General features: G+C 38.5%; 3 protein-coding genes and 2 pseudogenes across 3 annotated transcripts; 4 read left to right on the top strand and 1 right to left on the bottom strand.

Annotated features, from left to right (window-relative positions):
- Window positions 1–30,311: 30,311 nt before the first annotated feature.
- On the bottom strand, window positions 30,312–31,123 carry LOC113279556 (probable chalcone--flavonone isomerase 3). Its single transcript, XM_026528244.1, has 3 exons — window positions 31,000–31,123; window positions 30,584–30,640; window positions 30,312–30,493 (listed from the first exon to the last, which is right to left on the bottom strand). The coding sequence occupies exons 1-3, from the start codon at window positions 31,121–31,123 to the stop codon at window positions 30,312–30,314; spliced, it is 363 nt and encodes a 120-aa protein (XP_026384029.1).
- A 9,053-nt stretch (window positions 31,124–40,176) lies between these two features.
- LOC113282627 (vacuolar protein sorting-associated protein 22 homolog 1-like) lies at window positions 40,177–45,891 on the top strand. The gene is made up of 7 exons (XM_026531669.1): window positions 40,177–40,396; window positions 43,443–43,624; window positions 43,709–43,844; window positions 43,948–44,102; window positions 44,692–44,799; window positions 45,429–45,518; window positions 45,609–45,891. Exons 2-7 carry the CDS (start codon window positions 43,463–43,465, stop codon window positions 45,693–45,695), a joined length of 738 nt encoding a protein of 245 aa, XP_026387454.1. The 5' UTR covers window positions 40,177–40,396; window positions 43,443–43,462; the 3' UTR covers window positions 45,696–45,891.
- Window positions 45,892–46,140: 249 nt separating this feature from the next.
- Window positions 46,141–48,717, top strand: LOC113282626 (probable mediator of RNA polymerase II transcription subunit 37e). Its single transcript, XM_026531668.1, has 2 exons — window positions 46,141–46,754; window positions 46,952–48,717. Exons 1-2 carry the CDS (start codon window positions 46,559–46,561, stop codon window positions 48,685–48,687), a joined length of 1,932 nt encoding a protein of 643 aa, XP_026387453.1. The 5' UTR covers window positions 46,141–46,558; the 3' UTR covers window positions 48,688–48,717.
- Window positions 48,718–49,171: 454 nt separating this feature from the next.
- Window positions 49,172–50,726, top strand: LOC113279555 (annotated as a pseudogene).
- A 152-nt stretch (window positions 50,727–50,878) lies between these two features.
- Window positions 50,879–52,990, top strand: LOC113277779 (annotated as a pseudogene).
- Window positions 52,991–72,089: the final 19,099 nt, after the last annotated feature.

The raw sequence follows: 72,089 nt of genomic DNA, 5'->3' as shown, positions 1-72,089 counted from the left end.
TAGACACATTTTTGTGTCTAAATTGTACTCAATGTCTCTATTGTTAGTGCTCGATTTTTGTACTAATTTTGATGCTTTGTGTGCTTGTAGGTGTTTTTGGAGAAATACACTTGTGTGAAAAAAGTTGCTCAAAAAGTGTTATTTGGACTCCGGGAGAAAAGTACTAAAGGCACCCTCAATTTGGATAAGGGGCACCTCAGTTGGGCACCTGCTATTCGCACCCCCAGTTTGGTTAGGGGGACACCATCTTCTACCTTTCAAATCTGTTTTTGGCGGGAAAATCTGGTTTCAAAGAACCAAAATTAGGGTTGGCAGTTTGGACGAGAATGAAGGAGACTCAACGACTGGGAATTGTTGGGATGACTTGAATGGTGGTAACAGGCGTGGTATGGTCGATTTCGTCAGCTATATTTGGCTAGATTATCGGTGAGAAGAAAACATGGGAGTGCGTCCTTGAGAAGAGTTTTTCACGGGATTGTACGTGTTTTCTGTGCATGGCGTAAGATGGATGTATGTTTAACTACTTCTGGGACGTGTTTCAGACTAATTGGAGTGTGTCAGATGAGCAAAGACGCGTGAAGATTCAAAACAGGGAAGAAATCTCTGTATCTTGCATGGGAATATTTTTTATTAACTGCCGGGAATTATTTGGAGTTATGAGAACATATTCTCGGCCAGAATGGGTATATATAGGCTGCTAGCACCACAGAGAAAGGGAGTCGAGAGTCTGGGGGGCTGAGGAGAGCCAGAGAAGAAGAAATTCGAGTTTTCCCAAACTCGGTTTCTGCTGCTGCTGCTGATGATGAACACGAAGAACGGACCATCCAAGACCGTTGTTTTCCAACAGTAACAACGACTCACAGCCGTGGGTCGTACATCAGAGGCAGACTTATTTGTCAGCGTTTGCGACACAGAGCCGTGGGTCTTAGAGCAACAGTAACAGTGACAATCCTCTGTATCGTCTTTTTTTGGTTTGTAACAAATATAATTGTTACAAAACCAGGTTTTGAATTATTTCTCCATTTTCATCATTTGTAAACACCCTTTGAGCAATAATAATGATTTTTGAGCGTGTTTCCAACATGATGAGCAGCTAATTCTCCTACAACCAAGGCAATGAGGAAGCTATTTACGCATGAATAATTGGTAACTAATTTATTTTCTTTAATATTTAATTATAATTCACTCAATCACTGCTTTTGCAGAGTTTTAAATTGTTTGCGTAATTTTCCTAATCAGTTGTGATTCAATTAGATAGGTTATGCTTTGTTTATATAATCTATGCTTAAGGGATACAATTGATGTTTGAGAATTTGCTTGATTATTAGTGAGTTAAGATATAAAGGACTTAAAAGATAATTAGAGTTTTATATTATTTACCATCATTAATTCATGTGTAATAGTGGAATCAGTGTCTTGTTTATTTTCTCATACCACTCTCCCAATTTGTTAATATTTTTGTATATAATTTTATTAAATATTTAAATTTAATCTTCACAAGTCCGAGAGTTTGAACCGCATTACTACAACAACAATCAAAACAATATCATTTTGGCGCCGCCGACGCGGACTTGTCTTTAGGATAGAGTTTTTAGATTTATTTTTTTAGTCTTTTTTGTTCTTCTTTACGTTTTTGGGTTTTTGTCTTTTCCTTTCAGATTTTGGGAATTTGGAGCGAAAGAAATTTTTTCCAAAGCTTTTGGCGAATATTTAAAGACTTGAAGTAAAAGGCAAAGCGAAAGGAGCTAAAGAAGAAGAATTTTTTATTTATTTTATAGAAAAAGAGAAGAAAAAAAAAGAGAGTGTTATTTTATTAGATTGTATTAGGAATTCTTTTTATTTTGTATTTTTCTTTTTCTTTTTGAATTCTGTTTTTTTGGACCTTTCTTTTGGACTTTGGACATTTGGACATTATTTTTTTTTAAACCCTACGGAAGAGTACATTAAATATTAAACTGTTTGCAGAGAAGGACGGTGATTACGATATCACCTCGGCCCCTCGGGTTCGTACACAACATAGGAGTTGTGGCCCGAGTCGACGACAACGGTTCATCCCCCGTCTGGAACGGGAGGTAAGTTTGTCGAAACACTCGCGAATCCCCTGTCAGCGAGTTACTGTATTCCTTCGTTTGCATATATGTTGAGGAACTGAAAACGGTTATTTTAAATTCCTAGTAAACGGCAAGGACTGGCCATGATAAAGGTTCGGATTTCATCACCGTTCTCTTCTTGCCCGCCTTAGGAAAACGAAACCAAACGCGAACCTAAGCTTTAAAATTTGGAATAGAACGAGACCTACAGGGTAACGATCTTAGTAGAAAAGTTGTTCGAAAAATATTGGTTACTCTTTTAGCATACTTCGAAGTTCATGATGGTTTCTGTGAGTTGAGTGCGTGACTGCGCCGCCTTGTGATAGCGGTGAGGCCTTGGGTATCAAAGATCCACTGAGCTTCCCTCGCCTCAATTCAACTTACTTTGACTCAGATTTATTCCAGAGGGGTTTTCTCAAATTGTAACGAATTCCTTTTCGAAAGATTAGAAGCTGGTCTAGAAACAATCTAAGTGGATCCATCATGCTTGTTGTTTGCTAGATTTTATAGGTTTGATTTGGTCGAGTCAGCCTTGTTTGTGATTGTGTAGAATTCCCTTGCGGTTAGGATGTCGAACTGGTATTATAATAGCCAATACAATGAGTATCCGACTGAGCATCTTGGACATTATCCTTTTTATGACCATAGTGTGAATTGTGATTGGGAACGCAAAATTTTTGAAGGTTATGGTCCATACCATTGTGAGACCAATTACTATCCATATACCCACAGGTCATACGAGCAAAACAATCCTTCTATTTCTCTAGAAGAGTCTCTCAAGAGTTTCAATGAGTCAACACGGAAGTTATTTATGAAAGAGACTTATAATATTCTTCTCCCAGAAGAGTCCGTAGAGCGGTCAACTAAGATATCTATAGAAGAGACCCTCAAGCAATTTACTGAGAGTACAAATAGGATTGTGGAAAAACTTGCTCGGGATAGTCTTAATTTCCAGTGTAGTTTTTCCAATACCACCCTCGAAAATAAGGATAGTTTTTATTCACATAATCAAGATGACGAGGTTAGAATTGGTAACACTACTTGTTTTGATGAGGTTCGACCTTTTTCATGTTATTATAATGAGGACTGTGATGAGGATAGTATTGATGAAGAATCTGAAATATATAGGAATAGTGATGAGGAATCTGTTACTCCCAATGAGCTCTTTAATGATAATATTATTTCTAGTTCAAATCCAAATAATTTTAATAATTATTCACCTATTCAAAAGGACAAGGATTTGACTAGATATACCCCCGTTTTAGACGATGTAGTATTTCCTGTTTACAAAGTCGATAATGATTTAGAGGAAAGAGTTTACCCTGAGAATACTGCTTTAGAATCTAGCGATTTAGAAACACTAGTCTTAGAAGATGATAAACTCGTAGAGATGAGTGAGGATGAACCAGACTTAGAAGAAGCAATTGATCATTTTCAGGAATCTGATGACCTAGAAATTAGGGAAGTTGTGACTAGTCTTTCTAGAGACACAGAAAACTCTAAGTTTTGGGGTGATTATCATTCTCCGTGTGCTTTAACTCTTAGAAAGTACCCTCCTGTAGGACTTGACATTTGTTCCTCAACCATCTTACAAGATTATCTTCATACACGTTTTCCCGAACCTAATGATGTCCAGAAAGAAACTCAGTTGTTAGAAACCCATCCTCTGGTTGATGTGGTTAACCCAGGCTATGATACCAAGATTGACTTTGTTTTCCCACCAAAAACTTTTCTTCCAATTGTGGGAACTTTTGATTTTAAAATGTGTCGAATATTTAGTTGTGAGACTAAACCTAAATGCTTTAGGAAATTAGAATCAACACATTTTCTTAAGAATGACTACTACCCTCACTGTGGTCAATTTTTTAAGTCAAACCTGATTGACTTAGAGGATCCTCAATTATTTAGGTTATTATTATGTTCTTCTAAATTTTTATTTGAGTTTTTACAGACTCTAGGACCTACTAATTCGGATCTCACTTTTGAGGAGTTGAAGCCTAAAGAAATATATTTAGACCCTTTTATAGAACCTGAACCTGAACCACAATTAGATGTAGTTGTCTTAATCAGGAAACTAGGTAAGGGCATGCTAGTCTTGTTCATTTTCTTGGTTTACTGCAGTTTCCTTTGGTCAGCTCTATTTGGTTTTGAAGACCCACAGTTATTCCGGCTACTGTTATATGGTTCGAGTTGACTAATCCTTTCCTAAGTCTGGCTGAAGACTTTAAACTTTGCACTTCTTGGGAGGTAACCCCTGCTCATGCAACATGGTAATATCTTTCCTTAATTATTTTTCTTCAAGTGGTAACAGTTTCTCCTTGTCCATGCTTTTAATTTTATCTTTAGAACATCGAGGACAATGTTAGATTTAAGTTTGGGGGTGGGGAAGAACTTTTTAGCTGCACTTTTGAAACTTCTAGCGTCACATGGTATCCGGTTAGCAAAGTTTACATACTGTTTCTCACCGAAAAGATAGAAATTGGAATGCTAGGGATAACAACCTTTTGAGACATTAGAGAAAAAGACATTGAGATCCTTGAAATTCAGGAGAGAACTTGTTCCTTTTAGATGGCAACCGTGATGGACCTAACCATACATGATGGAAAGGCAAATAGGTCATGAAATGCCAGAAAGACAAAGCAACCTCACAATGTAGTCTTAGTTACTGGATTGCGACTCTCTCTCAGTAGAAACTTATCATCATCAACAAGCGGAGCGACATCAAAATCTATGAAGAAAGTTGAAGACGTTTTAGGTTTAGAAGCAACAATAGAAAAGAATAATTCAAAAATCAAAGTTGAAGTTATAAGAGAAAATGATATAAGTTGTTAGAATCCATGATACCAAGACATCACAAGTTGCGAAGATCCAAGTTTTGAAAATCCTTCTCTCATGGCCATGTAAATTGTTGTCTTGTAATTTTTGTTTCCAAAAAAAAAATGAAAAAAAAAAAGAAAAAAATAAAAAACAAATGAAAAAAAAAAACAAATGAAAAAAATCAAAAATCAAAAATGAAAAAAATCATCGTTACGTTTTGTTCAATATGGCCAAAGGGAAGTAGAAATTTATAAGTCAAGGAAGATATCGAACAGAAGAGTTAATTGTCAAGGTTCTATGAGGTTCGATAATTTATCATCAACAGTTGAAGACCGAATAAGACGTTGTTTCTACTGAGCACTATGAGAGAGTCGAACAAAGATACATTTGGTTGCTTTGTTAGTTCGCTTTCAATATGGCACAAGATCTTTCTAGCACTGGTTTAACTCATCACACGTAATTAGTCCAGCTGTGTAGCAGATGTCCCTCTCATCTTTATCTCTCTCCTAATCTTATCCAGCTGTAAAGCAGCGGACGCATCTTACAATGTTTATCTAGCTGTGTAGCGGATATCTCTTTATCTAGCAGTGTTGCGGATGCGTATCCTCTTTTCTTCAGTCAGCTTTAGAGCTGATACCTTTAATTTCTCTGGCACTCTAGTTACTTGGAGATAGGTTGAGAATATGTATGTCCTCATAGCTCTTTGGATACTTGCGACCAATTAGAAGTAATGGTTTTGTGGGTACACCTCTGGTAAACCCTCCCGAGATTAACTCGGTTTTATTTTCTTATTGTTAGTTTTGCTCGAGGACTAGCAAATAATAAGTTTTGGGGTATTTGATAGACACATTTTTGTGTCTAAATTGTACTCAAGGTCTCTATTGTTAGTGCTCGATTTTTGTACTAATTTTGATGCTTTGTGTGTGTTGTAGGTATTTTTTGGAGAAATACACTTGTGTGGAAAAATTTGCTCAAAAAGTGTTATTTGGACTTCGGGAGAAAAGTACTAAAGGCACCCTCAATTTGGATAAGGGGCACCTCAGTTGGGCACCTGCTATTCGCACCCCCAGTTTGGTTAGGGGGACACCATCTTCTACCTTTCAAATCTGTTTTTGGCGGGAAAATCTGGTTTCAAAGAACCAGAATTAGGGTTGGCAGTTTGGACGAGAATGAAGGAGACTCAACGACTGGGAATTGTTGGGATGACCTGAATGGTGGTAACAGGCGTGGTATGGTCGATTTCGTCAACTATATTTGGCTAGATTCTCGGTGAGAAGAAAACAGGGGAGTGCGTACTTGAGAAGAGTTTTTCACGGGATCGTACGTGTTTTCTGTGCATGGCGTAAGATGGATGTATGTTTAACTACTTCTGGGACGTGTTTCAGACTAATTAGAGTGTGTCAGATGTGCAAAGACGTGTGAAGATTCAAAACATGGAAGAAATCTTCGTATCTTGCATGGGAATATTTGTTATTAACTGTCGAGAATTATTTGGAGTTATGAGAACATATTCTCGGCCAGAATGGGTATATATAGGCTGCTAGCACCACAGAGAAGGGGTGTCGAGAGTCTGGGGGGCTGAGGAGAGCCAGAGAAGAAGAAATTCGAGTTTCCCAAACTCGGTTTCGGCTGCTGCTGATGATGATGAACACGAAGAACGGACCATCCAAGACCGTCGTTTTCCAACAGTAACAACGACTCACATCCGTGGGTCGTACATCAGAGGCAGACTTATTTGCCAGCGTTTGCGACACAGAGCCGTGGGTCTTAGAGCAAAAGTAACAGTGACAATCCCCTGTATCGTCTTCTTTTGGTTTGTAACAAATATAATTGTTACAAAACCCGGTTTTGAATTATTTCTCCATTTTCATCATTTGTAAACACCCTTTGAGCAATAATAATGATTTTTGAGCATGTTTCCAACATGATGAGCGGGTAATTCTCCCACAACCAAGGCAATGAGGAAGCTATTTACGCATGAATAATTGGTAACTATTTTATTTTCTCTAATATTTAATTATAATTCACTCAATCACTGCTTTTGCAGAGTTTTAAATTGTTTGCGTAATTTTCCTAATCAGTTGTGATTCAATTAGATAGGTTATGCTTTGTTTAGATAATCTATGCTTAAGGGATACAATTGATGTTTGAGAATTTTCTTGATTATTAGTGAGTTAAGATATAAAGGACTTAAAAGATAATTAGAGTTTTGGATTATTTACCATCATTAATTCATGTGTAATAGTGGAATCAGTGTCTTGGTTATTTTCTCATACCTCTCGCCACTTTGTTAATATTTTTGTATATAATTTTATTAAATCTTTAAATTTAATCTTCACAAGTCCGAGAGTTTGAACCTCATTACTACAACAACAATCAAAACAATATCACACTGACATCCTGTAAAGGATAAAGCCACTGATAAAATAGTGAATACTTCCTCACTATAAACTTATAGCATTATCAATCAATGCATGACCAGCCTTGTATTTTCTATACTTCTCCACTCTCATTATTGGTGTGGCATGACGACTGAGTGTTGCTCTCAGCAGAGCAACACGAATCTCCAAGCGTTAATAATGAAGCATGTACGAAATACCCGTACAGGCTACAATTCTCGGAGTGTTATACTAACCCGATCGAGCATCTGGACTGTCTACGTCAGTCTTGGAAATAATCACGACCACGCAAGTCGGCCACATAGGTGCAAAGTCACGCCTGACAAAATAATCACCAAACGCCAGCCCAGAATGGGATACCCAGACTGGTGTGGAGCAGCTTGGAAAAGCTCGTGCGCACAAGACCGCCTACGGCAATCTCAAATTCATCATGACCGTCCAACTTCACCAGCATGGTTGGACGGCGTAGATTATCCCATAACCGGTTAGGCAAAGCTTGTCTTGTACACCGGGGACCTTCTTCCTACCTGCATGACCGACTTTTCCCTAACCCGACCAGATTGCAATATACGATTGTCCGAAGTTGGGTCAGCGTGGAGAATTGAGGGTCGCAGAAAAGTCCACTAAAAACCTAAAATTGATCACGGCCATCCAACTTCACCAGCATGGTTGGATGGCTTAGATTAACCCTGAGATGGTCGGACACATACCACCGCACTCAGCACCGGCCTAATAAGTTTCCCACAAAATCGGCCTCTCCAGATGAGGTATATAACACGTATTTTCGGTTAGCCAAACTAGCTAACACGCGGCCGGCCGAAAACCCTAATTAGGGTTTTGTGTCGCAATTCGATCACGAGCGTCCATTTTCTCCTGCTCGAATGGAGGGTCCAGGAATAGACTAAGCAGGTCCGGTGAGTATCAACACGATCACTGTGGGCCCACCTACCTCCACATCTGATCGGCCAAGACATACCATGGATGGTTTCCTCGATTTGCACGCCCAAGCTAGGCGTGGTTACACTTCGCAATTGCGAACCAATCTCGACCACTCAACTTTGCCGGAAAAATTGAGTGGCTTAGATCACGTTTCTATGGGACAATAAGGTACAGACTTGTACACCAGCCCGCCGTCTGCATGCCTGACTGATCGGCCAAGACCGACCAGGCTTGGTCGTCTCGAAACACGCTCCCGAAGTAGGCATGACGCGCGGCCTTTGCGGCATGAGATTTCCTGTCGCAAATCAATCTCAGTCATTCCTCTTTTCCTGAAAAATTCAGTGGTCTAGATTTCACCTTCATGAGATAGTGAGGTATAGGCGCCTACACCAGCATGCCGTCTACACGCATGCCCGATCGGCCCTTCCAAATATGTCTCCCATGCTTGGATTCGACCAAGCTAAAGGTTGGTGTTTGAGAACCACCTAAACCCTAATCCAACGGTCGCAGATGTGGGTCGCAATCCATCTCGTCCGTCCAACTTCACCAGCTTGGACGAACAACCTAAGACAGGAGTTAGACGACCAGTGAGGCATCACCGTCCACCACTCTTCCACACAAAGTGATCGTCCAAGTCAGGACTTACCTGTACAACCTCCAAACGATCACTCGAAGATGGCTAGACATGCATCTATTTTAAGACGCTTAATCCTGACTTACTCCGTTAAGCCTTAAAACAGCGATGCTTCACACATGCTGATTATATTCGATGCATTACCTGCATAGAATACACACGATATTTCACAAATATTGACTTCCTAAATAACTTGGTTATTTAATATAGCATCACATGCTACCTTTTGTGGGTCCCACGATCCGCACACTCGATACATTAATCATGTCACAAACTGGGGGATATATACTGGGTATTGGTATGGCGGTTTACAGCATGCAGCGCACAACGCGCCATCACAAGAACGTGTCAGGAAGACATGGACGGTTAGTGATGATGGGAGAAGTGGGCAAGACTAATCATGTGACTCCATTAATCCATCACTCCACTTTCTCCACTTCCCATGAGAGACGTCGGTAAGGCTCAATGACTTGTATAAACATGGTCTCCTCCCTATTTCAAAACAACACAAGACAGAAACCAAGTGTTGATACAATGTATCCAAACACCAGAACTGATAGCTTACATTCTGCAAGCCAGTTCAGCTTTCTGATACAAGTCATAAACAGTCAACACCTCCACATTCTCAACACCTTCTTCGATTCCCTCCCTAAGATCAACCCCATCTCCTTCACTTTGTGACCGAAGCAAGTCTGGAACGGCCATTTCTTGGTTTAGGCCAGAATTGTACATATTGATTTCTCGAATCAAAAGCACTCCCGTGCATTGCATTTGTTTAGGGTTTAGATTCATTTCTCATCCACACACCCCAAATTACCAAAACCAGCAGAAATAGTTTTCACCCATAAACAATTGGTGACCACAGTGGAAGACTAATCTCTCGGTTGCAAAATCAATTTTCAAATCCAATTCAATCTTATCAATTTCGAAATGGTGGATTTTAGGTCTGGATCAGCAACCAATTCTGACGGGACTAGAGCTGACAACACTCTCGGTGTTGATATCCCAATCAGTGGTGTCACCGTGCAGCCAGTCAATACCGTCAATGTATCTCGTGGAATTACTTCCTCTACTACCAGCATCAGCGGAGCAGGAGGAGATATTCCATTGGGCGTGACACCTCATATCACCAGAGCCAAAGCAGCCGCAAACCCTGGCATGTCTTCAAGTGTAACGCCTCCATACGTCACCAGAGCAATTGCCACCCCTTTATCAAGACGAGGAGCTAGAGGAGCAAGAGGGGGACCATCTCCCATTACCATCGCAGATTTGATGGAGAGGCAGGAAGTCCTTGCTAAGACTCAAATGGATATGGCTGCAACTCAGAAAGAGGTACTCACTTTTCTTAAAGCATTAACTGATCGATTGCCACAAGAGCCACGACAACCCCTGGAGCCAACAAGGAACGCATTCAACGCACCCGAAGAAGGTACTTCAGCGGCGCGGGCCTACATGGAGCTGATCAAAGAAGCGATAAACGACATACTCGATCACCTCATCAAGATGACATCAGATATGAGCGGTCCTGTCATGGAGACTCCTACACTTGGGACTGATCCTTACAACGATCCTCCTCAAGTCAATAGTTTCACTATGAACCAAAGACCGGTGGATCAGGAAGCGGCTTCAGTGGAAGGTTTATGCGAACTCTTACACCTCTCGAAGAATCAGCGGGCGGAGACGTTTGCTGCAATCAACCATAGGAAGGTCACAACCGGGCCCTACATATTACTACACGCATCAAGGATTCAGAGTTCAAGAGAACCCCCATCGACACAGGAGCGTCTTCGAATGTGATTACCCTAAGGACTCTCAGAACAGCTAAGGTCCTCCCATGCAAGATCGTAAGGCAGCCTACCACAATGACAGACTTTGAAGGAAACCAGACTAGCACATACGGGATCGTTTCTTCAACATATCACCAGTGCCTTAAGACTATGCTGAATGAAGAAGTCGTCCGTATTCCTGCATCATCGTCTCTATACGCACCAATATGTGGGGTGGAACTGTTCGAACCGAGAGAGGCTCCACAGGAAGAATCAGACAAGGACCATTGCATCCCAGTCCCCACATGGGCGTCAATCCAGGAGGAGGACCGACTCGCATCATTGAGGGCTAAGACCCACGACGCATCTTTGCTGAAGAAACATTCTTCTTCATCCGGTGAAGCCGAAACCCATGTTCACACCAAGAGGGAACGAACTTTTGTGGAGAGTCGTGACCAGAAAGGGAAAATGGTATACCGACACTACCATTATCAATTAGCAGGAGAGACTGTTACCCAGTCTCTCCACCCAATGGAATGCTACAACAACAATAAACCACAAGTGCTAGATGCTCCACAACAGCTGCAAGATGGCGCCAACTCCACAACTAATGAGATTGAAATCGTTGAGGAATCTCCTAGGCCTATTTCCATCAGCTCAACCTTGTGTACGGATGAACGCACGAAGCTCGTGGAACTTATCAAAGAGTACCAAGACATATTCGCTTGGAGGTATGAAGAAATGCCGGATTTAGATGAAAATTGGTCACCCATCATCTACATGTCATACCTGTATCCAAGCCGGTTAAACATTTGCAGTTTAGACACGAGGAAAATGGACAGATCAGGTGCTGCATGGATTTTAGAGACTTGAACAGATGCTGCCCCAAAAAAGATCCTCCTCTACCTAACATCGACATGTTAGTAGACGCAACCAGCGGACACGGCATGTTCTCCTCCATGGATGGATGTAGCGGCTACAACCAGATAAGGATGTACGATCATGAAGCAAGTAAGATAGTTTTTCGAACTCCTCTCGGGAATTTTTATTATACTGTAATGCCATTTTGTTTAAAGAATGTCGGTGCAACGTATCAACGCTCTATGGCGGCAATATTCCACTGGAGCCGATACCTCAAGGGAGCATCCTTAAGGAGATAACGATGTCCACGCGTCATGTCGAACTAGATCCGGGCGAGTCACTCTATCATACAGTGGTGCATGTCTATCGTGCTATGTTGGAGAATCTGCGCTTTTGGTCATCCTCTGAAGATGTTGACGCTCATCTACAACAACATCTTCCTTGCTAGAAAGAACCAGTTTCGCTGAAGCAGTAAGAGGAAAACCACCGAGATACAACATCCTGCACGCCAATTCCAACTCCAGTGCCGCATACACGACTGCTACAATGATGAAACAACGTCCAAGATATTCCATATCAGTATCGATGGCAGAAACATTAAGAGACGCTTTCAGTCTCCCATAGAAGAAGTAGTTGCGTTACCAAAGGAGTGTGACTGGGGACTTCTTAGCGCGTTGTCCATCTCAAACATGGATGCAAGCACGCTATCATTATGATTCCAAGATGTTCAAATACGAGTATACATTCAAGAGAACAGGTATATTGTCAAAGATCGGTGATATTCCTGGATGTCTATGAAACACAACGTAGTAAAGACGGCCTCATGAAACCAGTGTGACAACATCTATCAAGTCGAAGGCTCAGTAGATACTCGTGGGCAGGGGATTGTCTCCCTCTTTTTCATTCCAGAGGCAACATCAAGAAGTTATCGGTTCCATCATGCTTCTCCCTCTAATAACAAGAGACCGCCAAGTTCGTGCCCGTAGCTGTCACGCCTCTTCCTGCCAGTCTCTTCTGATCACAGCTGCAGCTAAGAACTGTTGGTCGTTTGTTGATACCAGTGCCCGAGCTTCACCAAAGCAACAACTACTACGAACATAGGTAATCCAAACTTCTACATATTTTATTTTCCCATGGAGTGTAATAGATCTACGGAGGCAAGATGGCGATATCTTTATGATAAACCCAAAGACCATACAAACCATGTAAACCACGCTTGGGGACTGAGGCTCAGCATGAAGTTCCTTCACCTTCAGTCAAGGACTTCTTCAACACGAGAGAGATGGTCAATCAAGAAACATTGAATTCGCAAGGGTAAATCAAACTGAAGAGGAAGCCACTTCAACGCTCCCTCCAGCAGAAGCTTCTTCAATGGTCTATTCAGGAGACGCCTCAGCGCTCTCTTCGGGACCCACGTTCGCTTCAGAATCCTGCTTCAATGCTATCTCCAGCAGCCGCCTCCACGTTCACTCCAGAAGCTGCTTTAACACTCTCTGCAGGACCCACATTCACATTTGAGCACACAAAGTTCATTTTTGATCAAAGCAAGCACGCGGTGGGTCCCACTTTCGAGCAGGCAGCAAGGACGGTGTTTGGTCAAGCTAGCTGGGTCGGTGTTTGGTCGAAGTAGTAAGGATGACACTCGAGCAAGCACATAAACCATACGGGAAAAGCAAGCAAGGCTGGTATTGGGCCACGTCAGAAAACAAGGTCGGTGTTGCTCAAGTCCGCGAAGCTGGTATTGGTCGAGATCGCAAAGTTAATATCCCGTCACGCAAGCAAGACTAATATCACGTCACGCAAGTAGGCTTGTATTGGGTCACATCAAGCCGGTATTGGTCAAGGCCGATCAAGGTCACAAGGCTGGTATTGGGTCACGTCAGCAAACAAGGCCGGTGTTGATCAAGGTCATAAGGATGGTATTCGAATTAAATAGGCGCACACAGCAGGGCCGATTTTCATTCGAAGCACAAGGCTGACGTTTGAAGCATGTACACGGTGGACCCGTGTTTGATCGAAGCATGCACATCTGCCCATGTTCGAAGAAAGCATGCTTACATCGGGTCCCACATTCGACCAAAGCAGGCACAGAGTGGACCCACATTTAACTGAAGCAGGCACAACAAGCCCACGTTCGATCAAGCAGGTGCATGATAGGTCCCACAGTTAAGCGAAGTAGGCGGACCCACATGCCTATCAAACAGGTGCAACAGGGTGACGTTTGGTCGAAGTATATACATGGTGGGGTCCACATCCGTCCAGGGTTACATGCACAATTTTCTATGGGAAGAGGAACATACAAGTTATATTCCCTCTTGGCTCAAATACCCGAAGGAGAAAACCGGTCCCACCAAGGTCGTCGTCACACCTGGCGTACTCCCACGATCGAAGCAGCCACAGCAGGCCCACATTCAAGCGGAGCAAGCACTAAGCAGGCTCTCGACAGAAGCAGGCATAGAAAGGTCGATCGAAGCAGGCAAGACTGACATCATGCTAGGGGAACGCTCGCCTAGACGCCTCTTGAACGTGACATGCTCCAAGGACAGGACGACCCGTCTCTCCTGGTAACATCTAACTTTGTCTCATAAGTTTTATCTGTATATGTCACCATCTAATGCCTACCCCACAATAGTGTAACCATTATGTGCTAGGCAGGGGACTTAATGTTGATGGTGGATTTTAGTTCAGGGATAAAATTGTAAAACCAAATTTATGCACTGACATCCTGTAAAGGATAAAGCCACTGATAAGTGATGAATACTTCTTCACTTCGCTAATTTACCTAGTGTTGATGCTGGATTTTCATTAAAGGCTAAAATTATAAAGGCCGAAATTATGCGCTAACATCCTGCAAAGGATAAAGCCACTGATAAAATGGTGAATACTTCCTCACCATAAACTTATAGCATTATTAATTAATGCATGACCAGCCTTGTATTTTCTGTACTGATCCACTCTCATTATTGGTGCGGAATGACGACTGAGTGTTGCTCTCAGCAGAGCAACACGAATCTCCAAGCGTTAATAATGAAGCACATACGAAATACCCGTACATGCTACAATTCTCAGAGTGTTATACTAACCCGATCGAGCATCTGGACTGTCTACGTCAGACTTGGAAATAATCACGACCACGCAAGTCGGCCACATAGGTGCAAAGTCACGCCTGACAAAATAATCACCAAACGCCAGCCCATAATGGGATATCCAGACTGGTGTGGAGACGCTTGAAAAAGATCGTGCGCACAAGACCGCCTACGACAGTCTCAAATTCATCATGACCGTCCAACTTCACCAGCATGGTTGGACGGCGTGGATTATCCCATGACCGGTTAAGCAAAGCTTGTCCTGTACACCGGCGGACCTTCTTCCTACCTGCATGACCGACTCTTCCCTAACATGACCAGATTGCAATATATGATTGTACAAAGTTGGGTCAGCGTGGAGAATTGAGGGTCGCAGAAAAGTCTACTAAAAACCTAAAATTGATCACGACCATCCAACTTCACCAGCATGGTTGGATGACTTAGATTAACCCTGAGATGGTCGGACACATACCACCGCACTCAGCACCGGCCTAATAAGTTCCCCACATAATAGGCCTCTCCAGATGAGGTATATAACACGTATTTTCGGTTAGCCAAACTAGATAACACGCGGCCGGCCAAAGACCCTAATTAGGGTTTTGTGTCGCAAATCGATCACGAGTGTCCATTTTCTCCTGCTCGAATGGAGGGTCCAGGAATAGACTAAGCAGGTCCGGTGCGTATCAACACGATCACTGTGAGCCCACCTATCTCCACACCCGATCGGCCAAGACATACCATGGCTGACTGCCTCGATTCGCACGCCCAAACTAGGTGCGGTCACACTTCCCAATTGCGAACCAATCTCGACCACTCAACTTCGCCGGACAAATTGAGTGACTTAGATCACGTTTCTATGGGACAATAAGGTACATACGTGTACACCATCCCACCGTCTGAACGCCTGACTGATCGGCCAAGACCAACCAGGCTTGGTCGTCTCGAAACGCGCGCCCGAAGTAGGCATGACGCGCGGCCTTTGCGGCATGAGATTTCTGTCGCAGATCAATCTCAGCCATTCCTCTTTGCCTGAAAAATTTAGTGGTCTAGATTGCACCTTCATGAGACAGTGAGGTATAGGCGCCTACACCAGCATGTCGTCTACACGCATGCCCGATCGGCCCTGCCAAATATGTCTCACATGCTTGGATTCGACCAAGCTAAAGGTTGGTGTTTGAGCACCTCTTAAACCCTAATCCAACGGTCGCAGATGTGGGTCGCAATCCATCTCGTCCTTCCAACTTCACCATCTTGGACGGACAACCTAAGACAGGAGTTAGGCGACCAGTGAGGCATCACCACGATCACCGTCCACCACTCTTCCACACAAAGTGATCGGCCAAGTCAGGACTTACCTGTACAACCTCCAAACGATCACTTGAAGATGGCTAGACATGCATCTATTTTAAGACGCTTAATCGTGACTTACTCCGTTAAGCCTTAAAACAGCGATGCTTCACACATGCTGATTATATTCGATGCATTACCTGCATAGAATACACACGATATTTCACAAATATCGACTTCCTAAATAACTTAGTTATTTAATATATCATCACATGCTACCTTTTGTGGGTCCCACGATCCACACACTCGAGACATTTATCATGTCACAAACTGGGGGATACATACTGGGGTATTTCTCTGACGGTTTACAGCATGCAGCGCACAACGCGCCATCACAAGAACGTGTCAGGAAGACATGGACGGTTAGTGATGATGGGAGAAGTGGGCAAGACTAATCGTGTGATACTAATACACGCAACTCTACTACTCCATCACTCCACTTTCTCCACTTCCCATGAGAGACGTGGGTAAGGCTCAATGACTTGTATAAATAGGTTCTCCTCCCTATTTCAAAACAACACAAGACATAAACCAAGTGTTGATACAACGTATCCAAACACCAGAACTGATAGCTTACATTCTGCAAGCCAGTTCAGCTTCCTGATACAAGTCATAAACAGTCAACACCTCCACATTCTCAACACCTTCTTCGCTTCCCTCCCTAAGATCAACCCCATCTCCTTCACTTTGTGACCGAAGCAAGTCTGGAACGGACATTTCTTGGTTTAAGCCAGAATTGTACAGATTTATTTCTCGAATCAAAAACGCTCCCGTGCAGTGCATTTTTTAGGTTTTAGATTCATTTATCATCCACACACCCCAAATTACCAAAACCAGCAGAAATAGTTTTCACCCATAAACACAAAGGCATTATTCCAGCCATGTGCATGCATAGAATCCTTATGGAATATGATATCAAGCCAGTACGTGATGCTCAGCGTGGGCTTAATCCCCCAATGATGTAGGTTGTAAATAAAGAGATCCTCAAATTACTAAGTGTGGGGGTGATCATTTACCCAATTTCTGTCAGCAAATGGGTTAGTCCGGTGCAAGTGGTGCCTAAGAAATCAGGTGTCACTGTTGTTAGAAATCAAGATGATGAACTCATTCCTACAAGAGTTCAAACTGGATGGCGAGTGTGCATAGACTACAGAAAGCTCAATTCGGCTACCCGCAAGGATCACTTTCCTTTTCCTTTCATTGATCAGATGTTAGAGAGGTTAGCGGGACATTCACATTATTGCTTTTTGGATGGTTATTCGGGATACAATCAAATTGTTATTGCACCGGAGGATCAAGAGAAGACTACTTTCACTTGTCCTTTTGGTACATTTGCATATAGAAGAATGTTGTTTGGTCTTTGCAATGCGCCTGCCACTTTTCAGAGATGTATGGTCAGTATATTTTCTGATTATGTGGAAAACATTATTGAGGTATTTATGGACGACTTTAGTGTTTATGGCGATTCATTTGATACTTGTTTAAATAATCTTGAACTTGTGCTTAAAAGATGCATAGACACTAATTTGGTTTTAAACTAGGAGAAAAACCACTTTATGGTAAACCATGGAATTGTACTTGGTCACATCGTGTCCTCTCAAGGGTCTAAGTAGACAAGGCAAAGATAGATCTGATTAGGAATTTACAATACCCCACTTCGGTGAGGGAAATTCGCTCGTTTCTTGGTCATGCAGGTTTTTATAGGAGGTTTATCAAAGATTTCTCCAAAATCTCAATGTTGATGTGCAAATTGTTACAAAAGGAGGTTGCCTTTAACTTCGACCAGGAGTGCAAGGATGCCTTTAATAAATTGAAGGAATTGTTGACTACTCCACCAATTATTAAGTCACCTGACTGGAGTTTGTCATTCGAGTTAATGTGTGATGCAAGTGATTATGCAGTCGGAGCTGTTTTGGGTCAAAAAGTAGACAAGAGGTCACATGTGATTTATTATGCATCAAGGACCCTAAACGATGCTCAAATAAACTATTCTACTACTGAAAAAGAGTTGTTGGCTATAGTATTTGCATTAGAAAAATTTAGAGCTTATTTGGTGGGTACCAATGTGATTGTATATTCTGATCATGCAACACTATGGTACCTATTAAAAAAGAAGGAGGCTAAGCCAAGACTCATATGTTGGATTCTTTTGCTGTAAGAATTCAATACGGAAATCAGAGATAAGAAAGGTGTTGAGAATACAGTTGTCGATCATCTTAGTAGACTTGTTGTTTCCGAAGAAGAACTCCCCTTACAGGATCGTTTTCCAGATGAACAACTTTTCTCGATTGAAGAATCAACACCTTGGTACGCTGATATAGTAAACTATTTGGTTACAAGGCAAGTACCTAGTACGATGTCTAATTTTCAAAAGCTAAAGCTTAAGAAAATATCCAATCAGTATGTGTGGGATGAGCCCTACTTGTGGAAATATGGTGCTGATCAAATTATCCGCAGGTGCGTACCAAACTCCGAATTTCAGTCAATTCTATGTTTTTGTAATTCTTATGCTTGTGGTGGTCACTTTGGTGCAAAACATACCGCTCTCAAAGTCCTTGAGAGTGGATTTTATTGGCCTACCCTATTTGAGGATGCATATGCTTTTTGCAAATCTTGTGATAGATGTCATCGAACGGGCAATCTAGGTGCTCGAAATCAAATGACACTCAATCTTATTCTCACTTTCGAGATTTTTGATGTGTGGGGCATTGATTTTATGGGTCCTTTTATTAATTCGAATGGAAAATTTTATATACTTCTTGATGTGGATTATGTTTCTAAATGGGTGGAAGCTAAAGCCAGCCCTACTAATGATTCTCAAGTTGTTTTGTGAAGGAATATATTTTCTCTAGACATCGTACACCAAGAGTGGTTATCAGTGATGGAGACTCTCACTTCAAGAAATCCTTCCATGCTCTTCTCAAGAAGTACAACATTACACACAAGATTGGTACGCCGTATCACCCACAAACTAGTGGGCAAGCTGAAATTTCAAATCGTGAGATTAAGTCCATCCTTGAGAAAACCTTTAACAATACACGTAAGGATTGGAGTTATAGTCTCAACGATGCACTTTGGGCGTATAGAACAACATATAAGACACTGATTGGTATGTCTCCATATCAGTTGGTTTATGGCAAAGCTTGTCATCTCCCAGTTGAACATGAGAATAAGGCTTTATGGGCGGTAAATATGTGCAACATGGATTATGATAAAGCGGGGAAACATAGGAAACTACAAATCAATGAGCTAGAGGAGATACGCAATGATGCTTGCGAGAGTTCTCGTATATAAAAGGAAAAGACTAAGATTTTCCATGACAAGATGATTTCTCGGAAGAATTTTTTTGTGAGACAGAAAGTTCTTTTATTTCATTCTCGTCTTAAGTTATTTCCTGGTAAGCTAAGGTCCATATGGATTGGACCATATGTTGTTACTAATGTTTATTCTCATGGTGCAGTTGATATCACTAGTCTTACTGATGGGACTACTTCTAAGGTCAACGGCCATAGATTGAAGCCATAATATGAAAACATCGCTTATGTGAATGTGGATGAGATAGAGATTAAATATTTACAACCTCTGGAGGAGTAGCATAATTGGAATGCTAAGTCGGACTGACGACTTTAAACCAAACGCTAAATGGGAGGCAACCCATAGGTTTTGTATCTTCAACTCTTTTATTTTATTTTATTTGTTTTTATTGTTTTCATATCATATTTTCATCCCCATGTTTAATTTCATTGAATCCGGAATCTATCTTAGAAGAGAATTATGACGAATACCTTTTCGTCAGAAAAATTCAGACTGCACGTAGTTCAGTCCAGAGACCATAACTATCAGAACGTTTATCGAAACACTGTGCCCTTTTGACACTTTGTATAAAACATGTCTATGAACAACTTTTGTGAAATGTATTTTTTCCAAATCCCTTACCAATTTTCATAGTTTTTGCGTTTTATCTTCTATTACGTCAGAATTCAGATTTTTCAGTTTTACACATTGAGGAAAATGTGAAGTTTAAGTGTGGGGAGTATTTTGCATATATATTTTTCACTTTTTTGTACATATTTGCATAAAAACCACCAACTTGTAGTTAGTTTAGAGTCGCATAGTATACATGTCGCTAAGATTACATCGAAATTCTCACAAGAGTGACTGAACTTAAAGATGACAGAGAACATGATCGGGTGTCTTGCTTGTTTGAGAGTTAAAGTTGGATTTAACCATGCCAGTGGAAAATCAGGTGCATAATGAATTCAGTAGTAGAATTGTGGTCCCCTATAGTGGAGACTACCTATTGTTACATCATGTGAGGCACCAGACCAGATTTCTTTATAAATGACTAAAGAGCTTTCTTTTGAGTGTGTGTCACCGTACGTTAATTCTACCCAACCTCCCACCAATAGAAGCACTACTTTGATCTCTTGAGTGATATTTTATCAATCATGATGGTGACATCGAATTGCTAACTTACATACCACTTGTAATCTTGTATCTCTCTCTACACCAACAGGTCCATAGAAACACATCATCATCAACAAGAGGAGCGACATCAAAATCTACAAGGAAACTTGAAGACGTTTAAGGTTTACAGGCAACGGTACAGAATATGAGCAGATTTCATATTCAAGTAAAGAAACAAAACAAGGAGCAGAATTTCTACATGTTGAAGACTTATGTACAAGAGAAAAAAAAATATCAAGATGAGAGTTTAAGAAGTTTACGATATCAAGACATACAAATTATGAAGAATCAAGCGGTAAAGTACTTACACCATGGCCTTTGTACTTGCAATTTTATTTTATCTTTATTTTTTTTATTTTCTCTTGTCATAAAGAAAACGAAAAAAAAAAAAGACAAGAGAAAATTTTGCTAGGTTCATTATTAGTTTTATTGTTTTGTTTTGTTTTCATTTTGTGTATTTGTGTATTTTTCTTGTCTTAAAAAAAAAAACGAAAAAAAAAGACAAGAAAAATGTGTTGTATCATATTTTGGTTTATTTTTAGTTTTGTTCTTTCAATAAATCCAATGGGAAAGAAAGAATATCCATAATGAAGTTTCAAGCAACAAGGATTTGAAGAAAAAAGAGTTACATTGTCAAGATTCTACGAAGTTCAAGAGTTATCATCAAGAGTTGAAGACCGAAGACGAAGATGAAACAAGGATTGAAGACCGAAGAAATTTCTATGGATGCAGTGAGAGTGGTGCTAACTGCACGTTGAATGGATAACAAGGTAAGTAAGCATATTCCCACCTTCGTTAAGTGGTTGATTTTCTTTCGTAGAGATCGTCAGAAAAAATGTGTTTTTTCAAAACAATAAAAGATGTGGTTTTCAAAACAATTCGGAGGATTTTGCCTTCCTACTGTTCAACGTGTCGCGGGATTCTCTCTTCATTCCTACCTGGAAACATGTGTGACCCATAAAAAGTTGTTTATTATTGAGAGCAACTTCATAAAACCCTTTCTGGTGAGGCAGAGTCGAGACTTTCGATCACTCTCGAACCTGGATTCTTTCGAGAAGGGATGGTTATTTCTCTCTCAACTTTTAAGGACGAGATTGTGTTCATATATATGTCCAACTTCTTATGACTAGTGTGCAGAATTTCTATGTCTTCTTAGCGCGTTGGATGATATCATTTGGGAGAACTAGTATGTTGGAAAAGTAGGTTTTGTGGGTATACCTCTTGTAAGTCCTCACGAGAATATAACTCGTCCACTAGGGACACCTAGGGGTTTAAACGCATGTTGCATTTGCTAAGTACATACGTTTTCTCGGCGACATAGAGTTGTTGTATTTTAGATAGTTTGCTCGAGGACTAGCAAAAGCCAAGTGTGGGGGAATTTGTTAAGTGCATATTTTGCATAATTTTAGTGTCGAATCCATGCTAGTAAGTGCTTATATTCTTGTGAATTATTGTATATTACGTTTGTTTTTCTCTATTTGTGTTTTATTAGGTGAATCATCCAAAAGAAGCGAATTGGCACTTATTTGTGCAATAAAAGAAGTTAGCTAAAAACAGAGAAAGGCCAAAGACCAAGTGGAACTCGTCGAAATCTAGGAGTTTTTGATATCATCGTGAATAGGACGAAAAGACGAAGCCAATGACGAAAGAATGGAGTCAATTCGACGTTGTATGAAGATTCTAGAAGCATTTGAAGCAAGCCAAAGTTGTCGAAACATGGAGAACCTGCAAGATTGAAGTTGAAAGGCGATTTCTAAAGGCGCCAGACTATTTTACTTGGGGCTTCCACCAGCATGTTCTTCACCAAGCATCACGACCAAGTTCAGGGAACTGAAATTAGGTAACTACCATTGGTACTTGACGAAGAGAAGATGGAGCTCAGTTGCCATGGAAGAAGTTGGGTTCTCTCTGCTATTTGAGAACAAGTTATAACAGGGAGAGATCGAGAATATTACTAAGATGGTTTTGGCTCGAAACAGCAAGTGATACTCGGTGGTTGGCAGAGATTGATAACGGAAGAATGTTGTTGATCACGAAGACAGAGAAGAACTCACTTGACACAGGTCAGTGACGTGATGGAGCTGAACCATAGGATGTTGTTGAGCACAATGACGCCTGAGTTTGGGAGATATAGCGATTGATAGAGCATGGCATTTGCAGGGATGAATCGATGGTAATAATGGAGTTGAACTGTGGTTGATAGAGCAATATAGAGCTCGAGAATTCAGGGAGATGTATTCACTGTCACTAATTGCTGCCAGTTCGATCGAGATAGCAGCATTGATGATGCTCACGATGGAGTCTGTCATGGAGAATATGATGTATTCACTGTCACTAATTGCTGACAGTGACGACAAGAATGGAAAGCTGAGATGGAGTTCGAGTTAAGGGAAAGAGAAAAAAATCAGAAGAGAATCCTTTTCACGGACAGCCTGGTATACGCGGAGTTTTTGGTTTAGGCTTGAAAACTCAGAAGATTATGAAACTCTCGATCACCAGAGTATCCGTGGATGGTTGGGTAGAGAATCAAAATCCAGGGAACTTTATTTTTCACGGAGGAGGGAGTGTCCGTGAGAGGTTTTGCCGGAAACTCAAAACTCAGGGAATAAATACATTCACGGATGGAGAAGTATCCGTGATTCTGACGGAGAAAATCAAAATACAGGGGAAATCATTTCTCACGGTGGGATGACTGGTCGCGGGAAGTAAAAGGTGAAGACTGGAAATATGCTTGTCAGTTCTCTGTAACTGACAAGCCAATGACGAAACGGGCTGGACCTTAACAGCTTGTTCGTAGGCTCATTAGCTGGGGCTGAGTTTATTTGCATGGAAGTTTAAGGAAGTGAGTTATTTGGCTGGTGTTTTGGCAAGTCTTGGCGACCATTCGACCAGGATTTAGAACGGGCGCAACTACAATTTGTGACACCTATAAAAGAGATGCTTCAACAACTTCTAAGATATCTTTTAATCTTTTTTATCAAGAGAATAAAATCCAGGGTTTGGAGCTATTTCCATCACCGCAACTATTTCTTTACCATTTTATCATATGAAACTCTTGGGTTTTGTTAGTACCATGAGTAGCTAAACTTCTTAGTGATGGGGATGAATTCTAAGTTCTAGACATGATTTGAGTTATTATATAAATCTATTTTGAAGTTCTTCACATGATTATTGATTGTTTATACCAATTAGAATATTTATGATTGATTGATAGATTGTTTAGGTGGCCAACTGAATTAATTTGTTGATTCAATTGAATGCTAGTATTGAGTTAGGAGATAAGTAATAGTCGAATAATTCATACAAAAGTAGAGAACACAAGAACTTGCAGAGGGATTCTGTGTAGCGATTGTGTGTATAAACAACACTAAAAGTGGATCTTGAGATAATAGTCTAACTACTAGGATCAATCTATAATTCACAAAAGATAAAGCATTCGAACAAATTACACCTTGAGTGAGCTACTACTAGGTGATTTCGACGAATAGAATCTGGCATTGGAGATCTTTCATACTCAGTGTTTTAAGGAATTTAGGGGATATCACTGAGCTAGTTGTTATTCCACGATTGGTAATAATATGTGATTAATTGTATTAATGGATGAATATAATAACTTGATGACGGTTTAGTAACGAAGAAGGATTCCCTGATCATATTTCTCTCCATTGCTTGCAACTTTATTATTTTCAATTGCTTTATTTACTTTATTTACAATCTAAAACAAAAATCCCCCATTGTGACACTTTTGACAACTAAAACTCCCTGGTCTTCGTGGGAACGAACCTTATTTATTGCTATATTATTCGTTAGTAAAGTAGAATATAAGTGAATTAATTTGAGCACCTACGACACGCATCAAATTTTGGCGCCGCTGCCGGGGAGCAGTTGGTAGTTTTCGTTTTTATTTATTTTCATTTTTTTTAATAAGTATTTTTGCTTTTAGTTTTATTTTTAGTTTTTGAATTAGCTTTTGAGAATGTTTGTTTCAGGTACTTAATCTCTGGCACCGAAAGATTGGGATTACCTGAGGTATGGAATTCAAACTCGCAAGGGAACAATACTACAAGCACGTCCACAGTTGCAACCAGAACCTTCTACAGAAGAGATGGTTAATACAGACAACGGTACATAATATGAGCAGATTTCAGATTCAAGTAAAGCAGCAAAACAAGGAGCAGAATTTCTACATGTTGAAGACTTATGTACAAGAGAAAAAAAATTATCAAGATGAGAGTTTAAGAAGTTTACGATATCAAGACATACAAATTGTGAAGAATCAAGCGGTAAAGTACTTACACCATGGCCTGTGTACTTGCAATTTTATTTTATCTTTATTTGTTTCACTTTCTCTTGTCATAAAAAAAAAGACAAGAGAAAATTTTGTTAAGTTCATTATTAGTTTTATTGTTTTGTTTTGTTTTCATTTTGTGTATTTTTCTAATCTTCAAAAAAAAACGAAAAAAAAAAGAGAGACAAGAAAAATGTGTTGTATCATATTTTGGTTTGCTTTAGTTTTGTTCTTTCAATAAAGCCAATGGGAAAGAAGGAATATCCATAATGAAGTTTCAAGCAATAAGTATTTGAAGAAAAAAGAGTTACATTGTCAAGATTCTACGAAGTTCAGGAGTTATCATCAAGAGTTGAAGACCGAAGACGAAGATGAAACAAGGATTGAAGACCGAAGACGTTTCTATGGATGCTGTGAGAGTGGTGCTAACTGCACATTGAACGGATAACAAGGTAAGTAAGCATATTCCCGCCTTCGTTAAGTGGTTGATTTTATTTCGTAGAGATCGTCAGATAAATGGGTTTTTTCAAAACAATAAAAGATGTGGTTTTCAAAACAACTCGGAGGATTTTGCCTTCCTACTATTCAACGTGTCGCAGGATTCTCTGCACTCCAGGAGATTACCTCCAAAGTAAATACTATACCCACTTGTGCACCCGCGATCATCTAAACTGCCTTCCCAATCGGCATCTGAATATGCATGAAGAGAATAGTTAGAGTTAGGTTTTATAAAGAAACCATAGTCTACTGTATGTTTTAGATATCGCTTGATACGTTTTACAAGCTCCCAATGCTCAACATATGGTTCATGCATGTACTAACATGATTTTTTCACTGTAACTGAGATGTCAGGACGATTTATGTGTAAGTGCTACAGTGCTCCTACTACACTCCTGTATAGTGTAGGTTCTTCAAACTTCTGGCTTCCTTGATTTTGTATTTTCATATTAGGTACTAGTGGGGTGCAGATTGGTTTAATTCCATCCAACTTTGTTCGACGTAAGAGGTCATCAGCTACATACTTCCTTTGGGTGAGTCCGACAGTTGCATCAATCAAAAACCTCTGTTCTGTAAGTAATCCTTCGTAGAAATATTGAATCATAAGTATTGAGGATATATTATGGTGTGGGAAGCTTTCCAACAACCCCTTATACCTCTCCCAATATTCATATAGAGACTCCCCAGACATCTGGAGAATGCCACTAATCTCCTTACGAACGGATGTCGCTTTGGAAGCGGGAAAATATTTCTCCAGAAATAGATTTTTCATATCAGTCCATGTTGTAACACTCCCTGGCGGAAGAAAATACAACCATTCTTCTGCCAAGTCTGTCAAGGAGAACGGGAAGGCTTGTATCATAGCCATATCTCTGTCTGCGGTTGCATGCCTCAGACTTGTCATTGTGTTCTGGAACTGTTGAAGGTGTCGATTTGGATTTTCACCTGGATGTCCCTTGAACTTTGGTATATGATAAAGTAGATTCGAATTCAGCTCCACTGGGTTAGTGATTGTAATGCACAGTGGTTGCGAATCTAAGCATGGAGATGTCAACTCTCTTAACTTCCTCTCCGGAGGTGGAGGTGGTGAAGGATCTATCTCGTCGTTTGTATTAACCATCTCTTCTGTACAAGGTTCTGGTTGCAACTGTGGACGTGCTTGTAGTATTGTTCCCTTGCGAGTTTGAATTTCATACCTCAGGTAATCCCAATCTTTCGGTGCCAGGGATTAAGTACCTGAAACACAAATTCTCAAAAGCTAAATCAAAAACTAAAAATAAAAATACTTATTTAAAAAAATGAAAATAAATAACAACTAAAGATACCAACTGCTCCCCGGCAGCGGCGCCAAAATTTCATGCGTGTCTTAGGTGCTCAAATTAATACAGTTATATTCTACTTTACTAATGAATAATATAGCAATAAATAAGGTTCGTTCCCCACGAAGAGCAGGGAGTTTTAGTTGTCAAACGTGTCACAATGGGGGGTTTTTGTTTTAGATTGTAAATAAAGTAAATAAAGCAATTGAAAATAATGAAAGTTGCAAGCAATAGAGAGAAATATGATCAGAGAATCCTTCTTCGTTACTAAATCGTCATCAAGTTATTATATTCATCCATTAATACAATTAATCACAAATTATTACTAACCATGGAATAACAGCTAGCTCAGTGTTATCCCCTAAATTCCTTAAATCACTGAGTACGGAAACTCTCCAATACCAGATTCTATTCGTCGAAATCACCTAGTAGTAGCTCACTCAAGGTGTAATTTGTTCGAATGCTTTATCTTTTGTGAATTATAGATTGATCCTAGTAGTTAGACTCTTAGCTCAAGGTCCACTTTTAGTGTTGTTTATATACACAATCGCTACACATAATCCCTCTGCAAGGTCTTGTGCTCTCTACTTTTGTATGAATTATTCGACTATTACTTATCTCCTAACTCAATACTAGCATTCGATAAGATCAACAAATTAATTCAGTTGGCCACCTAAACAATCTATCAATCAATCATAAATATTCTAATTGGTATAAACAATCAATAATCATGTGAAGAACTTCAAAATAGATTTAAATAATAACTCAAATCATGTCTAGAACTTAGAATTCATCCCCAATCACTAAGAAGTTTAGCTACTTATGGTAGTAACAAAACCCATGAGTTTCATATGATAAAATGGTAAAGAAATAGTTACAGTGATGGAAATAACTCCAAACCCTAACTTTTCTTCTCTTGAGTTCTCCTCTCCAATGGCTTGATAAAAGATTAAAAAATATCTTAGAAGTTGTTGAAACATCTCTTTTATAGGTATCCCAAATTGTAGTTTCGCTTGTTCTAAATCCCGGTCGAATGGTCGCCAAGACTTGCCAAAACACCAGCCAAATAGCTCACTTCCTTAAACTGCCGTGCAAAGAAACTCAGCCCCAACTAATGGGCCTACGAACAAGCTGTTAAGGTCCAGCCCGTTTCGTCATTGGCTTGTTAGTTACAGCGAACTGACAAGCATATTTCCAGTCTTCACCTTTTACTTCCCGCGACCAGTCATCCCACCGTGAGAAATGATTTCCCCTGGATTTTTATTTTCTCCGTCAGAATCACGGATACTTCTCCATCCGTGAATATATTTGTTCCCTGAGTTTTGAGTTTCCGGCAAAACCTCTCACGGACACTCCCTCCTCCGTGAAAAATAAATTTCCCTGGATTTTGATTTTCTACCCAACCATCCACGGATACTCTGGTGATCGAGAGTTTCATAATCTTCTGAGTTTTCAAGCCTAAACCAAAAGCTTCGTGTATACCAGGCTGTCCATGAAAAGGATTCTCTTCTGATTTTTTTCTCTTTCCCTTAACTCGAACTCCATCTCAGCTTTCCATTCTTCTCGTCACTGTTATCAACTCGAGCACATCATTCTCAGCCATTCGCTGTTCTTCTCAGGCTCATTATCACACTGCCATTCTTCCCCTCTCTGATATTGGCTTCAACATTCCACCAACAAAGAGTCCATCACCTGAGTTCCATCGTCTCTTGTTTACTGCCATCAATGGCAGTAATACTGCAGCTCCATCGTCACCATTTATAATCAGCAGCACCTCCAACTCGAGCACCATCAGCACTGTCTTCTTATCGAAACATCATATTCTCCATCACAGACTCCATCGTGAGCATCATCAATGCTGCTATCTCGATCGAACTAGGAGCAACTAGTGACAGTGAATACATCTCCCTGAATTCTCGAGCTCTATATTGCTCTATCAACCACAGTTCAACTCCATTATTACCATCGATTCATCCCTGCAAATGCCAAGCTCCATCAATCGCTATATCTCCCAAACTCAGGCGTCATTGTGCTCAACAACGTCCTATGGTTCAGCTCCATCACGTCACTGACCTGTGTCGATCGAGTGAGTTCTTCTCTGTCTTCGTGATCAACAACATTCTTCCGTTATCAAACTCTGCCAACCACCGAGTATCACTTGCTGTTTCGAGCCAAAACCATCTTCCTAATATTCTCGATCTCTCCCTGTTATACCTTGTTCTCAAACAGCAGAGAGAACCCAACTTCTTCCATGGCAACTGAGCTCCATCTTCTCTTCGTCAACTACCAACGGTAGTTACCTAATTTCAGTTCCCTGAACTTGGTCGTGATGCTTGGTGAAGAACATGCTGGTGGCATCCCTAAGTAAAATAGTCGGGCGCCTTTATAAATCGCCATTCAACTTCAGTCTTGCAGGTTCTCCATGTTTCGACAACTTTGGCTTGCTTCAAATGCTTCTAGAATCTTCATACGACGTCGAATTGACTCCATTCTTTCGTCGTTGGCTTCGTGTTTTCGTACTCTTCACGATGATATCAAGAACTCCTAGGTTTCGACGAGTTCCACTTGGTCTTTGGCCTTTCTCTGTTTTTAGCTAACTTCTTTTATTGCACAAATAAATTTCAATTCGCTTCTTTTGGATGATTCACCTAATAAAACACAAAATAGAGAAAAACAAACGTAATATACAATAATTCACAAGAATATAACACTTACTAGCATGGATTCGACACTAAAATTATGCAAAATATGTACTTAACAAAGTCCTCCACACTTGGCTTTTGCTAGTCCTCGAGCAAACTATCTAAAATACAACAACTCCATGTCGCCGAGGAAACGGATATACTTAGCAAAAGCAACATGCCTTTAAACCCCTAGGTGTCCCTAGTGGACGAGTTATAGTCTCGTGAGGGCTTACAAGAGGTATACCCACAAAACCTACTTTTCCAACATACTAGTTATCCCAAATGATAGCATCCAACGCGCTAAGAAGACATAGAAATTCTGCACACTAGTCATAAGAAGTTGGACATATATATGAACACAATCTCGTCCTTAAAAGTTGAGAGGGAAATAACCATCCCTTCTCGAAAGAATCCAGGTTCGAGAGTGATCGAAAGTCTCGACTCTGCCTCACCAGAAAGTGTTTTATGAAGTTGCTCTCAATAATAAACAACTTTTTATGGGTCACACATGTGTCCAGGTAGGAATGGCTCGCAAGCAGAAAACAGTCTCCAATTCAAGCACGGAAGCAGAATATCGTGGAGTGGCAATAGCTAAATCTGAGCTTATATGGATACAATCTCTACTAAAAGAACTGGGTGTCCAGAAAACCACTCCAACTCTGTGGTGTGACAACTTAGGAGCAACATACCTTACAACCAATCCTATCTTCTATGCACGCACTAAGCATATCGAGATCGATTACCACTTTGTTCGTGAAAGAGTCGCAAGCAAGAAACTGCATGTTAAGTTTATTAGCTCAAAGGATCAGTTAGCTGATGTCTTTACGAAAGGTTTAGTACACCACGGTTTCAGCATATCCAAGACAAGTTGAACATTCGACAACTCGTGTTCAACTTGAGGGGGAGTGTCAAGGATAACCCTACGTAATGCCCTGAAGACTTTCAACTGTCCCAGTCAAGTTAGCAGCATAACCAAGTATGGTCAACAATTATAATCTCCGACTATTGTCACAGAGTTGTTAAGTCTTTGAACTATTCTTTTATTCTGTTTCTCAATAATGTATCCCTCTGTAGTTTCTGATTATAAATACGAAACTAAAATCTCCACAAGTTCTGTCAAAGATATCGTACCAAAAATCTACTTCTAAGTAATTCAATAACTTTTTCAAGGGATTCTTCGTCTTTGTACTTATCGGCCGCTGCTAAATCATCTCTCATCCACCTCTCTAACTGCAACATATATTGTGACCCTTTTATCTCTTTAATCACCACTATTCTCACATACTTTTCCACCGGTGCTGCAAAATCACATGCACAAATTTATAATTAACATTTCAACTAAACAACATATTACGTGCAATTCATCAAAGATGTGTGGACTCAGTTACCCGAAACTACAACGGCTAAAAATTCATCATCTTGGGACAATTCAGCTCCAGTTTTGCCTTTCCATTCATTCAAATGGTTAGGAATTTCCGGTTCCAAATTGCTGTGATTTTGATTTGGAGAAAATGTATCTCCATGTCCGTAAGGGGTGAGCAACGAACGGACGGATGCGGATTAGGGGTCACCCGCGTACAATCCGTCAAAGTTGTGGATTTGAAAAATCCAACCGTTTCCGGCCCAATCACCCGTAAATTTGACATCCGCGGATCAATGGGTGATACAGGTCGGATGCGGATTGACCACGGATTTAGTCAACGACGACTTCTTTGTCTATACTATGGCACAACCCATAGTTTTCGATTGATGAAAGAATAATGCATCGTTTAAACCCGATAACCCCCACAATTCCAGGGTATACTTTTAGGATCCCAACTATCATCATTTTGTTCAATGACCTTCATTGTTTCTTGATTAACAACATCTCTGTCCAAAATTAGAATTGCAATGGTGTTTAAGCATAACTCGAAACTTGCATATTTCATTATGCTATATTACTGTTAGTGGCGATGTTTACCAATCCGTGCCAAAGAAAATTTCAAAACTAAATTTTAAACGGGCACGTATATAAAACATCTTATACTTGATTGAACCTTCCGTGACAATTCAAACTAGTTTAAACGATTTATTACGGACTAAAGTTACCAAACCAGCGAGTCTTGATTAATTAATTAATCAATTGAGCATGTTGATCTTCCCCAGATTTTAACTTCCTCAGTGGTTGAATCCATGGGAGCATCTAGTTCAATTAATCCCAAATCGGCCGATTTCGTTTAAACGATGCAATATCATTAATACTTCTATTAATTTCCTTTACTGTCTTACGGTGCGGGTGAATCCGCGGATTTCAGAGTCCAACCGCAACCAAATCGCTAAAAGTACGGATTTAAGAATCACACGCGTGTCCGGGCCATAAATCTTGCGGATTTGGTTTCATCCGTAATTTTGTGGATGGATACGGGTAAAATCCGCGGTTCCGGACTTTTTGCTCACCCTTCACTAATTCCTGTTAATCACATCACTTGACGCATAAGAAAAAAAAGAACGGTTTTTTGGGGCCAGCCTTTTTTTGGGGGGACCATTGTTTTATTTTGGGTAAGACATTAGAAGTAAATATAGGTCACCCCTTATCTAAATATTTATATTAATACCAAAATTACCCATTTCAATTAAGTTAGTGTAATGATTAGTTGTATCATTAGGTTAACATAAATAGTGATTAGTGCAAAATTAAATAAAAAAAGATAAACTTAAAAGAAGTTAAACTAAACTAAATGATTAGTGTAAGATTAAATCAAGATTAAATTAAAAAAATTGAACAAAGGTTCGGTTGGGAAATATTTTTTGCGACGTAACCGAACCTTAGTTCGGTGGGGAAATGTTTTTCGCGACGTAACCGAACTATGGTTCGGTTGGGAAATATTTTTCGAAATAACCGAACTAAAGTTCGATTGAGAAATGTTTTTTGCAACTAACCGAACTATTATGTTCGATTGGGAAATGTTTTTTTGCTACTAACCGAACTATTAGGGTTCGGTTGGGAAATATTTTTTGCGACTTTACCGAACCCTTAATTCGGTTAGGAAATATTTTTTGCAACGTAAACGGACTGTTATTATGTTAGGAAATATCTTTGCGAAATAACCGAACTAAGGTTCGGTTGGGAAATGTTTTTACAACTAACCGAACTATTAGGGTTCGGTTGGGAAATGTTTTTTGCTACTAACCGAACTATTAGGGTTCGGTTGGGAAATGTGTTTGCGACATAACCGAACTAAGGTTCGGTTGGGATATTTTTTTTTGCGAAATAGCCAAACTATTCTTCATGTTCATCATTTCCATTAGGTTCGGTTAGTTCGACAAAGTTTTTCACATAATTCCTAGCCGAACATTTCTCTGCAACTTCCATTTTCAACTCATTTGATGGTTAATACTCATTTTTCATTCGAACGAGGAACGTTAAGGAAAGAGAGAAGAAGAAGAGAACAATTTTTTTTTCAAAACTAAAAAATTTCGATTCCCCACTGTTTTTGTTTTTAATTTTGATTTTGGTTAATAGATTCATTTAGATTAGATATATATGATTAGATTTATATAATTATTAGTGATAGACGCATTTATGTGTCTAATTTATCTCAATTGTGTATATTGTTAGTGTCCATTATTGTACTTATTTTGGTTTTTAATCTCTTTGTAGGTGTTTTTGGATAAATAAGGCTTTGCGGAAAAAATTGGCTAAAAATGTGGCCCTTGGATTGTCGTTGATAGTGTACCGGAAATACCCCGGAGGAACCCTAAAAAAAGTGCGGAAAACATCCCAGAAGAATTGCTAAAGGCACCCCTAATTTGGATAAAGGCACCCCATTTCATGGCATGTACTAAAGGGACACCGGAACTGGATAGGGGGAGGTCATCTTCAAAATTCAAAACAGAAATTGGCGGGAAGAATTGGCTGCAGCGACAGCAGTTTTGGAGTTGAATTCTTAGCGAGTTCTGAGGAGATTAAACGGGTGTATTTGGTACCTACGGACTCTAGAAGACATAACAGGCCTGTTGCAAGCAATTAGACTCAACCAATTGGGCTGGATAATCCGGAAGAAGAGATCAAAGTCCAGGCAGAGAGACGTGTCCTGCTGTTCACTGTCGAAGATTTTGTGGAGATTTTGGGAGACTTTTACGCTGGATAATTATGTATTTGGTCCTGTTCAAGTCATAGGAAGAGTTTGGTGGCTATTTTATAGCTAACAGACGCGTACAAAGCAACAGAAAAGAGATTTCTCTCTCAACTGCACGTGAAGAAAAAGGGAGATAAACTCGGATTTAATCGAGTTATTTGGCCCCTGTTGTGTATATAAAGGCTGTTGAGAAGTGGTAGAGGGTTGGGTCGAGAGTTGGGGGTCGAGCAGAGCCTCTGAGGAGCAGAAACAATCGAAATCCAGGAACGGGTTCTGCTGCTGCTGCTGCCATTAAAGATCTTGAAGAACACGAAGAACAGACTACCCAGGACAATCTTATTTTCAGCAGCGTCAACAACAGTTGGCTTGTGTCGTTGTTTACAACATCAAAGTATTGTCGTTGTTCTCTGGACGCTCAGCGTGGGTCGTAGATCCACTGTTTTATCCTTTTTCAATCTTTTAAACACCTTGTGAGCTTGAATTATTATTTTGAGTGTGTGTTTGATATGAATAGCTAAACCCCAATTCTGGGATGAAGGAGGAAGCCTTATTTCACAAAATTTTGGTAACTATAATCGATTCTTTATGACTTTTGCACTTGTTTTTCATCGTTTTATGATTTTTATTAATTAGTTGTGATTTCGTTTGATGGTGTATGCTTAGACGTAAGAGCTTTTGATGCACCATGCTTGTGATTTACAATTGATTTTTTACAAAATCTATTTTTGGCAAATAAAAAGAGTCAACAAAAGAGCTAGAATAGTTATGAGTCGTTATATGAACTGATTGAATGTGGTTAATGGTGGAATCCGAAGTCCTAGTATCTCTTGATCGTCTGACATATTTTGTATATATTTTTGTTTTTAAATCTTTACAAGTCTGAGCAACGAACTCTTATTTACCGCAATCGAAAAACTATAACAAAATGGCGCCGCCGACGCGGACTTGTATATAGATTTGTTTTTAGGTTTAATTTTTTTTATTTATTATTATTTGTTCCTTTTTACGTTTCTTTTTGTGTCTTTGATTTACAGGTTCGAAGTGGAATACTAAGGACTTGGGAACAAAAAGCTTAAAGCTAAAAGCTAAAAGAGAAGAAAAAAAAAAGACATAATTTTTTTTTAGGATTTAATTTTTATTATTATTATTTTTTTGTATATAGCTTTTATTTATTTATTTTTAGAATTTGTAAATAGGCTTTATTTTTCATAATTTTTGTAATTTTTGGACTTTTTATTTGGACTTTATTCTGGACTTTTGGACATTTTTTTTATTTTTATTTTTTAACCCTACGGAAGGGTCTTATTATTAATAAAAAAAAGAATTTAAATTGTTTGCAGGGAAGGACGACGATTACGATATCGTCTCGGCCCCTCGGGTTCGCACACTGACATAGGAGTCGTGGCCCGAGTCGACTTCAACGGTTCATCCCCCGTCTGGTACGGGAGGTAAGTCCATCGAAACACTCGCGAATCTCCTGTAAGCGAGTTACTGTATTCCTTAAGGTGATTCATTGATTGAGGACGAATTTGGAATGTTTTTAATTTCCTAGTAAAGGGCAAGGCCTGGCCAAATCAAGATAAGGACTCGGATTTCATCACCGTTTCCTTCTTGCCCGCCTTAGGAAAACGAAACCAAACGCGAACCTAAGCCTAAAATTTTGAATAGAACGAGACCAATAGGGTAACGAGCTTAATAGGAAACTCGTTCGAAAAATATTGGTTGCTCTTTAAGCACACTTCAAAGTTCATGATGGTTTCTGTGAGTTGAATGCGTGACTGCGCCGCCTTGTGATAGCGGTGAGGCCTTGGGTATCAAAGCTCCACTGAGCTTCCCTCGCCTCGATTCAATTTACATTATCTCGGATTGATTCCAGAGGGGTGTGCTCAAATTGTAAAGAATTCCTTTTCGAAGGAATAGAAGCTGGTCTAGAAAACAATCTAAGTGGAGCCATCATGCTTTTTGTTTGCTAGATTTTATAGGTTTGATTTGGTCGAGCCTTGTTTGTGATTGTGTAGATTTCCCTTGCAATTAAGAATGTCGAACTGGTATGATAGAAGCCAATACAATGAGTATCGACCTGAATTTGAATATGGACATCATCATTTTTATGACCATGGTGGGAATAGTAGTTGGGAACGCCAACCTTTTCAAGGTTATGGTTCATACCATGGTGAGCCCAATTACTATCCACACATGCATCAGTCTTACGAGCAAGAAGATTATAGTACTAGTTCTTCGTCTCTAGATGATACAATCAAACTATTGAAAAGTAGTCCTTTTTATGATCCTTCTGATAATTCCTCTTTACTAGAGTCAACACGTAAGTTAGCTGAGTCGACGCGTAAGTTAGCTGATATGAATAGTATAATTATAGACGAAAGAACTACAATAATGAGTGAACCTTCTTTATAAGACCACCTCAAGCGGATAGCTGAGACGAACGAAAGAATTGCTCGAAATTACTTGAATTGCCAATATAGTGTATCCAATAATACCCTTGAGAATGAAGATAGTTATTTACATAATCAAGAGAACGAGGTTATAATTGGTAACACTACTTATTTAGATAAGGTTCAATCATCTTCGTACTATTATGATGATGAGGATAGTAGTGATGAAGAATCTGAAATATGTAGGCATAGTGATCAGGAATCTAGTAATCCAATTGAGCTTTATAGTGATTATATTATTTCTACTTCAAATCTAAATAATTTTTATGATTATTCACCTATTCAAGAGGACGAGGATTTGATTAGGAATACCACCGATTTAGAAGATGTAGTATTTCCTTTTGATTACGAAGCCGGTAGTGGTTTAGAGGAACGGATTTATTCTGAAAATGTTGTTTTAGAGTCTAGAGACTTAGAAACAATAATCTTGAATGAAGAAAATAGACCCGTAGAGATGAGTAAAGATGCACTACCTGATAAAAACTTAGAAGAATCAATTGACCACTTCCAAGAATCTGATGATCTAGAAATTAGGGAGATTGTGACTAGTCTATCTAGAGACACTAAAAACTCTAAGTTTGGGGGTGATTATCACTTTCCTAGTGCTTTACCTTTAACTCTCATAAAGTCCCCTCACATAGGACTTAATATCCATGCCTCAACCATCTTACAAGATTATCTTCATACTAGGTTTCTCGAACCTAATGATGTCCTGAAAAAAGTTCAGTCGTTAGAAACCCATCCTCTGGTTGATGTGGTTTGCCCAGGATATGATACCCATATTGACTTTGTTTTCCCACCAAATAGTTTTCTTCCAATTGTGGGAACGTATAAATTTAAAATGTGTCACTTATTAAGTTCTGAGAATAAGCCTAAGTACTTTAGGAAATTAGAATCGACACATTTGCTTCAGAATGACCACTACTCTGACTGTGGTCAACTATGTAAGTCATACCTAATTGACTTAGAGGATCCTAAATTATTTAGGCTATTTTGTGATTCCAGGTTCTTATCTGAGTTTTTCCAGACTCTAGGACCTAATAATTTGGATCCTACCTATGAGGAAATGCATCCGAGGAAAATAGTCTATTTAGACCCCTTCATAGAATCTGAACCTGAACCGCAATTAGCGATAGTTATCCAGAAACTAGGTAAGGGCATGCTAGTCTTGTACATTTTCTTGGTTCACTGCAGTTTCCTTTTGTCAGCTCTTTTTGGTTTTAAAGACCCACAGTTATTCCGGCTACTGCTATACGGTTCGAGTTGACTAATCCTTGCTTAGTCTGGCTGAAGACTTTAAACTTAGCACTTCTTGGGAGGTACCCCAATATTCATGCGACACGGTAATATCTTTCCTTATCTCTTTTGCTTCAAATGGTAACAGTTTCTCCTTGTTCATGCTTTTAATTTCATCTTTAGAACATTGAACACAATATTAGATTTAAGTTTGGGGGTATGGGAGAAACTTTTTAGTTGCAATAAATAGACTCCAGAGCTTAGAAATTTATGCGTATTTAGGATTGCACTAACCAATCTAAGTGGATGGAAGCATTTTGGTTGTAGGAGTTGAGGAACCAATCTGAATAGATGGAAACATCTAAAGAGTCTATTCATAAAAGCACAGAGCTCAGATGTTAGAAATAACATGATAGTTTCACCATATCTCGTTGAGTCCTTTTCACTTCTATTTTTATTTTTATTTTATTTTGTTTTTAAACCATGTTTCTCTAAGTGATAGGTGGGGCCCACGATTCAAGTTGTTACCAATGCTATGGTGAATTAGAGTGATTGAGATACCATGAAAAAAAAAATAGAAGTTAAAAAAAAAGAAAAAAAATGTTATAAAAAATAAATAAATAAATTGAGACCAGACCATTTGACCAAAAGGAATAAATTCAATAAAGTCGACCACTGGTACCCTTGTATATGCCAGTTGTGTTGACCTAGAGTTAGGTTATCGATCACTGGTTCCCTTGTATATGCCAGTTGTGTTGATATTAGTCAGACTAGTATCTCAATCCATTAGGATAGGTTCATTTTGGCGGAGGCCTTCAGACAGATATGGGAAACGCCGTTCACTTAGTAAACATCAAAACCATATATGTTTTTCTATATCCATCTTCTTGATCTATCCATATGATTAGCTTTGACTCCGAATATGATGTCCATAGTGCAACTATCTGAGTAGAGCTCTGTCACTTTATATGAATTTTAGTATGCTTGAGTGCAAACTCGTGTACAACAATTGGAATTTCGCATCAGGGTACTTCTTCCTGTAGTCAATAAGTATGCCAACCAAGGAGATTCTTTAGTGCCTTCCAAGGTTCTGCATAGATAGCTAAGGTCTGGAGTACAGGTTTTGTGGGTATATCTCTGGTAAGCCCTCCCGAGACTATAACTCGGCCATTAGGGCCACCTAGGGGTTTAAAGGCTTATTGCATACGCTAAATGCAATCGACGATGCCTGCGACAGTGAGTTAGGATTTTATTTTGTAGTTTTAATTTGCTCGGGACTAGCAAATAATAAGTTTGGGGGTATTTGATAGACGCATTTATGTGTCTAATTTATCTCAATTGTGTATATTGTTAGTGCCCATTGTTGTACTTATTTTGGTTTTTAATCTCTTTGTAGGTGTTTTTGGATAAATAAGGCTTTGCGGCAAAAATTGGCTAAAAATGTGGCCCTTGGATTGTCGTTGATAGTGTACCGGAAATACCCCGGAGGAACCCTGAAAAAAGTGCGGAAAACATCCCAGAAGAATTACTAAAGGCACCCCTAATTTGGATAAAGGCACCCCATTTCAGGGCATGTACTAAAGGTACACCGGAACTGGACAGGGGGAGGTCATCTTCAAAATTCAAAACAGAAATTGGCGGGAAGAATTGGCTGCAGCGACAACAGTTTTGGAGTTGAATTCTTAGCGAGTTCTGAGGAGAATAAAACGGGTGTATTTGGTACCTACGGACTCTAGAAGACATAACAGGCCTAATGCAATCGTCTAGACCCATCCAATTGGGCTGGATAAGTCGGAATAATTGATCAAAGTCCCAACAGGATACGGCTTCTCTGTTTAGGGTTTGAGATTAGTTTGAGAGATTTAAGGGATTGTCTTGCGTGGGATATACTTCAAATAAGTTGAGTCCAAGTCCTATAAGATATTTGAGACGATAGAATAGCTAACAAAACAGTGGAACGCAACAAAAAGGGAATTATTCTCCCAACTGCCCGTAAAGAGTAATGGGCATTTTCAACGATTTCGATCGAGTTTTTAGGGGATTTAAAGCCTATAAATAGTTGTATTTATATCATAGAAGGGGTGGAAACCATTAGGGGAGAGTTTAGAGGTATGCAGAGAAGGGAGAATCGAGTTACAGAGAGTTACAGTGCTGCTGCTGCTGCTCGAGGAGGAAGAAGAAGACGAAGAACATACTAGCTAAGGCAGTCATTCTTCAACAGTCTTAAAAGTGGAACGCAGTGTCGTTGTTTTACAGCACTTGAGTTTTATCGTTGATATTCAGCCCTTTCCCTTTTGTAACAGTGGCGCTGAACACCATTACAGCGTTGCAAATTTCTGTTTCATCATATATTCATCAATAAAAACTCTTATTTTAGCCATGAATTTATCTTGTGAGTGTGTTTTTGGGATGAGGAGCTAAACCCAATCCCAGTGGTGATGGAGGAAGCCATTCTTCCAAAAGTTATGTGGTAAAATTCATTTAAATTTATTTATGCAATCCTTTTATGATTAATTGCACCGAATGAAAATTGAATAAATGATTTTTATTAATTAATTGTGTTTTCTCTCGATGAAATATGCTTGGTTTATTGATTTTGATATTTCATGCTTGCGATTGACAATGGATGTTTTGAAAATCTGATTTAGGCAATGATTAGAATCACAATTACTTTTGATTGGAATTATAATGTCTAGAATTGCATGATAAGAATTATCATTGAATCACATGAATTTTGGTGTATGGTGAAATCCTAAACCTTGGTATTTCCATAATATTTACTTCACCTTTGAATTTAATTTGTTTTATCTTTATTTTTATTAAGTCTAAAAATTATTTCCTTCACAAGTCTGAAAAGAACCCAGTTTTTACCACAACTACAACATCATTGGAAAATCCATCAATTAGGTTAGTTTTAATTTAAGTTAAAGTAAAGGATAAATGTGTATTTACCTAACTTTAGGACGCCCCTTATAAGTACAGGGAAATTGGCCTATTAAGACCATGGTCCCAAAAAAAACCATGGTCCGTAAAAAATGGTTCGAAAAAGAAGTGTGCCAAATCTAGATCAAAGCCTAAACAGCCCATTGTCATTTGCTAGATGAAGCCCAATTCCCAACTAGCCGATCCGATCCGATAGTTCTAATCTTAGCCAGGACATTTAACCTCGTCTCTCGACAATTTCCAATTTAGAAAGATCAAATCCCTCACAAGTCCTAACTCTAACCAGACCGAAAGGATTAATCCTCAGAAAATCCTCAATTATCAATATTTTTCAAAGTAGTATCGGGGGAGAGAACAGGAGATACTCACAACTGGGGATAGCTTCGATTCACTTGTGGAAACGGGAGTTCAAGAGATTGCTGCACCTGGAATTCCCTTTTCTGAAAATAAGGTATGTTTATCAATCATTATCAATTCATGTTCTTTGGTGCTGAATAAGTCTTATAGCTGTAAATACAATTCCTTCTTTGTTCAGTTTAGTAGTAATATTTGCTTTAAGGTTAGGAAATTTCTCGTTTTTTAACTCAAGGGTATGCTGGAGTAGTGAGGGTTTGCATCTAAAGTGACAAGAGATTACCTCAAGTATGTCAACTCACTCCATAACCCTGATGTAATGATGATAGAATAACTAGACTTACCAATTATCTCCAGTTTCAAACTGTAAGTTTGTGCCATCTGCTTGGTTGGCTGGAGGCCTTCGGTTGCTATGGAAAGATGGGTTCCATCGTGAAATAGTTCATGTCGATTCATGCCTTAATTAGGAGTGATCCTGCTTAAACCGGAAAGATTCCTATAATTTCTTTATGGTACACTTATTGGAATGAACAAACAGATCGATAGGAATACATTATAAATATTAGCACTGTGTCGGTTGATCAAATTTTAGCCAAGGTCGGATAGAGTTTCATATGTGGAACTTGCAAAATCCGAGGCTAGAAGAGATGCTGCAATTTGAAGTTTGTCGAAATGGTATCTGCAGAAATGTTTAGATCTTGTACATTGTTGAATTTCTGGACCTTGGCTACTGTTATTGCGTTAAGTGCTTGATAGAAACTCTGATTAAAATAGGAAAAGTAACGTTAATGCTTGTCAATTACCAATAAAGAATACATAAATTGGTGCAGATCACTTTTGAAGTTTGTATTTTTTTTTATATCTTAAAGTGTCTACATAGATATCAGCCCATTATTTTGTCGCTGAATTAAGTTCTGTTTCCAAGGTCATTTCTATTTACATGGAAGTATAGAGATATTAGTATGACTAGGCAAATGTTCTTAAGTGAGGTTACACTTTCAGACACGTATGTACTTCCGCTGTTGTATGGGAGTGTTAGTGATTCTGAGCTGCATCTGTTGAAGGGTTATAGAGTATACTGCTGTAGATACTCTCTAAGTATCCATGCTTGTTGCCATGTTTTTTGGTCTTTGAATCGCAAATTGTTCATGATACCAGATCTTTCCATGGACAAATTAGAAAGGGAATTTATTTTGCTAACTGTGGAGGCAATTAAGATTTCAGGCAACAAATGAACTTACGTATGTTGAGGTTCATTAGTTGTATCTTTTCGATTCTGTTTTGTATGCGTACATGTAAAAGATTGTTGTGAACATGAATATCAGAGCGCAAAAAACATTTTGTTGGAAGGTAGAAAACACTGAAACAGTATAGGCTCTGCAGCATTTTTCGCAATTTTTCAAACATTACATTGACTTATTCTGGATGCATTGTAGCCTTTTATGTTCATACCCATGTTTTTATCTGTTGTCACTCTCAATCTGCCTAAACACCAACTCTATCCAACTAATTTGAGAAACTGCAACTCTTATAAGTTATATGTATATAGATAGTAGTGCATAACCATTCATTATGTTTAAAGAAATGTAATGAGCTCTTAAATAGTTAATGACATTTAGCATGTATTGAATAGTAATTTATGTAGGACTTTTCGGTTCTGCTTACCAGGAATTTTATAATTCTGTGTGGGACAGATGAATACAACTTCACAAGAATTGCTTTACCTTAGATTAGATAGGATTAGACTCATGCACTATATGCACCACACAGACACAGGTATAGAAGGAGTAATTTAGGTTATAGAGCAATGCGAAAAAAGTACATAATCATCAGTGTCTGGCCGAAATAGTACAACAGTATAAAATTTCTAAATATGTGGAAAGAGTAGGAGCTTCTGTTAGCTGGTGATGCAATTTAGTTAAGGGCATTGAAGCTGCCTATTCAACATCATACTTGAGATGAGAAAAACCTTGTCGAAACTGTAGGCTGTAGTTCGTAATTAGATACTGAAATTGCTTCTTCTATTTACAAATAGATGTGAGAGGTTGGCCTCTTCGGGCCAGTGAGCTTACCTTTTAGTCTTTAGTACCCTCCATCTGTTCAGAAAAAGGATGTACTGCTGCTAACTGATTCAACGGGCAGACGAGTAAGAATATCTGATTTATCTCTGCTGGAAAAATGTTGAAATTGTCCATCCAAACCTTTGTGGTCGAAGAAACCCAGAACTTGTGTAGTCAGTGTTAGTATTGGACTGTGAGAACTGAATATTTATAGGACTGCCAATTTCTAAGAATAAAAGATGTGTTTATTCATGCAGAATTAGAAACTATACTGATAATGCTTGTCGATAAACTTTACATTGGTGCAGAGTCTGCAGATTTGTTTTTGTTGCTGTAAATATTACTTCTGTATCTTGAAGCTATTAACACTTGCATTGACATCTCGCTTTTTTGTTACTGAATTCGTTCCATTTGCAAAGTCATTCCTATTGCCCGCAGCCTTCAGTTTGTCCATGTTCCCCTCTTTGTGTTTCTGTCCTATGAGCTGCATTGCTGCAATATACGCTTTTTCTGCAGTCTTTAAATTGAAGCCGCATCTAGCTCATCTTTAAGTAGCCATGCTCCTTGCCGTTACGTACTTTTGACTTCAGTTCATTTAGCAATTTGTGGTTCTTTAAGTACCTGTCTTCATGCTGCCATGCTATTGTGTACAGATACCACCACCATCTCTCGAGTCTCGATTTTGATTTCTATCATTTATGCAATAAGTCATTAATTATTTGAATATCTATCCCTAGGGTCTTCGATAGGAGACCCGGGCAGAGTCTCGGCATAAATGTTCTCATTGGTGACTTGAGTATTATTATCTTGTTCTCAGATAAAAGAATCAATCAGACGCCAGCATCATCCACGTCTAGATTATAGACTCTGATTCAAGTGGTCTAGGTTTTAGTGGTAAACCTTACACTTGGACTAGTAACAGTCATGGTGCTGGTAGGATAAAGTCTTGATTAGACAGGGCTCTTGTCAGTGTGGAATGGTCTCTCCACTTCCCAGATACCACGTTAACACATCTGCCTTACAGGTTACATTGTTGACTTAAAATTGAATCCATTTTAATGGTGGTCTACTGAGTTGGCTCAGGTTTCAAATTGGGGGAAGAAATGAGAAAAAGACCAGGAATTGGTGGGTTGCAGACAGCAGCAGCTGCTAGGGATCAATATCGGTTGCTTGGAGAAAATGTAGCCAAGATCAGAACAGATCTCATGAAGGAACAACTCACCACTTTTCGTTCCCAATTAGAGGATTTCGCTCGCAACCATAAGGTCTCATTTATTTATTTTTGAAGTATATATATATATATATTTTGGGACTTAATTATATGGAGTTGTTAAAATTTATTGGTGTAGAATGATATCCGGAAGAATCCTGCATTCAGGTCACAATTCCATGAGATGTGTGCAAAAATTGGGGTTGATCCCTTGGCTTCAAACAAAGGATTTTGGGCTGAGCTATTGGGAATTGGTGACTTCTATTATGAACTTGGTAGTATTCATCTTCTACACTAAGACTATCAGTCTAAAGTACCCGTAGATTCGTCATGAAACTGTATTATTGCTGAGATGTTGCTAATTATTGGATAGGACAGGGGTTCAAATCGTTGACATTTGCTTGGCTACAAGGTCTCTCAATGGGGGTTTAATCAACTTACAGGAGCTTTGCACTCTACTTTGTCAAAGGCGAAAGGCTGCTCGTGACTTTGTGTCTGAAGATGATTGCTTACGTGCTATAAGTAAGCTGAAGGTAATACTACAGGATCGACAGTTCTTGGCATTTGTTGAAAGATGAAATATTAGTGTTAAGATATTGTTTGCAACTAATGTGTATCGGTGTATGAGCTGTGATATAGCATGTTTACTAGGAGAGGGAATAGAAAGACTTCAGGAAATAGATATATCATTTGGTATGCAGGTGGTGACGAGAATTACAGTTACTACAAGTCCATCAATGCATCTTTTAGTGCATAGTTCAAGGGAATGCTTTTTAATTACCCTAGAAGTTAAAAAAAGGTCCTCTGATCTGCACATAGATGAGCTGCGGAACCAATGTACATCTCTAGTTCATGCTAGTTGTTTAGATGACCGTAAAATTTGTATTCTGCTGAAGAGGATGGGGATATGGGACTGTTGATGGCTTGCCTTGATGTGATAAACCCATGTAGTACAAAGCCTATTATTATTATTGTAGCTAAAATTTGTTATTTGCTTCCTTCCTAATTAGTAATTACCATAACAGCAAAATGATGTTTTCACCATTCGGTGAAAACCTATACTCTCGAGTATCTTTGCGTCATGCTATATGATCCTGATTATCTTAATAATGGCATTTCCAGGTATTGGGCAGTGGTTTTGAGGTGATTTCTGTTGGAAAGAAAAAGCTGGTTCGATCAGTTCCAACTGAGTTAAACAAAGATCACAATGAAATTTTGGAGCTGGCCCAGGTTTGTCTTCTTTATAATACCATTTATTTTTCTGTTAGTTTACTTGTGTTATATTGACAGTAATATTAATTGAACTTCTTTCCAGTTTTGGATATTAGTGGAACTACTATCCTTCAAGTAATATCTTCTGATAAACTGTGTTATTCCTTTATAGCTGCACATACGAGGTTTTTCTCTAATTCACTTGTTTGAAGTATGACTATTAATTATTATCTCAGAGGTCTTTATTCCTTACTATTGTCAGCATAACTTGTCAACTACGATACCTTGCATAGTTAACTGACTAGGGATACTCAGGATATGATCCGTTTGGGAAGCCTTAAAATTTATTGTTTGATTGGTGAAAGTTCAATGCTTACAATTAAGTTTATCGACACATTAGTCAGTGTATCGGGATTCTGATAGAAATGTCTTTTTTTTCCCTGTTTTGTTTTGTTATGCGAATATAGTGTACTGGATTATGCAATTTCTGCCTGTACTTAGTTTTTTTGGGAAGCATGTATTTAATATATTAGTACTATATGAAATTGGTTCTGGATAGGATATAGATATAAGCTAGACTATGAAATTGGTATTGTATGTTCTATGGTCTAAAAAAATAGAACTAAAATGTATTGGGGTAATCTTAGGCTCAAGGTTATGTGACTGTTGAAGAAGTAGAGAGGCGTTTTTCCTGGCCATCAGGCCGTGCTACAGATGCTTTGGAAACTTTACTCGAAGTAAGTTTTCGGTTTTAGTTTTCATTTGATTTCTGCTTTATCTTTATAAATTTGGACTTTTAAACACATCAACCTGTTGAAAATTTACAGGAAGGTCTAGCTATGATTGATGATGGTCACAGAGACTGTAAGCGCAGGTATTGGTTTCCATGTGTATCAGTCTCTGCGTCTGCGTAGCCTTTTACTATCGGCCTTCTGTAAATGTAATAATTTCACTATGAGAACAATCTCCAAGTGATATTGTTTGTCAAAGAAACATCATCACCAGTATGAGAAAATCAACAACAGCGTTGACACAAACTTTGAGCATGTGTATTCAAAATTATATTTACACCAGAATCTAATGTGAGTAGAGGAAACCTGTTTCAAGTTTGACGGATTTTAGAATGATCTGGAAGCTGTTATTCACATCCTCTCTGCAAACTACAAACAAAATCTTCAACTAACCAAAATATTGCATAATATGCAGCATTTTCCTGGTGTTTTAGACTTGCCAGACATGCATGTTCCATTAGTTTTTCATCATATTTTCTCACCTTTTCAAAATTCATATCATGGTCAGTGGCCCAAGTTATGCCACAAAAGGACTTGGAACTGAAATTTTCAAACAACAACCCAGGACAACTACTACTTTACTATAATTGATCTTTTTTTTTCTCTTTACAAAACTTTTACTTCGAAATTAAAAGGCCGTGACTTGTGATATCATAAATGTAAATACCTACCAACATTTGTAATGTTGTTTCGAGGAATTTCCTAGATGAATAATCTTTTGACACGTGTCAAAATCATTTTCAAACTTAACTACGTGGAATGTGTTTTTTTCCCGCTTCTGGAAAATTTTCCTCTTTCTTGGTGTCTCTCTCCGTGTCTAAAATTAGCACACCACCACTACCTGCTCTCTGTAAAACCCACTTTTTTTTTTCAGTCTCATTCTCTCTAGGAATGGTGTATAGATCCAGAAGCAAGGGATTACAAATTTAAGATTTCAGCTCAATTCTTCTCCTCTCTAGTTTCAAAGTTAAGGTTTCTGGTTTACAATGGTAGCAATTGGAATAGATTTAGGGACGACATATTCATGTGTTGCTGTATGGCAAAATGACCGCGTTGAAATTATTGCAAATGATCAAGGAAATCGTACTACTCCTTCTTATGTTGCTTTTACTGATACTGAACGTCCCGTTGGTGATGCTGCTAAGAATCAAGCTGCTATGAATCCTATCAACACTGTTTTTGGTAAGATTTTCAACATTTTCAGTTCAATTTTGGTGTCTAATTTCATTTTTATCATGTTGGTTCTTTTATATTTTTAGGTTCTTCGAATTTGCATTATGTTTGAGTTTGGTTGTCAAGGAGATTTAAGCACTCAGACCTTCATTTTGTCAAGGAGATTTAAGCACTCAGATCTGCTGATTTTGTTTTGTTTTATGTAGATGCAAAACGTTTGATTGGTAGGAAAATCGACCATACCACTGTTCAGAGTGATATCAAGTTATGGCCTTTCAAAGTGATTGCTGGAGAAGACAAGAGACCAATGATTCAAGTCAATTACAAGGACGAGGATAAATTGTTATCAGCTGAGGAAATCTCATCCATGGTTCTCATGAAAATGCGAGAAACTGCTGAAGATTATCTTGGTTTAACTGTTAAGGATGCTGTTGTCACTGTCCCTGCCTACTTCAATGATTCTCAGCGTCAAGCTACTAAAGATGCTGCTAAAATTGCTGGCCTTAATATACTGCGAATCATCAATGAACCAACGGCGGCCGGAATTGCTTATGGTCTTTTTCACCAGGTGCCAGATGTAACCAGTAAAAAGAAGAAGAAGAAGAAGAAGAATTTTCTTGTCTTTGATCTTGGTGGTGGTACATTTGATGTTTCTATACTCACCATTAAGGGGGGCATCTTTGATGTCAAGGCTACAGCTGGAGATAACCATCTTGGAGGAGAGGATTTCGATAACAGAATGGTTGATCACTTTGTTCAAGACTTCAAGAGGAAGCACAACAAGGACATTAGTGGAAATCCAAGGGCACTGAGGAGGTTAATAACATCATGTGAGAGGGCAAAGAGAACTCTCTCATATACTTCTCGGACAACAGTTGAGGTTGATGCTTTGTACGAAGGAGTTGATTTTCAATCATCCATCACCCGTGCTAAATTCGAAGAGTTGAACATGGATTTGTTCAAGAAATGTGCGGAAACTGTTGAGATGTGTCTGAGGGATGCTAAGATGGACAAGGTCAGCATTCACGAGATTGTGCTCGTAGGTGGTTCCACTAGAATTCCAATGGTTCGATCTTTATTACAGGATTTATTTAACGGAAGGGAACTCTGCAAGAACATCAACCCTGATGAAGCTGTGGCTTATGGTGCTGCAGTACAAGCTGCTTTTATGAGTGGCGAGGGTGGTGAGAAGTTGAAGGACTTGGTGTTGTTGGATGTCACCCCTCTTTCTCTTGGTGTTGAAATACTTGATGATGTCATGAAGGTGGTGATCCCAAGGAACACAACCGTTCCCACCAAGAAACAAGTGTCTTGTATTACTGTCAAGGATAATCAAACTAGTGCTCGTTTATCGGTGTATGAGGGTGAGAGAATTAGAACTAGTGACAATTACATGTTGGGTACCTTCATGGTAGAAGGAATTCCTCCATTACCTGGTGGTGCTGCTAAGTTCGAAGTATACTTCGAGATCGATGCGGAAGGTATATTGACAGTGCTCGTCGAGGACAAGATATCAGGGGGCACAAATATGGTTCCGATTGCAGATAACAAGGGGAGGTTGTCCCCAGCAGAGATTGAGAGGTTGGTTCTAGAGGCTGAGGAATTCAAATCTGAAGATGAAAAATACAAGAATAAGGTGGAGGCAAGGAACTGTTTTGAGAATTATGCATACGGCATGAGGAACACAATCAATAATATCGGAGAAAAGCTAGCATCAGATGATAAGAAGAAAATTGAGGATGCAGTCTACAATGCTATTCAGTGGTACAATAGCATTGAACTAGCAGACATTGACGTTACACATGACAAGATGAAGGAGTTGCAGAATATATGCGACCCTATAATAGCTAAGGTTCAAAAGCAGGGTAGTCCTTCTTCAACAAGAGCTAGCAGTGCCGCACCAAAAATCCGTAAAATCTTAAGATCTTTTCGTTTAATCTGATACATTTTATGTCTTCCTTTTAGCTGCACTTACAAGCACTTGCTCGAATTCACTTGTTTGAACTATATATGATTACTTTTTATTCTGTTAGATGTCTTTACTTATCTTGTCAACTGCAATGTCTTGCGTAATTAAAATTTTATGCTCCAGTATATCTGGAGAACATGCTAAAATTTTAGTTGCAATCTGTAATTTGGTGTCATTACAGCTGACACTGTAATTTGGTGTCATGATAGACTTGAAATCAATTTCCCTTTCTTGTTAAAGATAGGCCAATCTGATTATTTATTTATTTATTTTTTGCCGCTACGGAAAAATTTCTTACCGATCAAGGAAATCAGGTTTATATCAGGATACTTTGTTATATTAGGTTATTGAGTTAAGTTTTAGGAAATTTATGCTATTAGTAGAATGTCTTAGGATTCTGAATGGGGGTGGTACTATTTAGTATATAAAGGCTATCAAATGTCACAAACTCTTGTTCTCTCTAAAAGCTCAGTTCTTGTTTAGCGATCGTTAACAATGGTAGCAATTGGAATAGATTTAGGGACAACATATTCATGTGTTGGTGTATGGCAGAATGACCGTGTTGAGATTATTGCCAATGATCAAGGAAATCGCACTACCCCTTCTTATGTTGCTTTTACTGATACTGAACGTTTCATTGGTGATGCAGCTAAGAATCAAGTTGCAACAAATCCTATCAACACCGTTTTCGGTAAATCTTTACTTCCATTTTTATGTTTAATTTCATGATCATGTTGGTGTTTAAGTGTTTTTTTCTGTCATCTAGCATTGCCTGTGTTTTGTTCTCTTAATTCGTATCCTATGAGATGATGAGATCATCTCGATATACATTGTCTGAAGTTGTTTTCTTTTATGTAGATGCAAAACGCTTGATTGGTAGGAAAACAAATGATACCACTGTTCAGAGTGATATCAAGCTATGGCCACTCAAAGTTATTGCTGGAGAAGACGAGCGACCAATGATTCAAGTCAATTACAAGGGCAAGGATAAATTGTTATCAGCCGAGGAAATCTCATCCATGGTTCTCATGAAGATGCGAGAAACTTCCCAAGACTATCTTGGTACAACTGTCAAAGATGCTGTTGTAACAGTGCCTGCCTACTTTAATGATTCTCAGCATCAAGCTACTAAAGATGCTGGTAGAATTGCTGGCCTTAATATGCTGTGAATCATCAATGAACCAACGGCGGCAGGAATTGCTTACGGTCTTCAGCACAAGATGACCGATATAGCTGGTAAAGAGAAGATGAATGCGAAGAATGTTCTTATCTTTGATCTTGGTGGTGGTACTTTTGATGTTTCTATACTCACCATTAATGGAAGCAACTTTGATGTCAAGGCTACAGATGGAGATACCCACCTCGGAGGAGAGGATTTCGATAACAGAATGGTGAATCACTTCGTCCAGGAGTTCAAGAGGAAGCACATCAAGGATATTAGTGGAAACCCAAGGGCACTGAGGAGGTTAAGAACATCATGTGAGAGAGCAAAGAGAACACTCTCATCTAATACTCAGACAATTGTTGAGGTTGATGCTTTATTTGAAGGAGTTGATTTTCGTGCATCCATTACTCGTGCTAAATTCGAAGAGTTGAACATGGATTTGTTCAAGAAATGTATGGAAACTGTTGAGATGTGTTTGAGGGATGCTAAGATGGACAGGATTAGCATTCACGAAATTGTGCTTGTAGGTGGGTCCACTAGAATTCCGAAGGTTCGATCTCTATTACAGGATCTCTTTAATGGAAGGGAACTCTGCAAGAACATCAACCCTGATGAAGCTGTGGTAGTTTTAGTTTCTTCTGATCACATTCTCAACTTACTTGGTTATGTCATTTTTCCCTTTATTAGGATGGAGAGTAGATGTGGTAGTTTTTTTTGTTTTTTTTTGTCGATGGGTAGTTGCAGTACACATGTATTAAGAGTGGTGTCGCAGCAGCTATATAAGCCGTCAATTTCATCTGTACCTTCTTCTCTTTCTAATCCTTTAATTTCACACATCTTTCTCTAATAATCTCTTATCATCAGAGATTGGAGATGTTTCTGAGAACCCATTGCAACGTGAGCACTATTTCTAGAAGGTGTGCTTTATTCACACTTTCGTAGGCTCTACGCGAACTACAATTTTCATGTTAGGTTTTCTTTCAGTATTTGTTTAGGATTAGGAGTCTATAATTAAGCTATTTGCTTACTTAAGGCGGCATGGTCTCCGACCAAGATTAATTTTCCCCTTTCCTGGTTTCAAAGTTGATTGCAAGTAGAGGTTTCTGGTTTACAATGGTAGCAATTGGAATAGATTTAGGGACAACATATTCATGTGTTGGTGTATGGCAGAATAACCGCGTTGAGATTATTGCGAATGATCAAGGAAATCGTACCACCCCTTCTTATGTTGCTTTTACTGACACTGAACGTTTCGTTGGTGATGCTGCTAAGAATCAAGTTGCAACGAATCCTGTCAGCACCGTTTTTGGTAAGACTTTCGAGATCTTTGCATCAATGTTGTTTTCTTTGCATCTACTGAGTTTGTTTTTCTTTTATGCAGATGCGAAACGTTTAATTGGTAGGAAAATCGATGATGCCACTGTTCAGAGTGATATCATGTTATGGCCTTTCAAAGTCATTGCTGGAGAAGATAAGAGACCAATGATTCAAGTCAGTTACAAGGGCGAGGAAAAATTGTTATCAGCTGAGGAAATCTCATCCATGGTTCTCATGAAGATGCGAGAAACTGCCCAAGACTATCTTGGTTTTACTGTCAAAGATGCTGTTGTCACAGTGCCTGCGTACTTTAATGATTCTCAGCGTCAAGCTACTAAAGATGCTGCTAAAATTGCTGGCCTCAATATACTGCGAATCATCAATGAACCAACGGCAGCAGGGATTGCTTATGGTCTTGATCACCAGGTGAACGATGTAACCGGTAAAAACAAGACTACAAATGTTCTAATCTTTGATCTTGGTGGTGGTACATTTGATGTTTCAATACTCAGCATTAGCGGGAGCAACTTTGATGTCAAGGCTACAGCCGGAGATACCCATCTTGGAGGAGAGGATTTCGATAACAGAATGGTGAATCACTTTGTGAAAGACTTCAAGAGGAAGCACAACAAGGACATTAGTGGAAACCCAAGGGCACTTAGGAGGTTAAGAACATCATGTGAGAGAGCAAAGAGGACACTCTCATCTACTACTCGGACAACAATTGAGGTTGATGCTTTATACGAAGGAGTTGATTTTCAATCATCCATCACTCGTGCTAAATTCGAAGGGTTGAACTTGGATTTGTTCAAGAAATGTATGGAAACTGTTGAGACGTGTCTGACGGATGCTAAGATGGACAAGAACAGCATTCATGAAGTTGTACTTGTAGGTGGTTCCACTAGAATTCCAAATGTTCGATCTCTATTGCAGGACTTCTTCAATGGAAAAGAACTCTGCAAGAACATCAACCCTGAAGAAGCTGTGGGCTGTGGCTTATGGTGCTGCAGTGCAAGCTGCCATTTTGAGTGGCGAGGGTAATAAGAAGGTGCAGGAGTTGGTGTTGTTGGATGTCACCCCTCTTTCTCTTGGTGTCGAAGTACTTGTAGGTGTTATGAGCGTGGTGGTCCCAAGAAACATAACCATTCCCACCAAGAAACAACAGGTCTACACTACCCATGAGGACAATCAAATTACTGTGCTTGAGAAGGTGTATGAGGGTGAGAGAATTAGAACTAGTGATAATAACTTGTTGGGTTCCTTCGTGTTAAAAGGAATTCCTCCAGCACCTCGTGGTGTTGCTAGGTTCACTGTATGCTTTGATATTGATGCAGACGGTATTCTGACTGTATCTGCCAAGGACAATACATCAGGGAGCACTAATATGATTACGATTACAAATGACAAGGGGAGGTTGTCACCCATCGAGATTGAGAGGTTAGTGCAAGAGGCTGAGAACTACAAGTCAGAAGATGAAAAGCACAGGAAAAAGTTTGAACTAAGGAACTCCTTTGAGAAATATGCATATGACATGAGGGACACTATTGGTAATATCGGAGAAAAGCTAGCATTGGATGATAAGAAGAAGATTGAAGATGCAGTCTACAATGCCATTCAGTGGTGCAATAGCAATGAACTAGCTGACATTGACGTTATAAATGACATGATGAAGGAGTTGCAGAATGTTTGCGACCCTATAATAACTGTGTTTTACCAGCAGGGCGGTCCTTCAAAAATCCGGAAAATCTTAAGATATTTTCCTTTCATCTGATCACATTTTATGTCTTCCTTTTAGCTGCACTTACGAGTTCTTTCTGGAATTTACTTGTTTGAACATGACTAGTTTTTATTCTGTCAGATGTCATCTCTTATCTTTGTCAGCATAATTTTTTTTTAAGCAAAGACTTTCAAAAAGGCCAATGATCAGAGGGATGAACCAGTACATAGACGACTTGTTGTTTTTTGCCCATTTGGCTAGTTCATGAGCAACAAAATTACAAGTTCTTGGTTGAAAACAGAAAACACAATCAATAAAAGAGGAAGCAAAAAATTGAATGTTTTTAAAGATTGCATTAGTTCTAGGAGTCACGTCAAATCTTCCAGCAGAGAATTAGGAAACCAGGTCTTGAGCGTCACTTTCCACAATGATATGCATTAGCTTTAATTCCACATCTTTCTTCAAAACAACCCAGATAGCTCTAGCTTCAGCCTCTTCAGCAGATTCCACATCAAAGACAATAGAAGCACAGAAAGAATCCTTGCTGGAGAAGTCCCTCATCACATAGTCCGCACCATTATCCTTAGTAGTGTCATCATAAGCTCCATCAGTGTTACATTTAATCCATTCAAAAGTAGGGGGCATCCAGTGGTCACTAAAAGAAATGGTATGACAAGGTGGGTTTTGAACTCTGGTTTTTACAGTGAGGAGCATAGCCTTAGCTTTATGGATGACAACAACATGACTTTCTTGAAGGTTTCTAAACACTAAATTGTTTATACTAGTCCATAAAGACCACATGACAACAACAAACATGCAGTGTCTATCAGTAGGAATTCTAGTAATAGGGTCAACCAACCATAAATTTAACCAATCAATCATAGAACTCGAAAAGAACGCAGAAGTATTAGCACATAAGGCAGTTAGACTCCAAACATGTCTGGCAAAAGGACACATAACAAGGGCATGCATAATAGATTCACATGGGTCAGAATATCTATTACAAGTGATAGAGTGCATAGGCATTCTAGTTTGAAGACAATTTTAGCAGGCAAAACATTTCTAGCAGCTTTCCAAGTAAAAAAGTTGAATACGGTGAGGGACGTTAATTTTCGAAATGCACTTCCAAAGTTTATTACTATGGGAGGCAGGGGCGGAGCCAGCCCATTGCAAGGGGTTGCACTTGCACCCCCTGCCCAGCTGGCTCCAAAGCCTAATTTAGGCCCAATAGGAAAAAAACATTCTATATTTAAGCCTATTTGTGCATTTTTGCACCCCCTGAAAAAAAGAAATTTGCACCTCATAGAAAATTTTGCACCCCCATGACAAAATTCTTGGCTCCGCCCCTGATGGGAGGGTTCATGCCCTCTTAGTCCCAAGTAGGCAGATTTAGAAGAAAATCCATTCTTCAAAAGCTCTCAATCCCTCCTATCAGGAGTGCATAACTGGCTTAAGGGAATAGTGATGATCTTCTGAACAGAAGCATCATCAAAGTGAGTGTTTAATTTGTTTAAATTCCAGGATCTAGTAGCATCATCAATAAAGTAAGAAACTTTAACACAAGGGTTAGGAGGGACTAAAGGATTAGGGGTAGCAGATCCTAAAGTAGGGATCCATTTATCACACCAGGGGTCAATGAATTTACCATCCCAAATAATCCAAGAAATAAAGGGTTTAATCATCTCCTTGATGGTACGTAAGCATCTCCAAGTCCAGGAGCAATCACTAGGGCAAGCAACATTAAGAAAGTCAGTCCTAAGAAAATAACGAGCTTTCAGCACAATACCCAAAAGGCAGTCAAGGTTCTCTATGATTTTCCAAGCATTTCTAGCTAGCATAGCCAAGTTTTTAAGTTACGATTTCCTAAATCCAAGACCACCTTCAGACTTAGCGGAGCACAAGGCATCCCATCCCAGAAGATGCAGTTTTCTATCTTTAGGGTCAAGAGTCTCTCCCCACCAGAATTGACAAAGGTGGGAATCCATATTTTTGCAAAGGTACTTAGGGATAACAAAGGAACCCATTTGGTATAGAAGAATATCCTGGCCAACATGTTTAACCAAAGTAGTTTTAGCATCTTGAGATAAAAGTCTATGGAGCCAAGAGGCAATCCTAGCATCTACAGCTTGGAGGATAACCATATGGGTCTGGATCTTAGAGGCTTGAAAAGTTATAGGGGTGCCAAGGTACTTTTCCCCTAAGTCTCTGTTATGGATATCCAAAATATTAGATAAATGGTTCATAAGAGGGGTAGACAACTTTTTACTGAACATGATACCATACTTATCAAAATTGATTTCCTGTTCAGAGGCTAAGCAATACTTTTGAAGATAGTCTTTTATAGTTCTAAAATCTTTTTCAGTAGCTTTAGAAAACAGTAGGGAATCATCAGTAAACAAGAGGTGTTTCATGCGAGGGGAATTCCTACAAACTCTAATTCCTTATGCTAAGCCTTTATTGGTTAGATTATCAATATAGGAAGATAAAGCTTCAAAACAGATGATATAAAGGTAGTGAGAGATCTCCCTGTCTCATGGCCCCTCTCGGGTTTGATAAGTCCAGTAGGACTACCATTCAATAAAACGGAATAAGAGACAATAGAAAAACACATCGATGAATAAGATTAGCTCAGTGATGAGACAAACTCATTTTAAGTAAAATTTTACTAAGAAAAGACCATTCCAATTTATCATAAGCTTTGGACATATCAAGTTTGATGGCAACAATGCCCTCTTTCTTCTTATGATGATTGACAGCATAGACAGCCTCATTGGCTAGTAGAATATTGTCAGATATGCTTCTTTTAGGGATAAAGACACTTTGATTCTGTGATATAATATTATCCATGAGAGGTTTGAGTCTATTGGCCAGAGTTTTTGATAGGATTTTATAGATGAAGTTACATGGGCCAATTGATCTGTATTGGGAAACTAATTCAGCCAGAGGGACCCTAGGGATCAAAGCAATGTTGGTGGTATTGAATAAGCTTATCAATCTGTGCAGAAAACAATATCGCATGCAACAAATTTGATTGAGAGTATGTGAAAAAGTGGAGGTCTAACAACCACACCCAATATTTCGCTTAGCAATCTGTATGGACAAACTCTAATATACTTTCTGGAGAATCAACTAGATAGTCAGACTCAATCTAGATAAAAGTCTATCAAAGACTTTATATCTCAATCTCTCGATTTGATCTTTACTCAAGCAAATAGAAATCTGCGAGTCTTTATCAAAGAGAGATAACTTGGATGGTACCAAAGACCAATATCCAAATGCCAATCAATTTAAATCAACAACCAAAAGGTCGGATATTCTAATTGATTGAACAACGCACAACCTTTATTATTTCAATTATATAAACAAATATAATGCGGAATAGAAATAACACAGACACCAGAATTTTGTTCACGAGGAAACCGCAAATGCAGAAAAACCCCGGGACCTAGTCCAGATTGAACACACACTGTATTAAGCCGCTACAGACACTAGCATACTCCAAATTAACTTCGGTCTGGACTGTAGTTGAACCCCAATCAATCTCACACTGATCCAAGGTGCAGTTATGCTCCTACACCTCTGATCCCAGCAAGATACTGCGCACTTGATTCCCTTAGCTGATCTCACCCACAACTAAGAGTTTCTACGACCCAAAGTCGAAGACTTTAATAAACAAATTTGTATCACACAGAAAAGTCTACGATAATAGATAAATCCGCCTCCCACGAATATACCTATGAGTTTTGTTCCGTCTTTTGATAAATCAAGGTGAACATGAACCAATCAATAATACCAGACTTATATTCCCGAGGAACAACTTAGTATTATCAATCAAATCACAATAGTCTTAATCGACGCAGCGAAAAAAAATATTGTGGAATCACAAACGATGAGACGAAGTTTGTTTGTGATTACTTTTTATCTTGCTTGTCGGAGATAGAAATCTCAAGCCAATTATTACAATTGTACTCGTACGATAGAAGATGCAAGATCAGATCACACAACTACAAGAAACCAAAGGTTAAAGGAGAATTGACTCTAGCTTAGCACAACTAGTATCACACAGAATGTGTGGGGATTAGGTTTCCCAGTTTCTAGAGTTCTCCCTTATATACACTTTCAAATCAGGGTTTGTAATCAATGTTAGCTTAGTAACAAAGCATTCAATATTCATCGTTAGATGAAAACCTGATTAGATTCAAGCTAATATTTCTCAACCGTTAGATCGAAAACTTAGCTTGTCACACACAAATGAAATGTCCAATTTTGGGTTTATGAACCGTACCCAAACATTAACATTGGTTGGTTCAACAAGTCAACCAAAAGGTTAGCCATATGATTACTCTCATATCAACCTTATTCTTCTTCACCATAACTAGTTCAAATGACTCAAATGAACTAGTTAGAGAGTTGTTCAATTGCAAGGAAATCTTATGTAACTACACAAGACACATTTGAAAAAAAATCGGTTTGATTCACTCGAATCGGTTCATGAACTTTATAGCCACGGTTTTCAAAAGCATTCCTTAGTTTATTTATACATTAGTTCAAGAACAACCGACTTTAGATATAACCTGCTCAAGTTCGCGGACTGGGTTCGCGGACTTAATCTCATGGAAGGAGTACACGAACTCCAGCAGAAAATCTCGGGCCGAGAAGTACTGCAAGTTCGCGGACTGAGTTCGCGGACTTGGCTCACGCCACTTCCATTTCTCTTGATCAACAAAGTTCGCAAACTTTGGTTCAAGGAATAAGGACTTATGCATATATGTGTTTCCACAACAATGCTTATATCCTACCAATGGTTACGTAATCTAAACTCTCATTTCAATCATTGAAACATTCTCAGAGAACGTTATATAGCCGTTATTCACAGACCATTTTTCGTCAGAGCAATTTTCAAAGTGATTGGAACATAACATGACTTTCGTCACTTGGTAAAGATGAATTCGGCTAAAGCGAAATCTTACTAACACACATTTTGAGAAATAGATAGGCGAGATAAACTCGGCTCGAAATAGCAAATGTGTTTAATGAAAGTTTATATATCAAAACGACTTTTGTCTCAAGAGTAGGAGATAGAGTAAATAGACTTTTGAGTGATAGATAAGTTCAAGTCTCCACACACCTTTTAGTCGATGAAGATACACCAGTTCCTTGAGTAGTCCTTCGTCTTGTATGATGATTGCCATGGATTCTTGAGATCAACTACACTTTCTATCCTAATCCAAGACCTTAGCTCCAATAGGCTAATAATCAAGACTTATAGTTTTGATCACTAATATTGACAAATATGCTTGAGATAGCAACGCATGCGAGTTCGACCGAGCAATGCTCTAACTATCCCCCCCTTTGTCAATTTTAGTGGCAAAACTATTAATACATATGGAATACAAAAAAATAAATTAATTAACTTTTGTAACTCCTATTCCACATGCCTAATCTTCAACATTACTCGAAATCTTCGTCACTTCCAAGTACTCCAATGATCCCAAAGGTTGTAAGTTTAGCATCATCGTTGTTGAAAATCCGTAGCTATAACAACAAGAAAACAATAGTTCTCAATCATTATTATACAGTGTCATAGTATCATTACACAGCGTCAAAGTTCAATTGTATCTCAACTTCAACAACAATACTATGGTGATATGTATCACTCCCCCTTAGTCAATACTCCATCTCACATGGAAACCACTCCCCCTTACATAATGATCCGAAAACCATATGTATTTGTAGTATGAACTACATATTAATTCTCCCCCTTTCTATCAATAAAATTGGAAAAGGTACAAGAACGGGATCCTGATGAAATTTCCGAAAGAGACATTTCATGACCAAAATAAAGAACACACATCATCTTATTTAGATGAAATCATAAAGCCGAAGCTAAATGCATTCATCAAGGAGTTTAAAGATACAAGATAACCCCTATAATATTCCACAGCCGCACTCCCCAGAAAGATTTGGCAATTAAGCGCAAGTTCAAAAAGAACTCTCCCTCATAAAATGTCATTCCCAAGGGAACAACAAGAGCGACCTTAATTTTGAAAGAAAATAAGGATTTCTTTGAACAAAACAAAGCACATACAAGTATGAATTTGAACCCAAAATATTAAATTAACCACAAGAAGTTCATGATTAATTTAACCAAAAATGCTCAACACAAGTAAACTTATGGAGACCTAAGAGCACTCAATTAGATTAATCACAATTAAACCCATAATTAATCTAATCGAAATACACAATCAAACTAATCACAAAAGTAATCAATTTAATCGGTCATAATCACATAAGAGAGTCTATGGAGCAATGACTAAGTTAATCATGAAAACAATCAACCCAGTCATGAACGCTCAAACATAAGAAAACTTATGGAGTCATAATTAACTAAATAACCAAACAAGATGATTAATTTAGTTCAAAATGCTCAACATAAAGTACCTTACGGAACAACAACAAGGCTAATCATAAAAATAATCAACTTGGTTGTTTCGTGCTCAACATAAGACACATTACGGAGCCACTCAGTAATACATAAAATATGGATCAGGGAAGATCAATTACTGCGGAATATACAAGGATTCATTCTATTTTTCATCACTATTTGCATAACGACATTTAATAGACATAATCCTTGTAAACAAAAGATTTTAACTTATCTTCCATCAATAATTGACAATATAGGCTTAACTTTTGCATTTGTCAAAAGTTCATTCATTCTTTCATCAATACATGCATATGAATTCATGAACAACTTTACTTTTGACAAGATATGGGACAATCAAGTTCACGGACGCAAACACACATATCCCATAAAAATATTGCAATATATAAAACCATAAAGATTAATAGTGCAAAAATCATCTTCCAAACAATTTTAGAATTTGACTAAATCTAAAAACATGAAGATGAAAACGTTGGACATAACTATGTGTAATCACAATAATGGCTATTCCAAACTCTAGTTATTCTTCTAATAAAAACAAGAAAATAGAAGATTTCATCCGAAGACTTACTAGTCGTCGTAGATCTTTCTCAGAGCCTCTACTGAGAATTCCTTCTCATTATTGAAAAACCCATTGATTATGGGATCGTTCAATTCCTCCAAATTTTCAGAAATATCAGTCAACTCACTAAGTTCTCTTTTTAGCTCACGCAAGTGATAGACGCATTTATGTGTCTATTTTGTTCTCAATGTTCTGTATTGTTAGACTCGATTAAATAGTTATTGTGTTATTTTATATTTTTGTAGATGTTTTTGGAAAAATAAGCTCTTGCGGCGAAATTGGCTCGAAAAGTGGTGTTTTACACCCTAGGATAGAGTACTAAAGACACCCCAGAAATGCACCGGAGGAACCCATAAAAAGTGTTGGAAACACCCAAGAAAAATTACTAAAGGCACCCCAAGGGACATGTGTTATTCGGACTCCAGCAACGGATAAGGGGGCGACCACTGGATAAGGGGTAACCTTCTTCACAAATTCAAAAAATATTTTGGCGGGAAAATATTTGCTCTTCACTGGCAGGTTTTCTCGATTGCATTTGGACGTGATTTTGTGCGATTCAACCGCTGAAACTTTGTGGAAAGATGTAATATATCATAACAGAGCTGGTATGGGTAATTATTTCGACTGAATTTGGCTGGATAATCACGTGGAAGAAATAAGAGCAACACGGGTTTGAAAATGATATTCACGGATTTTCAGCAAGTTTGATGTGTGTTGCTCGTGTTTGGATGACACTTAGTCATTGAAGATGCGTGTAGAAGCTAAATAAGGGAGTATCAGAAACTGTTTACGCGTGGAGAATCATTTCAGGGAAGAAAATATTCGGAAAATATTTTCTTTTAACACCGAGTAATGGAGGATCATAGAGATTTAATGAGCGTGATTTCTTGTCGTTGTTGGGTATAAATAGGTTCGCTGGGTGTCTTAGAAGGGGGATCAAGAGTTTGGGGGGCTGAGGAGAGCTCAGGAGCGAGAAATCAAGAGTTGATGAAACTCTGTTTCTGCTCCTGCTGATGATGAAGAACACCAAGAACATGAAGAACAGACTCGCAGGGACAGTCGTTTATCAAAAGTGAAACAGACTCACAGGCGTGGGTCATAGGTGTGGGTCTTAGAACCACAACGACAATAGCACTTCTCTTTTATCGTTCTTTTGTGACGCTTCATGTGGGTCGCACATTAGCTGTTTACACCATTTTCTCTTCTTCTCTTCATTGTAAACACCATTTGAGCAATAAATAAATATTTTGAGCGTGTTTTTATCATGATGAGCTAAACCCAACACTGGGACGACGGATGAGGGTGAATTTCATACACGGGTAAATTTATTTTATTCTTTTTTATGACTTTTGCATTAATTTAAAATTGAAATATGATTTGAATTAATTGGTTGTTATTTAATTTGATGATGTATGCTTAGCTTAGGTGTTTTGATACATCATGCTTAGGACTTACAATCGATGTTTTGAGAATCTATCTTGGAAAAATCAGAGTCCATGTTAATTTTATTGAGTTTTAAATTGTCAAAGAATATACGAATGAACCCTGTGTAGTGAATTCGGCCAAATCCTTAGTCCCAGTACCTCTCGCCCATTGTTAATATTTTTGTATATATATTTTTATTAAATCTAAAAATTTCATTTCCTTCACAAGTCTGAAACGAATCTTTTTACCACTATCACTACAACAACTTTTGGAAAACCATCAAATTTTGGCGGCGCCGACGCGGATTTGTGCTTAGGTAGAAATTTTAGGTTTTTATTATTTTTTATTATTCCATTTGTTCTTTTTACGTCTCTTTGGTTGTGTCTTTGTATTACAGGTTTGAAGTTGGATACTAAAGACCTTGGAATCAAAGCTTAAAGCTAAAAGAGAAGGAAAAAAGACAAAGCAAAAAAATAAAGAAAAAAGAGAGAAAAAAAAAGAGAGAGATTTTTTTATTTTTTTTTTAAGAGACTTTCCATTTTTTTTATTTTTTTTTTGTAATTATTATTATTATTTTTTGTATTTCTTTTCATTGGACTGGACTTTGGACAATTTATTTTAATTTTAAACCCTACGGAAGGGTTAGATAAAAAAAAAAATTAAATATAAACTGTCTGCAGGGAAGGACGACGATTACAATATCGTCTCGGCCCCTCGGGTTCGCACACTGACACCGGAGTCAGTGGCCCGAGTCGACTACAGCGGTTCTTCGCCCGTCTGGTACGGGAGGTAAACTTCTAAACACCCGCGAATCTCCTGTCAACGGGTTTACTGTCTTCCTTAAGGTGATTATATGTTGAGGACTGAACCGGATGCTTTAATTTCCTAGTAAAGGGCAAGAACTAGCCATATAAGATAAGGGTTCGGATTTCATCACCGTTCCCTTCTTGCCCGCCTTAGGTAAACGAAACCAAACGCGAACCCAAGCTTAAAATTTGATTAGAACGAGACCAATAGGGTAACGAGCTTGGTAGGAAAATCTTTCGAAAAATATTGGTTACTCTTTTAAGCATACTTCAAAGTTCTTGATGGTTTCTGTAAGTTGAATGCGTGACTGCGCCGCCTTGTAATACCAGTGAGGCTTTGGGTATCAAAGCTCCAATGAGCTTCCCTCGCCTCGATTCAACTTACATTAGCTCAGATTGATTCCAGAGGGGTGTGATCAAATTGTAACGAATTCCTTTCGAAGGAATAGAAGATGGTCTAGAAAACAATCTAAGTGGATCCATCATGATTTTTGTTTGCTAGATTCTATAGGTTTGATTTGGTCGAGTCAGCCTTGTTTGTGATTGTGTAGAATTCCCTTGCAATTAAGAATGTCGAACTAGTATGATAGAAGCCAATACAATGAGTATCGACCTGAATTTGAATATGGACATCATCCTTTTTATGACCATGTTGGGAATAGTGGTTGGGAACGCCATCCTTTGGAAGGATATGGTTCATACCATAGTGAGCCCAATTACTATCCACACGCGAATTGGTCTTACGAGCAAGAAAATCAGGAACATTATAGTACTAGTTACGCGTTTTTGGAAAATTACTTAAAAACTAGTCCTGATTATGATATTTCTGAACCTGTTCCTTCTCTAAAAGAGACCCAACAACGGATTAAAAGGACGTATAAACGTTTAGTTGCAATGAATAGTTCAAAAGAAGAGTGTACACGGTATTCTGAGATGATAAACGAGAGTAGTGAACGTATAAGTGTTATGCTCAGTGAAATTCAGGAACGTGTAGAGGCAGAAAATGAACAGTTAGCTAATGCTGCTCGAAATGATCTAAATTTCCAAAATAGTGTTTCTAATTCTACCCTTGATATCAATAGTGAATATTTGCCTAATTTAGAGGACGAGGTTAGAATAAAAGACACTACTTATTTAGATAAGGTTCAATCATCTTCGTACTATTATGATGAGGATAGTAGTAATGAAGAATTTGAAATGTGTAGGCATAGTGATCAAGAATCTATTAATCCAAGTGAGATTTATAATGATTCTAGTTCAAATCCAAATAATTTTTATGATTATTCACCTATTCAAAAGGACGGGGATTTGATTAGGGATACCACCGTTTTAGACGATGTAGTTTTTCCTTTTGATTACGAAGCCGATAATGCTTTAGAGGAACGGGTTTATTCTGAAAATGTTGTTTTAGAGTCTAGCGACTTAGAAACAATAGTTTTAGACGAAGAAAATGAACTCGTAGAGCTATTAAATATGAGTAAGGATGTGTCGCTTGAGTATAACCTCGAAGGAGCAATTGACTATTTTCAGGATTCCAATGATCTAGAAATTAAGGAAATTGTAGCTAGTCTATCTAGAGATACCCAAAAATCTAAGTTTGGGGGTGATTATCATTATCCTTGTGCCATACCTTTAGATCTTTCAAAGATCCCTCATTTTGGACTTGATATCTCTGCCTCGACCATTTTACAAGATTACCTTCATAATCGTTTTCCCGAACCTAATGATGTCCAAGTAGAAGTTTAGTCATTAGAAACCCATCTTCTGGTTGATGTGGTTTGCCCAGGCAATAATACCAAGATTGAATTTGTTTTCCCACCAAATAGTTTGCTTCCAATTGTGGGAACGTATAAATTTCAAATGTGTCACTTATTAAGTTCTGAGACTAAGCCTAAGTACTTTAGGTTGATAGAATCGACACATTTTCTTAAGAATGACCACTACTCTCATTGTGTTCAGTTATGTAAGTCAAACCTGATTGACTTAGAGGATCCTCAATTATTTAGGTTATTGTTTTGTGCTTCTAAGTTCTTATTTGAGTTTTTCCAGACTCTATGACCTAATGATTCGGATCCCACCTATGAAGAAACGCAAGCAATGAAAATATTTTATTTAGACCCTTTCATAGAACCTGAACCTGAACCACAATTAGATATAAATATTTTAATCAGGAAACTAGATAAGGGCATGCTATCCTTGTTCACTTTCTTGGGTTATTGTAGTTTCCTTTGGTCAGCTCTTTTTGGTTTTGAAGACCCACAATTATTTCGACTGTTACTTTTTGATTCTATGAGATGACTAATTCCTTCCGATGTATGGCTGAAGACTTTAAACTTAGCGCTTCTTGGGAGGTAACCCAATCTCATGCAACATGGTAATATCTTTCCTTAACTCTTTTGCTTCAAATAGTAACAATTTCTCTCCTTGTTCATGCTTTTAATTTTATCTTTAGAACATTGAGGACTGTTAGATTTAAGTTTGGGGGTATGGGAGAAATTAGAAACTTTCAGTTGCAGAATAAATAAATAAACTCCAGAGCCTAGAAATTTATGCTTATTAAGGTTGGCACTAACCAATCTAAGTGGATGGGAACATCTTGGTTATAGGAGTTGAGGAACCAATCTGATTAGATGGAAACATCGAAAGAGTCTATTCATAAAAGCACAGAGCTCAGGTGTTAGTAATAACATGATAGTTTCACCATATCTCGTTGAGTCCTTTTCACTTCTATTCTTATTTTGTTTTGTTTTTAAACTATGTTTCTCTAAGAGAGTAGGTGGGGCCCACGATTCAAGTTGTTACCACTGCTAGGGTGGAATAGAGTGATTGAGATATAAAGAAAAAGACCATACCAATTAGACCAATCGGAATAAACATTAACACTTGGATAGCAATATGTGTGTGTTCTCCCTGTCTCCGTCGCCTAAGCAAGCGTGGAATGCAGGACCCGTGGGAACTATCATGTAATCTGCTGACAAGAAGCATGCGCTTGGATCCAAAAGATCTATTCATGTCGTTAATAAAAAAAAAATGTTCTATGTAGTCAATCACTGGTTCCCTTGTATATCCCAGTGTGTTGATATTAGTCAGACCGGTATCTCAGTCCATTAAGATAGGTTCATCCTAGTAGTGACCTTCAGATAGATATGGGAAACACCGTTCACCTAGTAAACATCAAAACGATCTATGTTTTTCTATATCCATCTCATTATCTATCTATGTGATTAGTTTTGACTCCGGTTATGATGTCCATAGTGAAACTATCTGAGTAGAGCTCTGTCACATATATATAATATTTGGAATTTCGCATCAGGGTACTTCCTCCTATAGTCAATGTTTGTATGCCAACCAAGGAGATTCTTTAGTGACTTCCAAGGTTCTGCGTAGATAGCTAGGTTTTGGAGTAAATGGTTTTTTGTGGGAACACCTCTGATAAACCCACCCGAGATTAACTCGGTCACTTTTCAAAAATAAATTTTGATCGAGGACTAGCAAATAATAAGTTTGGGGGTATTTGATAGACGCATTTATGTGTCTATTTTGTTCTCAATGTTCTGTATTGTTAGACTCGATTAAATACTTATTGTGTTATTTTATATTTTTGTAGATGTTTTTGGAATAATAAGCTCTTGCGGCGAAATTGGCTCGAAAAGTGGTGTTTTACACCCTAGGATAGAGTACTAAAGACACCCCAGAAATGCACCGGAGGAACCCAGAAAAAGTGTTGGAAACACCCCAGAACAATTACTAAAGGCACCCCAAGGGACATGTGTTATTCGGACTCCAGCAACGGATAAGGGGGCGACCACTGTATTAGGGGTGACCTTCTTCACAAATTTAAAAAAATATTTTGGCGGGAAAATATTTGCTCTTCACTGGAAGATTTTCTCGATTGCATTTGGACGTGATTTTGTGCGATTCAATCGCTGAAACTTTCTGGAAAGATGTAATATATCATAACAGAGCTGGTATAGGTGATTGTTTCGACCTGAATTTGGATGGATAATCACGTGGAATAAATCAGGGTAACACGGGTTTGAAAATGATATTCACGGATTTTCAGCAAGTTTGATATGTGCTACTCGTGTTTGGATGACACTTAGTCATTGAAGATGCGTGTAGAAGCTAAATAAGGGAGTATCAGAAGCTGTTTACGCGTGGAGAATCATTTCAGGGAAGAAAATATTCGGAAAATATTTTCTTTTAACACCGAGTAATGGAGGATCATAGAGAGTTAATGAGCGTGATTTCTTGTCGTTGTTGGGTATAAATAGGTTCCCTGGGTGTCCTAGAAGGGGGGTCGAGAGTCTGGGGGCTGAGGAGAGCTCAGGAGCGATAAATCAAGAGTTGATGAAACTTTGTTTCTGCTCCTGCTGATGATGAAGAACACCAAGAACACGAAGAACAGACTCGCAGGGACAGTCGTTTATCAATAGTGAAACAGACTCACAGGCGTGGGTCATAGGTGTGGGTCTTAGAACCACAGCGACAATAGCACTTCTCTTTTATCGTTCTTTTGTGACGCTTCATGTGGTTCGGACATTAGCTGTTTACACCATTTTCTCTTCTTCTCTTCATTGTAAACACCATTTGAGCAATAAATAAATATTTTGAGCGTGTTTTTATCATGATGAGCTAAACCCAACACTGGGACGACGGAGGAGGGTGAATTTCATACACGGGTAAATTTATTTTATTCTTTTTTATGACTTTTGCATTAATTTAAAATTGAAATATGATTTGAATTAATTGGTTGTTATTTAATTTGATGATGTATGCTTAGCTTAGGTGTTTTGATACATCATGCTTAGGACTTACAATCGATGTTTTGAGAATCTATCTTGGCAAAATCAGAGTCCATGTTAATTTTATTGAGTTTTAAATTGTCAAAGAACATAAGAATGAACCCTGTGTAGTGAATTCGGCCAAATCCTTAGTCCCAGTACCTCTCGCCCATTGTTAATATTTTTGTATATATATTTTTATTAAATATAAAAATTCCATTTCCTTCACAAGTCTGAAACGAATCTTTTTACCACTATCAGCAAGGTGTTCTTGGTTAGAGACAACATTTGTTCATAGTGAGCTATCTTTTCAAAAGATGAAACAATTTGAGATTTTGTTTCTTTTGTTGATGAAATCTTTCACCAAACCCCTGAAATTATCATCATGATGATAAACATGCAAAAGGTAGTTAGAGGAAGAACCTTCTCCACAACTTGTAGTCTTCACTTTCTTTACCCTTGAGGAAGAGATTCCTTTACATAGATACACGTTGATTGCTCCGACTGCATCTCTGCTCGTGATGCTTCTTGTTACAGGAGCCATGAAACTGTATCTTTTTAGGAAAAAAAGAAAGGAGTCTACAAAAGAAGTAAATAGACTTGTGAACGTCTAAACGCTAGAAGAATAAGTCTTCCATTGTTTAAAGATTCAATATCTATACTGTTAGGAGAATATATATTTTTTAACAAACAAAAAAAAAACAATACTTGAGCCACAAAGATGCAAAGCCTCATTTTCTCAAGTTAAAAATGAGGATGCGAACGTCTCTGGGACTAGACAGAGATGTTGTGAGCTAAACACTCCCCTTGTTTATCACATAGTGATTTACCAAGGTTTGTTGTATAAACAGGTTTCCTACCTCTTCTGATTCTGGAAGCATTGGTTTTATGAGACCTATGTTGATTATCCAGATTCATCTTTTGCATGTTCTTTTGCAGACTAGACATTCTTTTGTTGATCCTCTTGAACCTCCAACACGTGCTTTGAACATGATTTGCACTTCCAAAAAACGAACAAATTGAGGATCCTTTGTCTTGTTGAAGTGCTTTTTGTTTATCATAACTGTCAACCTTTAATTTTTCATGACATTTCGAAACAGGTTTGACGATACTTGCAGTCATGCTTTTAAATCCTAAACCATTTGTGTTCCCGAAGGATTTCTGACCAAATAACATTGCTGAGATTTTGTCAGAACTTCCAGACAATCGTTGTAGATCATCTTTGAGAGTATTAATCTCTTTTTCCTTTAGAACAATAGTTGTGGTGAGTTTATCATTGAGACAGTCTATCTCAAGATCTTTCACCTGGATTAATGATTCTAATTTCTTCAACGAAACTTTTAATTGAAGATTTTCTTGAAGAACCTCTTTATTCAAGAATTAAAAAATCTCCGTGTCAAACTCAAATTCTGAATCAGACTTTGAGTATGTAGATGTTTCTTCTGCGAGAGTTGCGGGTTCATCACATCCATCAGACGTATTCAAAACGTTGACACTTAAATATTTTTCTTTCTCAGAATCATTAGCAGCAATGGCTGACTGAGGATGTTTATCACATCTCATGCTTCTTTTTACAAAATCCTTGATCCTTTCTGTTATCAATGGTTTGTCAAAAAAATCATTATTTGAACAACATTCATCAGCCCAAGACAAGTTAGAGGTGTCACTTGTGTCAGAAACAACATTGAATGCAAAGGTTTGAACAGACTTTGGATCAAGTATTTTTACCTTACCAAGAGAGGTATTTTTGGAGAGGGTGTTGAGGTTATTTCTTCCATCGATGACTGGTGGTACGTATATTGAGATAGCACCTCTGTCCATAGAGTCAGATCGCTACAAACACAGACTTGTGAGGTCTTGAACGTGTTTGCATGCTCTGATACCAATTGAAAAAGTGGGGGTCTAACAACCACACCCAATATTTCGCTTAGCAGTCTGTATGGACAAACTCTAATATACTTTCAAGAGAATCAACTAGACAGTCAGATTCAATCTAGATAAAAGTATATCAAAAAGTTTATATCTCAATTTCTCGATTTGATCTTTACTCAAGCAAATAGAAATCTACGAGTCTTTATGAAAGAGAGATAACTTGGATGGTACCAAAGACTAATATAGTGTCAATCAATTTAAATCAACAACCAAAAGATCGGATATTCTAATTGATTGAACAACGCACAACCTGTATTATTTCAATTATATAAACAAATATAATGCAGAATAGAAATAACACAGACACCAGAATTTTGTTAACGAGGAAACCGCAAATGCAGAAAAACCACGGGACCTAGTCCAGATTGAACACACACTGTATTAAGCCGCTACAGACACTAGTCGACTCCAAATTAACTTCGTTCTGGACTGTAGTTGAACCCCAATCAATCTCACACTGATCCAAGGTGCAGTTATGCTCCTACACCTCTGATCCCAGCAGGATACTGTGCACTTGATTCCCTTAGATGATCTCACCCACAACTAAGAGTTGCTACGACCCAAAGTCGAAGACTTTAATAAACAAATTTGTATCACACAGAAAAGTCTAAGATAATAGATAAATCCGTCTCCCACGAATATACCTACGAGTTTTGTTCCGTCTTTTGATAAATCAAGGTGAACAGGAACCAATCAATAATACCAGACTTATATTCCCGAGGAACAGCTTAGTATTATCAATCACCTCACAATAATCTTAATCGACGCAGCGAAAAAAATATTGTGAATCACAAACTATGAGACGAAGTTTGTTTGTGATTACTTTTTATCTTGCCTATCGGAGATAGAAATCTCAAGCCAATTATTACAATTGTACTCGTACGATAGAAGATGCAAGATCAGATCACACAACTACAAGAAAAGTAGTATCGATCTGGCTTCACAATCCCAATGAAGTCTTTAAGTCGTTAACCTGGTTTAGAAGAAGAAACCAAAGGTTAAAGGAGAATCGACTCTAGCTTAGCACAACTAGTATCACATAGAATGTGTGGGGATTAGGTTTCCCAGTTTCTAGAGTTCTCCCTTATATACACTTTCAAATCAGGGTTTGCAATCAATATTAGCTTAGTAACAAAGCATTCAATATTCACCGTTAGATGAAAACCTGATTAGATTCAAGCTAATATTTCTCAACCGTTAGATTGAAAACTTAGCTTGTCACACACAAATGAAATGTCCAATTTTGGGTTTATGAACCGTACCCAAACATTAACATTTGTTGGTTCAACAAGTCACCCAAAAGGTTAGCCATATGATTACTCTCATATCAACCTTATTCTTCTTCACCATAACTAGTTCAAATGACTCAGATGAACTAGTTAGAGAGTTGTTCAATTGCAAGAAAATCTTATGTAACTACACAAGACACAACTGAAGCAAAATCGGTTTGATTCACTCGAATCGATTCATGAACTTTATACCCACGGTTTTCAAAAGCATTCCTTAGTTTATTTAAACATTAGTTCAAGAACAACCGAATTTAGATATAACCTTCTCAAGTTCGCGGACTGGGTTCGAGGACTTAAACTCATGGAAGGAGTACACAAACTCCAGCCGAAAATCTTGGGTCGAGAAGTTCCGCAAGTTCACGGACTTGACTCACGCCACTTCCATTTCTCTTGATCAACAAAGTTCGCAAACTTTGGTTCAAGGAATAAGGACTTATGCATATATGTGTTTCCACAACAATGCTTGTATCCTACCAATGGTTATGTAATCTAAACTCTCATTTCAATCATTGAAACATTCTCAGAGAACGTTATATCGCCGTTATTCACAAACCATTTTTCGTCAGAGCAATTTTCAAAGTGATTGAAACATAACATGACTTTCGTCACTTGGTAAAGATGAATTCGGCTAAAGCGAAAGCTTACCAATACATATTTCGAGAAATAGATATGCGAGATAAACTCGGCTCAAAATAGAAAATGTGTATAGCGAAAGTCTATATATCAAAACGACTTTTGTCTCAAGAGTAGGAGATAGAGTAAATAGACTTTTGAATGACAGATAAGTTCAAGTCTCCACATACCTTTTAATCGATGAAGATCCACCAGTTCTTTGAGTAGTCCTTCGTCTTGTATGATGATTGCCATGGAGTCTTGAGCTCAACTATACTTTCTATCCTAATCCAAGACCTTAGCTCTAATAGGCTAGTAATCAAGACTTATAGTTTCGATCACTAATATTGACAAACATGCTTGAGATAGAAACGCATGCGAGTTCGACCGAGCAATGCTCTAACAGTATGGCTTCTAATGCTCAACAATTCTACACCAGAAATAACTCTTATGTCAGAAGAGTTAGCGAGATGGGAGATTCTGCACAGTCAGAGCAACGGATGAACAATATAGAGAAGGTAGTACAACGAATGACAGCAGTGATTATTCCTGCTTATGAAGAAGAGTCTGAACAGGTGAATGTTGTGTTCCCTAATCAGAGGCCAAGGTATGATCCCTACTATAATACTTATAAATCAGCAACCTGCAGCTCCTAATCCTTATGGGCGACAAAGTGGTTTTCAACAACCACAGTTCCGACCACAACCTCAACCTCAACAACAGACTCAGAGTTCTAATTTAGAGGAGATGATGAAAATGATGATGCAAAAGCAAGATGCAAATGCTCAGCGTCAAGATACAATTCTGCAGAAGCTAGATATGGATATAAAGGACTTGCAAACTCAAATTGGACAATTGGATACAGACATGAATGAAATAAAAGCACAGAATTCGGCAAAGTTTCCATCACAGCCTTTTGTGAATCCAAGAGCAAACGTCAATGCTGTAACTTTAAGAAGTGGGAAGCAAACAGAAGAGCCAAAACAACAAGAAAAGGTTAGTCACGACTTGGAAGAGGAAGTAGAGGTGGAAATCGTTCCAAAGGAAAAGACAAATTCAACCGGCCAACCTAAGGATTCGGTTCCTACTTTTACCATACCACCTCCTTTTCCTAGTCGTTTTGCCAAGTCAAAGAAGCAAGCTCTAGACAAGGAGATTATGGATATTTTCAGCAAGGTGCACATCAACATTCCATTTATTGCGGCCATCAGAACGGTAGCCAGGTATGCCAAGGTTCTGAAGGATTTGTGTACAAGGAAGGAGAGATTGGTTGCTAACGAGATTACTCAGGTGGGAGAAAGTGCTTCAGCTATGTTGCTAA

The sequence above is a fragment of the Papaver somniferum genome, chromosome 5 (assembly GCF_003573695.1).
Source record: "Papaver somniferum cultivar HN1 chromosome 5, ASM357369v1, whole genome shotgun sequence".
Classification (NCBI taxonomy): Eukaryota; Viridiplantae; Streptophyta; class Magnoliopsida; order Ranunculales; family Papaveraceae; genus Papaver; species Papaver somniferum.
The sequence above is the reverse complement of the archived record's forward strand: the minus strand, read 5'-3'. Positions and strand labels throughout refer to the sequence as shown.

Bases quoted from the DNA above. Each gene is read 5' to 3' on its own strand.
- LOC113279556 (XM_026528244.1), bottom strand. From the start codon at position 31,123: ATGAAATATGCAAGTTTCGAGTTATGCTTAAACACCATTGCAATTCTA. The intron at 30,641-30,999 runs GTATACCCTGGA...ATGAATGGAAAG, and splicing joins TGATAGTTGGGATCCTAAAA to GCAAAACTGGAGCTGAATTG. The intron at 30,494-30,583 runs GTAACTGAGTCC...GTGATTTTGCAG, and splicing joins TTTAGCCGTTGTAGTTTCGG to CACCGGTGGAAAAGTATGTG.
- LOC113282626 (XM_026531668.1), top strand. From the start codon at position 46,559: ATGGTAGCAATTGGAATAGATTTAGGGACGACATATTCATGTGTTGCT. The intron at 46,755-46,951 runs GTAAGATTTTCA...TGTTTTATGTAG, and splicing joins TCCTATCAACACTGTTTTTG to ATGCAAAACGTTTGATTGGT.
- LOC113282627 (XM_026531669.1), top strand. From the start codon at position 43,463: ATGAGAAAAAGACCAGGAATTGGTGGGTTGCAGACAGCAGCAGCTGCT. The intron at 43,845-43,947 runs GTAGTATTCATC...TGGATAGGACAG, and splicing joins TGACTTCTATTATGAACTTG to GGGTTCAAATCGTTGACATT. The intron at 45,519-45,608 runs GTAAGTTTTCGG...GAAAATTTACAG, and splicing joins CTTTGGAAACTTTACTCGAA to GAAGGTCTAGCTATGATTGA.